A 72,089-nucleotide genomic window follows, 5' to 3' on the forward strand; every position below is an offset into this window, starting at 1 on the left:
TTGCATAATAAGTATGATTATAATATGAGTTATTGATACAACAATAAAGCCAAGTAATATTTTAAACATACAGTATGTTTTCTTTTCTTACGAATTTTGATAAACCAATTATAGACGATTTGTTTTTCGATAAAACATTGCCTAGCAAGAACGCAGCTTTTAATTTGCATTTGTGTTTTACACATGCCTCCGCTTATCAATATAAATTTCAAAACACAAGTGTAGACATGACGATTAAAACGCTATTAAAAATCCTAACAAGGCACCATTTCAATGATGTTGGGCTTTGTAAAGTTGGCAATCTATAGCAAAGACATGAGTCGCATTTACTTAAATTGTTTCCAAATATAAAACTCTAAAAATGGTAACGTCGCGCTGGGCAGAACCCGTTTCGGATTGGCAAAACGTTTTATCACGATCTGTGGGGTGTGCTATTAATATTGTTTATTGAGTTTGCAGGTGTTACGGCAGCGATGACTTATTTGCGGATCAATAACGAGAATAAAGTATAATATGATAAACATGAACTCGATATTTAAATTCATCGTTGCTTAATTTTCAAATTATTTTATACCGGCCAGCGATGAATTGTTCAACTGTTGTTAACTATGTTAAACCGCTTTAATTCTGGAGAAGAACAATATCAGTTTTAAAGTGGTCATGGCCGCCCTTGCTAAATGTATTATTTGGAAAATATATACTAATCATTAAACATATCACGATCATGTTACTAATCAGAACATCATTTAAATAAGGAAAGGCTCTTAATTGATTCGAATATATCAGACGAAGCAGTAAACTTGTATTGATGTCGTAAATCAAATTAAGATTTAAGCTCCGGTTTCAAGATGATATTTCTCTTGCTTGACTGTGTTTATGTGGTCACGCAGCCATAAATTGTTCTGCAAAGTTGCATCACTGATTTTCATATTTCAATCTTTAGAGATTATCAGCGGTATAATAAAACATTTCATTTTAATGTTAAGGAAGTAAAGTAAGTCAGTAAATTGTTGATTTCAATGACATGTGCAATATAACACATCATCATAATAATGTGTATACCTAAGTGTTTTGCACCCGACCCGACTGGCCTATAAGTCACCAAAACATAATATTTCAAAGTATATACAATAGCATAACATAGACAGATTTATGTGAATAATTAATTACGAACATAAGTATGAAAAAACAACAAATGTACAAGAATTTATGTTGATGATATACTCATTAATAACTAGGCATATATAACAGTACGTCTTTTTAAATACGCTTTAACAAAACATTTAGCCAGTGTTCGTGGACACGAAGACATTAGTATCTTAAGTTTACTTATATAACTGTGGTTCGTCAGCTCACCTGATATATCTGCCAAGTGTATGCGCCGTAAATCATTGTATCACATTCAAACAAAAAGTTTACTTCATCTTCTATACGATCACCGTGGAACAATCAACTAGTCCTCTGTTATACAGGTTCTCAACATATATGATGATAAATGCTGTGTTTATGAAACATAGTAATGCAAGATGCTGATTATGTATAAACCTGTGTTGGCATGAAGCTTGCAATCCAAACAATTTCAGGACAATGGTTTTTATTTCAATTACTTTAGGACAAGGTGTTTCTCGTGAAATATATAGTATCAAAAGGTTCATAACATATCATTAAATAATACTTAGTAAACCCTGAAAATTTACGATTGCACGCATATTCTTCTTCCTTTATGCTTATCTAATGTCGATAAGTTAATGTATTCAAATGCAAGATAAATACTATATTTGCATCGTAAAAGGTGTGTACCGTATGTCAGTAGTTCTGAAACTACGATGTCTAATCAGTAATGAGTAAAATAGAGCCCACACTGAGTATTCTACCATCAAGAAGTCTAACTCCAGAACGTATATACAGTACACTTAACAATACATCGTTTTTAAATCATATGTAAATAATAATAAGTTTCCTATCATTATAAGATTCTTCAAAAGCTCACTGGTTATGTTTCTAGATACAAAACACCTTCATGTGATCCTCGATTAATTGGCCAGAACGGATGATAATTTAACAAAGAATGGTTTACGATACATACTTGGTCTCTTATTACGACCTTTTACCGACCTGATTAGTGAAACACACCAAACTTGTGAATCTTATGTGTGATTTTGTTCAGGTGAGTCATAACGCCTGTACTGGCTAGTTTAGCACATTCAGCTCACATTCATTTACAATTCATGACACAATAAATGCTTATAGAATCAAAGTGATATGTTTTATCTTCAGGATACATATATTAAGCGCTGTTATTTTTATCATGATAACATACATTTACTAGAGTTTACATATTAAATATCCGTCATGCAATAGGCGTGTGTGTTAGTTGTATACGAAAGCCTTTTGTGTATTGTTCTTTTCCATTTGATAAACAAAGTTTGAACGGTATAAAACAACCACATGCAAGCCCTAGATGATTAGTACTTTCGTTAAGTATATAACGTCTGACCTAATGCAAGCGTAATTAGAGAGGTCTCTATTGTTAAGGCATTGACAAGATTGATTGCATGTTGTACATAACACTTTCACCGCACGTCATATCATAAGTTTCCAATACACGGTGTGCTTTAGTTTATGTTTAATCAGGAAAAGTAAACGACGTCAACGTATTAAATTAACACAGTATAGTTTAATATTAAAAGGCATAACTAGTTTAATTGAATAATTGTTGAAAATAGTAATAACTGTATAGTTGTGTTTTTCCTAATTCGTTACACAAAAAACGTTCATATAGTACGCATCTGGGCGTTCTTTTTGCGCGATTGCTTACTTACCACAGATGATCTTCAACATCAATTAGCGAAGCAGTATATTTCATGCCTAGATTGCAGCGATTGGCTGCTATTTATGGGTATTTACATACGCCTTTTAGGTTACACGTATATGGCTTCGAGTATCTAAGCCCAAATATGAACTGATCTATGTATCTGCCGCTTTCACCTCTGTCCAATCAGCGTTGCTTCATCATACGCTACTAGCCCATACATTTATCGGATATGACCGGTGCTGGCAGAAGATGTTATAACTCATGTGTACAGAATTTATAGTAAAACGACGGATTTAACCTTGGGATAAACAATGATATTCGTACTGTTTTGGCAATTGTGTTTGTTAGGTTTGTTTGATTACATTTAAAAAATGGACTAGTTATAATTTAAATACAGGTCTTGTCATGGATCGGGGAAAACAAACTGTGCTGTATATAGTACTGATCCTAGAATGGTATTTCCGCGTTTTACATGGCGGTGTTGTCGTGAGACGCCTTGGGGACCTTATTATTCGTCTGGATAAACAGGGTAGTGTTCGAGGTGTCAGCGTTGAATTCTCGGAAACCGGACAGAAGCTTAAACCGGTAGAGCGTTATTCCGGATTACAATATGGTACCCTTCGTGGTAACCGTGGTAGCATGCTTCGGTTTATGGCTCCACCGAGCTCGAACATGGCAAGTTGGGGCAAAAAAGTGAGAGAATTCACGGTGTTCTCGCCTGTTTGTCCACATCCGAGTAATACAAAATTTGGAAATACATATACTAGTGTTTGGCGTACCGATATTACTGAAGTACAAAAGGAGGATTGTTTATACCTTAACTTGTGGTCTCCAATCCCAGGTATGCACTTGTTTTAGGTTAATGTACCATATACATTAATTGAAAAACATGCTCTAGTTAACAATCATAACTATATATGTGCAATATTTGCAATGTTAAAAACACATTGTCGCACATGATAGACATACTTTTTAACAACACATAGGTGCGAAATGTATTTGTTTGTTGGCTCAATAAGATTGAATCAATTGTTAAAATATAACACGCAAATACTGAATACATTTCATTCATGTGCTGTCATTGTATAGTTGGAACATACAGATAATTGCGTCGACCTTAGCTGATGCATTAATAAAGCAAATATACATATATTACAAGTATTTTATTTCGCTAAATAAGACTGAAACTAGTGTTAAAGTAAGAGCACGTTAATACTAAATACATTTCATGTATGTGGTCACATTGTGTGATTGGAACCTGCAGATAATTTCGTCAACCTTAGAAAATGCATTAATGAAGCTATTATAGATCCAGTATAATTATTGTATACAATGGACTATGTAAAAGCTTATACATGACCCGAATATCTCAATAAAATTAATGCAGATACCACAATGCTCTTTGGTTTGGTATTTTAATCAAATAAACGCTTATCCCGTGGGTTCTGAAGCTTGAGGGAGGCATTATGAGATAATGATTTATGTAAGTTGCAGAACATTTTCCACATTACATGTTCCAATATGAAGTAGAATTGACAGGAACGGTAGCATATATTTGCTCTGTAATCACGAAGTATTCAACACTGTTTATGAAACATATATTTTCAAAATATATGATCGCTCCGTGCGCCAGTCTTTTTGTAAATGTATATGCTTTTTGAGAATGGACTTGATGTAAAATGTCGGCCTAAATCTGATAAAAGTACACATTTAAACTATAGTATCATTTTCAAAAGCGTCCGTAAATATACAACTGATTATTTAAGTATCACACAGTAAAAACAGAATTTTATTTACGTTTTAATTAACATATAAGGCCGTTAATAAACAATATGAACAATTCCGGCAAAGCAAACCAACACTTCTTTTTAATAACGAAGACTAGAATTGATCCGTCATTCAGTTGCTGGTACTAACAAAGGCTTTATAGGTTTGAACAGCTCTTCTAGCATATTTCCTTTTACATTCAGATGATGCATACGTTTACATAAAATATATATTATTACACGAAAATCGCAGATTTAAATTCAATAAAACTTGCTAAATGGCCCCTGTGTTTTGAAATACATTTTCCCATATGAATGTCTGAAAAACAAATTGAGGGTCAGAAGTTGAACTGTAATATTGTGATATCGTCACGGGATATTCACATTTAATACATAGTAACAAAATCAATAGACACGTGTTTTGTGAATGTCATTAAATATATGTCACCATTACATATCTAGCGTTAAAAGTTTAGCTTTTGCTTTACGGAACACTTATGTTTTTGGTTAACTTTATTTTACGACATATTTCACGGAATATTCGTTGATTTTTTTGATTTTTTTCTTGTGTTAATGTTATGTTTCTGACGTTATATACACATACTAACATATTTTCTGACAACAATGTACATATTGTTATATAATCCGTTGTCCTTGTGATATGGCGTTAATATGTGATAACAATCAACAGATTATATCGAATGGAATACACGGCACAAACAAATGCGTACATAAACGTTCTGAAATGTGTTGCTATTTTGGAAACGCCGGGCTATTGGAGGTATGAACATGGCTATTCGACTTTTAACAAAATATCATATGCAAGCAAAACATGTCACACAACAACCCGGCTTAATTGTGCCATTCGGGTATTTTAATGTATTAATCACCAGCAATAGATGAATGTTTGCGTTTTTCTTGTAATTGCAACATACATACGCGGAAATCATTTTAATTTGTACCTTTATTCGCAGAAATGAGTGTTATTCAATATATTTCATTTCTCTAAATTTTTTAGGAGATGAATTTTTATTGTAAGACACCGGCATGCTTATTTAATAAAGCGTATAAATACCCGTAACGTTTGTATGGGTTTAATTTCACATCATGATTGTATTTATACACCAAAGCATCGTCTTTGTATTGAAATAGGTTAGCATTGTTCATTACGTCTGTACTAAATGATGAATATTGAAAACACATCACATTTTATATTATATATTCTATTATTTATACAAGATAAGATTGATATAGAAAAAAGGCTTATTTTATTCCCTTTGTATGCATATTTTTCGTCTTTATTTCGTCCTTAAATTTATAATAATGCTATGTACGTTTACTATAAACATGTTATTACGACAACAGCACAGTCTGGACTGCTTGTACAGTAATTTGATAACAATACAAAAACGCCATATGAGTCCTGTTGATAAATATGCAAGCAATATTTTGATATTACAATGTGTATGACATGCACTTGTTATCTCAGGCAATTTGTATTTATTGTTAACCGTGTGCTGGATAATAACTATAATAACGTGTCTTTATATCATATATGTTATTTGTTTTTATAACATATACAATGTTTTTACAGTCAGACTATAAATAAGTCAATTATACATGTGACATGAGCATGTGCACTAAACTAGTTGTTAAAATACATACCATGTAGATCTAATTTACTTTTTTTTAAGTACACTATGATCATAATTTACACGCAATATAGTTATTATAGCAACAATCCCGACACTGCACAGGTAAATTATCTTTAAACATGAGAGTGTCAATTACGTGCATGTGCATATATGATACCCAAGTTCATATTAAAACTTGAATTCACTTATTAAACGGGGGACGCAGAGAAAGCTGAACTGCACCAATGTACTTATGTAATTATTGAACTAGTAAAATCTTGCTCGGAAATAACACACACCATACAAACAGTTTAAATGCAGACTATGCACAACCCTTTTCATTATGTTGAGCATTGTTTTCCGCGAAATCAAGTAATACCCAATGAATATAAAACAAATAATGCAATATTTTGCTACTAACATTAACACATTTAATACAGCCCTAGCAATCAGTTATGTTCAGTCATTGTTGCTTTTCTGAGTACCAAACTTATCTCCGTAAAGCAACTGTCATTTGTATGTAGCTTAGAATAGCATCATACTTATTCTACCTATGCAAATATATTTTAAATTTATTGCAACGCGTAACTGAAGCTTAGAAATGATTTGTTAAAATCATTTGCATATTTTTGTAGAACATATTAAGGATATATGTTGAATGCACACGTTCGATTCCAAATCACTAAAAAACGAAAGATTCAAAGCAAGATGATTGTCTAAAACAAGTTCTAACCTTGCATATCTTACAATGTTAGACGCTCTTAGGTGTCATTACTGACAGAAATCATAATTGCATCTGTCATTGTGCGAGAAAAAAAATCTTCAGCTGTATAAATAATACGCCTTTGCTCCACTATCGACTTACGTAGATCTATATAATATTGTTCTAGTGTTGTTACTGAATAAAATAGTGTCAAACACAGAAAGAAAATAACGAGTATCAGCATAATGTTATAAACAGACCATTACAAATTACATAGATACATACAAATACATATAAAAATACGTGAATACATAATACATAAATACAAAAACACATAAATACATAAACACATAAATACATAAATACATAAATACATACATACATAAATACATAAATACATAAATACATAAATACATAAATACATAAATACATAAATACATACATACATAAATACATAAATACACAAATACATAGATATATAGATACATAAATACATAAATACACAAATACACAAATACATAAATACATAAATACATACATACATAAATACATAAATACATAAATACATAAATACATAAATACATAAATACATAAATACATAAATACACAAATACATAAATACATAAATGCATAAATTATTAAATTCGTAAATTCGTAAATACGTTAATACCTAAATACATACATACTTTAATACGTAAATACTCAAGTACATAAATACGTAAATACATAAACACATTAACAAATAAATACATAAATACATAAACACATAAATACATAAATACATAAATACATAAATACATAAATACATAATTACGTAAATACGTAAAAACGTAAAAAGGTAAATACGTAAATACGTTTATACGTTAAAACATAAATACGTAAATACGTAAATGCGTAAATACGTAAATACGTAAATACGTACTTACGTAAATACTAAAATACATAAATACATAAATACATAAATACTTAAATACATATATACATAAATACATAAATACATAAAAACCTAAATACATAAATACGTAAATACATGAATAAATAAATACATAAATACCTAAATCAATAAGTACGTCAATAGGTAGAAACATAAAAACATAAATACGCAAATACATAGAAAAACATAAATACATAAATCCATAAAAATGTAGATACATGAGTACATAAATAACTAAATACAAAAAATAAAACAAAAACAAAAAACATACATAGACACATATATACATAAACTCATACAGGCATAAATACATAAATGCATATATACATAAATATATAGATTCATAAATACATAAATACATAAACACAAACATACATAAATACACGTACATCAATACATAAATACATGCATACATAAATGCATACATACATACATACATTGATACATGCATAAATACATAAATACAAATATACATACATACATGCATACATGCATACATACATATATACATACAACACTATATAAATACATAGATTCATAAATACATACAAACAAAACTGCATACATACATAAATTCATGCACTCTATATAAATAAATACACACATATGTACATAAATAAATTTATACATACATACATTTATACATACACTAATAAATACATACAAACAATAGAAACATAAACGATATATAAATAGAACACACGAATAATATTATCATTATTTATTAATGCCCATTCATTTAATCGTTTATGTAATTGTATATTGTAAAATCCTATTAAAAACACTAGGCGAAAGTATCTTGTGTGCTAGAAATTATCTGACGAGTTAAGTAATGATTTTCATTGCGAGATTTCCTGAGCCACGTAGGTCTTTTGAAGACAAGACAAGATGACTTTGATAACACAAACTAGCCTCATATCTTTTAATCATACAATACTGTTCTTTTTGAGTAAGCTAAACATATGGGTACTATTAACATCTTACATACATTTTGCAAAACATATACAATTTCTATAGATGCGTAGAACTATGACAAGTTATTTAATTGTCCATTTCGTCACTCGAAAACTTTCTAAAAAATAGCATTCAACAGAAATATAACAACACCAAATATCGTTCAATGCCTTAAATAGTTTAATAATAATTATATAAATACGTCATGTTCTACTGCGCCTATTAAAATGCCCAGAACAATGCTGTATTGAACTGATTGATGCAATACCGTGATTTAGTCAGCAGTCATGCGCGTGTAGTTCGGCGATTTATGTTTTTTAGTTAAAACAAATATATACACGCTGTATTGGATTGTCACTTTAGTATAATATAGCTATATATCGTTCCATGTACATTTATTTGATCCGTATACCTTAAATACATACATTCAAATTAAATAAATAAATGATTATTGCACAACTTACTTTTAATGTTCCTACTAAAGGTCGCTGTGGTGTAATGGATATGGTGTCCGCCTAGCGATCGGGAGGTCACGGGTTCGATCCCCGCAGTGGGAGCGTCCTTTTGATCTCCCATATAGACACCAAGAACAAGGCCCAGGAAACGGACTCGAGAGCATTTCAAATAAGTAGGAATTACTTTCTATGCAATCGAGCTAAAATAAATAGGTTTAAACTAAACTACTAAAGTTCGAAAACACTTTACTTGAAAAATGTACGTCGTACAAATGACGAATAGACCGGTGTCGGATAAGCCTTAGCTTTCATAAAAAAGTATCGTTGGTGTGTTAGTAGAGTGCAATTTATTACTTAACTATTGCTGAAATACCAGAGAAACGCAAGAAAACATTTGTTAACCTCAACTTTGATGTTGTTCCAATGTTCGTTCGCTGACATGTTCAATTATCTGTCGATGTGTATCTCTCTTCCAAACATTTTCTCGTGTAGTGATTTACAAGTGCCCCTGTCAGTAATTGCAGAAACACTTCAGTAAATACAAACTAAATTAATCTTACTCGGATACAAAGGGAATGCAAACCCGACGACGTACGCATGTGTGTTTTAGTCAATAGCAAAATGTCGTGATTTGTTAATCCTGCATGCTTTAATAATTATATGAGGAATGCATTAATGGGGTATTGCACCAAATACTACTACTTTCACTACTACTATTACTTCTACTACTACTACTACTACTACTGCTACTACTACTACTCCTACTTATAATAATACCTATTTCACTTATATTACATCTTTTATTAAAACCCATACATTCTAAATATATAATCAGCGACACAGACCATGTACAGATATGCATGATTTAACGCATGCACATAATATAGTCTCACACATGTTTACAGTTAAATAAAGCATTTTTACGATGTGCGTGTTTTAGTTATATGTGTGTAATTATAATGCATATGTTCGATAGTATAATCGTGTGTAGTTTTACGAAATGATTTTACTGATAACCTGTAATACATTTATTGTTATTTTTATATTTTCAGGTAAGTTCAACATGACGTTTGTATAAATATGTGTTGTGTGAATACCAGTTAGTTTGCCAAATACATCGACTGCGAATCGAAAAAGGTATGTGCTAAAGCAAATCATATGAGATGTAATCTTTGTTCAAAGGCGTATACTACAACAAAATAAATACGTTTAACTGCCAGTAAAATGTGTGTGTGTGGTTACACAATACCTGAATAATATATATCGATATTTAAAAGTTATTACTGAATATGTTTCTTTATGAATGTACATTTACACATGTGCTCGTATATAATATAAAACAAATGCTTAATGCTGACCGTGTTAGTTCCAATTTGCATAACATCATAGTTTCAAGACGATTATTGCAGACATGTTTTACTTTTTTCCAAAACATTATTCTGAACCTTTTTGTATCGTCATAAATAAAGATCTGAGTATATCATCCGTGAAATTTGGAGTTATTACCTCTGTTTCAATTCATTTGTCCAACATTTATCGATAAGAAAACGTAAAATAAAAAATTGTTTCGCGACAGCTAAGAACCACATGTAAGCAAATCAGATTATGCAATATATTACACTCATATAAAAACAAATGCATGGCCCTTTATTTACTGCAATTTACACACTATTAAGGAAATTATTTCATGAAATACGCGGAATATTTAGGTTTTTCCGCTTTATTGTAGATGTCGATTGTACCATTGGGGCTAACACAATTATGAACATATATATATATATATATATATATATATATATATATATATATATATATATATATATATATATATATATATATTTCAGGAAAAAAACATCATACAACCAAATCGTTTTATTTTGATTTTTTTTTCGAATTTAGACATTGACATAATGATTGTTCATAAAACACGCTACTTTATGTTCGTTATCCATTGTTCTTTCTGTAATATTTATCAAAATTGAGCACTTATTACATTTTGTTTCGCAAGTGTGATGTCCGCTTACACGTTATGAGTGCTTATCGTTACTTAATCAATTATGAAAATTCAATCCATAATACATAACACAACACTATTTATAGCACAACGTTGAATGTAATTACTCAGGTTTTAAACAATCCAACAAGAATCATCAATTTAATCTCAAAATAAGTTAAATACATTCAACGTTGTCAGCAAAACGCTCAATGATTGTTACATATTACGCACACTTGCTCTTGCTGTATTGTTAACCTTAACACATTCGTTATATAAGCTATTATTCGTTGTACATTAATCAAATGTTTGACTTCATTTAACTGCAAGTTCAACGTGTGAGACATCTCATGATCCCATCACAATTTTAAATGTTCATTATTACACGTATTGACCTGTGACACATATCCTATGACACATATTATCGAATTTTAATTGTTAGCAGATACTTCACTGTACGCCGTATTAAAATATTATTTTATATAACGAACGTATACGTTTGAACAACACATTTGAAGAGCAAAGCCTTAGTGCACTACAACTGACATTAATGAATTGGATTATCATTTGAACGATATAAGTACATTTAAACGTTTAAAAGCCGCGAATTCATAATTTGTAACCATAAACGCGTTTCTACTATGACGTTATGTAGACAACTGAACTAACTTAATATGAACTAAATAACTACGAATTCAAAACTAGTTTTTCGCACACAAGGGAATATACTTGATATAAGTTTCTTTTCACGATGAATATTCATACATTTTCAAGGACATGTTTTCGTTATTGCTTAAATGTCGTTAAAAAGCACTTACATTTATACGTGTTTCCATTTTGGTACGCATACATTTTTACGTTCGAAGCCCATCATGTTTGATGTTCAAATCAGTCGTTCGCTTCTTTATGTACTATGGGTGTAAACTAATTTGGAACGAGGTGTTTTGCTACTGTTTAATTATGAATGTTGAATGAACATACCATTAGTATTTTCCGTTACAACTAATGTACAGTCATACTATTTATCTCAATTAATTACTGACTGTTATATGGTATGATGTATTATATTGCGATATGTGGATCATTTTTGCGTGGAAATACATCGGTATATTTGGCAACAGGTTCAGGTTGTATTGTATATCGGACTCAAGTGAACACCATTTATGTCAATATTTCATTGAAAGTATTTAACCTGCAAGATAGTGCAATGACCGCTAAGCAACAGGATGTTCAAATCGATTCGAACGTGCGCTTAATGCATTTTGGTGGCAAGAGGCTACATGTTCTTTTAAGCACACTACTATCTAATTGACATGAGGCGATACAATGATAAGTGTAGGTTGGGATATTTAAGATACATTACGTCATGCTAGCGCACCAAGTGAATCAGATATGATCATGCAAACACATATGTTTATCTTTTATAAGTCGGAATTGAACATTGTTTCACTACTCACGCGTGCGTTATAACCTAATTTAAAACCTCAATAAGACGTTTAACACTTGAATTGATTGGAAAAAATGTGTGCATGCAGTGTACAGTTCATCAAACAATTGTTGTCCTTGTTTATAAACAACTCTTCCTGTTATCGTTTGATAAAAAGCGTACTTACGTTTGATTAAGTTCACAATACTGAAACAAACATATGGCGGATTAGATATTTAGATATCACGCATGCGATTACATTCGTCTTATTTCCGAAGTATGAAACTGAAAGTGGTTATTAAGAAAAGCGTGATATTGTTATCGTGCTATCGAATGATAAACCGAGGCTTAAATGTTGAATTTACATTTTAGTAGCTTTGTTTGTTGACCAAAACCTACGCAAATATATGGCATCGCTTTGGAACAATACATATTGCTGCAATTCATTTATAACATTTGCATACAGTAAACATGACGTCACTTAAAATATTATCAGTTGTTTAATATGAGTATTTGAAGGGATAACAATACAAGTCTGCAAAATTAAGATTCGTAATTTTGAACGACATTTACAACTTTAAACTCTCTTATGTATCCATGAGTTCATAATCAAAAGGTTTCTTATGTTGCAACCATCATATATCGCATTGACATTACAATCAAATTGCTGACCCACATATTTACGGGCTTCATATAACAATACATAATCCTTACACGTTCTACTCCATTAATACAATACCAAATTAATAAAATAATACTTAATTGATCAATTGTAAAATGATACCGTTGCACTTGGTATTTAATTAAAATACCCATAACATTCGTTTTTGAATTGTGTTTGAGCTTATCAAAATATAACCAAAATACACTTGTAACAACGACAATATGCATTATTTCTCTTTAAGTTACGAATAAATATCCAAATTGATGCTGGTGTCATTTTCAATTGACATTGCACAGTACCTATTTGTTTTGCATACCAACAAGCAACTTAATAAGCTAACTTTTTATGGACTATGGCAACACATAATCAACGACACATGTGTGTAATTAAATCCCAACTAGTTCAAACATTACGCATTTGTTTACATACGATAATACTTGAGGCAAAAAATAACGGTTGTCATTTTAGTGTAGGTTCGTTTCCTACGTATAAGTTAAGTTAGTTTAAGTTCAAATATTACGACAGAAATATGTGAAACTAGACATACAAACAATAATTGCTAGCAACCTAGTTGAGAGAGTAATACATTTCAATGGTGTTAATTTATAACATGTGTTTATCGTTCAACGTATCAGCTTAATTTAACGTATATCATGCGCCACTTATGGTAATGTAATTAATTACACGTACCCATAACATACGTACTTTAACAGACATGATGAAATAAGGCCATAGATAGAAACGTTATAGTGTTAAGTTGGGTTTAAATAAATTAGGTATGAGATTATATGCATAATGTTAATTTCATCAACTCCAACATCGTTTGTTGTTTAACAAATATTACTGAATATCACTAAATCAACATTTCATCCATGCAGCAGAAATACCTAATTGTTTATTTCAGGAAAATCATATAATAAGTAATACGCAATGATTTTTGTCTTACACAGTAAACTTAATATGTTATGCATTCATTAATTCAAAGAAACTCAAACAGTAATATATTAAATACTGACACAGGCTTTACTACTTTTAAAGTTCATATCAACCGATGCGAATGGGCAGTTTATGTAACGCATGGTAGATGTGCCCTGTTTTTTTTGTAAAATTCATATGAATATTAAATGAAATGAAAATCACAGCTTTTAAGTGATTCATCATGTTCACACTTCATAAACTGATCATTTAAATATGGACATATTTGAAGTCGAGAAAATGTATTAGGACAGTTATTCTGAAAACATATGCTAGTATTTGTATTTCAGTTCAATGGCATTTTGCCCGAACAATATCTTACACAACATTCTACTTATCAAATCAAGAAAATGGATTAAGATGATTACACATGTACACTGTACAGCATATGTAAAATATCCGGTTGTAAACAGTGTGTTGCTTATTTATTAAAACTATTACACAGTGTGATCCATTTATAATACAAATATACATGCACGTACATATTGTTTACTATAAATACATATACATTATGAGCTTGTATTCAGAATTGTAATGTAATGTATTTTACAATCGTTATCATCGTTTTGTCCAGCAAAATAACCCGTTTTATCACATTTCACGTACTAAACATAACATATTCGGACAATATACAACGTTTGGTAATACGCAAAGAAGTGAATTAAGAAGCGAAAAGTATTCAAACCGTTCTATCGCCTCAAGCGACGACTGTGAATCATGCGACGGCTGAGATAATGTATACATTTCGTCGGAAAGTCGAGTGTGTTTCCATATTCTTTATTTTGACTTATTTGATTTAGCAGGTTTGAATGTGTTCTGTGAGAACCTAAGTAAGAAGGACTTGTGAATGTAATCCCTACATTCCTAGTTGCTATCTTTTCAAGAAATCCATTAGAATGTGGTCAAATATCAAAAACAATTCATAGGCACGACTATTTTTCGCTTCAAATCGGGTCCTAAGCCAAGCGCTGGTTATGTCGTCCTTTGAAATAAAACTACTTCAATGCCGTTAGTGTGTATATTAAATAATGTTTTCACTTGTCTCATTTCTACTACCTAAGTCGATTAATGAATACTAGTTCTATCGATAGGTTGTTAGTGTAGATGCAAACAAAACAACAACAGATTCGCTTTTGTAATTTAACTTGCGCCTATGCACATTACTAGCGTTTATGTTCAGTAAGGTACACATTATTTACGATTGTGTTGAGCAAGTAATTTTAACTGTTTGTGCTGTAATTTATACGCGATAGTTGTTTTGTGCTATATTAATATTGTATTATTTGGATGTATTTCATTTTTTGTAACTTCCAATATTTTGCGTTTGTCAATTTGATACGGTTATCAACTACGATCTTTAATATATTTTATTTAACTCTGATTTTGTAAAGGTTATTCTTCATAAGAAAAATAAACATAACAAACAATTTACATAACATAACAAACAAGACAGAGCTTTTTATTATGCTTTTTACGTAATTATGTACATTAAGCTAGTAAGCATTACTAAAGTCGACCTTTGGTAGATGAACCCAATACAATCACAAGCCTCTCACTTCATCTCGACATTAGTCTTCAGACGGGAATGATAATTCTCAATTGTCATAGACGACTGCGAGTGGCATTTTAAGTGTCTCGATTGTTCTACTAAGTATAAAATTCACCAATTACTTAAGAAGCTCATTTGTTAATCAAAACCGCCCATGTATAGTGTAGAGCTTACCATATTACGCTCAATTTATTTGCAAAGTTATTAAAAGTTTCATAATGTATACACATGTCATTAGAAGGAACACATATGAATCAGTACTGTTAAGAGACTGTTGAAGTGCATACATTCATTAACAAAGATAATATTGCGTTGGTTTATTGTCGAAAGTCATGCATGTATATCAGTTATATGCTTGCCATTTCCGTTAAGCCCAGTTTAATGCAAACACTGTATTGTCGTTATCTTAAACAACAACATGATTGTTTGCAGTATTGATAAACATAATTAACTAACTATTATGGTACCACACCTCAGATGTATTTCATTGTAATGAAACCCATACCCACACAGAGTACGCCGATACTAGCAGATTTACTGGTTAATTTTGAAAAACTTATACGTGTTTATAGGTGTTCATAGAGAATGTACAAACACTTGAGGAAATTTGTAAACAGTAAACTGGTCGTATGTATTGTACAAAAGTATACAATTCTATTTTATTCGATCTTCTAGTGCAACTTATTATGATTGTGTATCATAGTGTTATATTCAGCAACTGTTAATTCGTTCCTATACTTGTAGTTACCGGTAGGTTGGGCAAAGTCGTTTAAGTGTCCACTTAACTGTACGTATCTCTAATACATATAGATTTAGATGTTTATTTATTTCAACTCATATCGACACTTGGCTTAAACGGTTCATTTTTTTTAAAAAAGAAGCTGTGTTCTATGTGCATGCACGTATACGGCAAGAGTTAGACACATTTAATAATTTCAATTAAGCGTTTGCAACATCATGTAAATTGAGTCCTGATTTTTTATTTTTCTGTGTATGCATAATCCCCAAAGCGGTTTAAATTTACGTTCATTTTGTGGTTTGATGTGCTGTTATTTACTTTGGCCCCAACAAACATGCAACAGCATTTCAGCTTGTATATAATATTGAGAACGAAACAGTATTGTCGAACAGCTGTTTGGTGTAGTACATTCCCAAGCGGTATTATTAAGTGCCGTTAAAGTGTGATGCTACATGATTGAACTATGTTGGTTTCAGACGAACAATCGTTTAGAAAATTTCACATAGATTGACGTCCATTATAGTGAGACATCATTTTCGCGTTTATATTTTATTTTAGTGTAGCTAAAAGTATTTCCTACTTCATAAAATTAACTATGTATACATAGACGTGGATTGCAGTCCTGTTCATGAATGAAACATGATGTATTCGTTATATTAAGATTAGTGGAATATTATGGTCAAGAGAAGAATTATCAACGAGGTTATGCCAACACCAATTATATGATGGAAAATAATTGTTCCATTCAAACAAGAATGATGCATAATCAATTATATGAGACACCTATGCATGGAATAGTAATCTTCATTTTTAGAGCACATGTCTTACTTTTACAAACGTTCACATGCATTTTTTATTTATGGATACAATACACAGTTTCTCAGTGAATCGATTGTTAAGAAAGCTTTTGAACATGTCATTTTTTACCGGGTGGTATGTAGTTCCTTCATTAGCAATCGTTAAAGTAAGTTTCTATCATATTGTATACGTATTTAGATAAATAATATCGGTATATATGTTTCGATCGAAATGAAATACATGTATATCGATATAACAGGGAACGTTTGGGGTTATCATGTTTCTATACTGAAAGTGATGTCAATGGAATGTGATGTCACATACGAAACGAACTAAATTAAAAAAAAAAAATTATACAAACAAGGAAAATAACATAACAGAAAGATGTTTATCGCCGGAAAAAATGTCATCTATGCGTTTCGTAATGGCACACGATTTGTGTGCGCTTGAAAATCGAATTATCGTATGCAATATAACACTAGCAATAAAGTATTATGGATTGGAAGTTAAGTTACCGATTAATACAATATGCACGCATTTAATCATCAGATTTGAATGTTACAACGTAAGATTGCATTTATAATGCTAATTAAATGAATAAGCCATTCATCAATCAGTCAGAACAGGGTTGATATTACATACACTTTGGGAAATTGTATTAGTACAAGTTAATTTAAGTCTAATACGACGTTTTATTTTTTTGGTTGTGTTTAACTCTATATACATTTTGTAATTCAATATGTTCACCTAAGATAGTGTAAGCAATAGTCGCAAGGGACAGATGTTTGGCGAAATCGTCGGAACAAAGGCATTAAGTCATTAATGTATTTGCATTCAGAAGCTGATTTCGACGCCGGTGATATACTCAACGAGTGTTAAACTTTTTAATTCGTAATCGCTTTTGCTCAAATCAGATCTAATTTAAAACAATATAAATAATCTGCTTTGTACGCATCCATTGCAAATAATGTGTTTGAGAGTTCTGGGTTAGATTGATGTTTAAGTACGCAAATTTCCTTTTCATATTGCAATTGTGAAGATATTTCGAATTATGTTGTTGATAGTGCAGAACAGATTCATTATGTCGAACACATATCTGTAAAGTTACGAACTAAGATATGAGGAAATCAATAAGTTGATATTAAGATATTAAAATTCACTTTATATTATTATGTGTGTATTGATTTGCATAAAATATGTACTGTTTTTTCTCTCAGGTCATGTGGATATTATTCCAAACGACGCTTGAATATACATTACGAAATATGTTCGAATGATACTGAATAAGCAATATGTGTGCGTTAGATTCGAAGTGTACTTAACATAAATTACAAAAAAATTTCCTTGACATTACTCACTATTTTCTTCGAATATGCCTTTTAGAGTGTAAACGTTTGTGCTCTAGATGACATGTTTTACTTATGATATATACGTGTGCTATTAGGAATAATTGTTTTTGAGTGTATGCACATTACATAATGGGTTTAATGTCAACATTGTATTTCCTCAACCGTGTACAAATACATACACATAACAAGTGTATTCGTATAATTTGAAGAGCAAAGACCCGTTAATATCTCAAACGAACCGAAAATATTAAGTATTTACACAACAGTAACCTACGCGAGTATAGCAATCGATGCGTCAGATGTTTGCGGATACTTTAACAGATTCAGTCGTCTTGAGGACATCAGTAGTTATATAATTGCGAAGTAGGGTCAATAACAATCTTGTATATTTAGCCAGAAGTTTATGCTTTGCAGTTTGGTCGATCTGTGCGGAGCAAAACATCAAGTTTGGGATAAATACTACATTGCAACTGTTCGATACATGATAAGGTTTTCATATTAAGGCATAGGCATACTGACTGTTTATTAAACAAGCTAGTACATGTTTGTTATCTCTTGCCCTTGCTTTAATACTTATCAAATTGGAGCCTCTAAAACGTTTGTTTCTAACATGTGACGTCCGGTAAACCAAATGAGTGCTTAACTTAAGTTATCAATTATGAAAATAAAATCAATTTGACATAACACCACACCATTTATTGCACAACTTTGAGTGTAATTACACGGGTTAAGAAAAATCCAACATAAAGCATCAATTTGATCTTTAGATCTAGTTGAATAAATTCAATCTAAGATGTCAGCAAAACGTTCAATGATTGTTTCATATAACGAACACTTGCATTTGCTGTATAATTAACATTAACATTTTCGGAATATAACATATTAGTCGTCGAATATTAACGAAATTTATTTGACTCCATTCAAATGTTATTTCAACGCGTGAGGCATCTCATGATCCTAGCAACATATAACAAAGATTCCCTTTTTAAAATTTGATTATTACACTGATTTTACTACGGTATATATCCTATGACAAAAGTGTTCGAATTGTTATGCATAGCGGGTACTTCACTGGAAGCTGTATTAAAATATTATTTACGTATTAGTATTAGTATTACGTAGTAACGTATCAGTTTTGATAGCATGTACATTAGCAGAACAAAACTCAATGAAACAAGTTTTCAAGTGCTGTAGCTGTAACTGTTGGTTAACTAAATAAACGAGGTCATCTTAGTATGCTCAACATATAAAGTATGCTTAACGTTTATATCAACTAAATATTATGAATATTTGATATACAGCACACGTGAACAACATTTAAAGGGCTAAGCCTTAGTTCACTTCAACTGACAATAATGGCATGTGTTAACTTTTGAACGGTATCAGTACATTTAAGCATGTACAATTCGAACTTATAATGTGTAACCATATTCGCCTTGTTACTTTCTCTTTATGTAGACAACTGAAATAACTAAATCTGAGTGAATTGATCACGACTTCAAAACTAGTTTTGCGAAAATAAGGGCATAATTATACTCGTTATAAGTTTGATTTTCAGATGAATCTGCATACATGTTCAAGGGCAGGGTTTCGTTATTGCTTAACTGTCGTTAAAAGCACTTAACTTGACACGTGTTTCCATTTTGGTACGCATACATTGTTACGTTCGTAGCTAATCATTTTTGATGTTCAAATAAGTCTTTCAGGTCTTTTAAATCGACATAAGGTGATACAATGATAGGTGTAAAGTAGACATATTAAATATATCTTACGTAATGCTAGCGCACCAAGTGATCCAGATATGCTTATTCGAACACATATTTTTATCTTGTATCAGTCGGTATTACAATTTGTATCACGACTCACTCGTGCGTAAGTACTTAATTTAAAATAGCAATGAGGCATTTTGCACTTTCTTTCATTTCAAAACGATGTACATGCAGGGTACAGTTCACTAAATATATTTTGGTCAAAGGTTATAAACAACACTTCCTGTTATCGTTTGAAGCGTACATGCTTTTGATTAAGTTCACAATACGGAAAACAACATATGGCGGATTAGATATGTTATTGCATCTCACATGCGATAGAAAAAACATATGTTTGTTCATTACATACGTCAGATTTCTTAAGAATGAATCTTAAAGTGATAATAAAGAAGTGGGTGATATTGTTATTGTGTTATCGAACGATACAACCAAGCTTACGTTCAATTTACATTTGAGAAGCCTTGTTTGTTGACCAAACCCTACGCAAAAATCTGTCATCGCTTTGAAAAATACATATTGATGCAAGTTGTTTATACCATGTTCAAACAGTAAAAATGCCATCATTTCAAATATTATCATCCGTATAGTATGCGCATTCGCATGGGGATAGCAATATACGTCTGCAAACTTAAGATTCGCAATATGATAACACAGGCCTGTGCAGTTATTACATTGCACATATAACGCATATTATGTAAGCACATTGAACATCGAGGTTCTTTGAAATCGAATATTGTATCGTTTAATAAAGACGTACTATTATGCGTTGACATGGTACTGTATTTTAGTAATCGTCATGTTCTGTTTACAAAGACATTATTAATTGTAGGCACTGTCGGGACAACATACTAAGTGCGTCATACGATTATTGCACAGTGACCATCAACATCAACGATTGGAAGCAATACAATTGCACAATGGTCGTTTACTAGGTGCGTAAAATCGACAACGACCGATAAACAATAAAAGCAATTGGTAATAAGTTTTTGTCGTGCATCATGTGGAAGTAAGACATTTCGGAAAATACATTATGAATTTTTGATTTTTTTACTGATATTTCACATTACCTATTTGTTTCGTAATTGTATAAGCTTACTTTATATGAACTATGCCAACAATTAATCAGCGACACACGTTTAATCCTAAATAGTTAAATACATGACGTCATAAATACGACAATACTTCGGGAAAACATAGTAGTCATTTAGTGTAGGATCTTTTCCTACGTAAACGTTTAATTAGTTTAATTTCGCAATATTACAACATAAAAACGTTAATTGCTCGCCACCTGGTTGTGAACAATAGAACTTTCGCATTATTCTGACATCATTATGTGGCTGTAATGAAACGTCACACTGTCTTTCTTGCTCCAGATATGCTACGCGTGCATATTATTAAATCTATCATTGGTATGCATATGTCAACTTCGGTTAGGGTTTGTTATAGGTTATTTGAAAAATAATCATTCTAAAAAAAAACAAATAACAATCAGTGGATACATTCGCTGATTCGTTAACACCGGTTTCCGTCCCTATGTTTAATTTCTTTGGGATCTTCATGCAATATAATTGTATATCAATATAGGTTTCATTTATGTTTTTATATAGAGAATACTAGGTTAGCGTTGAATACAGAGAAGTTTATGTTGCGAGGCTTAGAACGCCGGAAGCGCGAGCCTTGGCGAGCGCTTTCGGTGTTCGAGCCGAGCAACATAAACTTCTCTGTATTCAACGCTAATCCTAGTATTCTATTTATCCCATTTGATTTTTTCAACGTGACATTTAACATAAATAGATCTAATAACCTTAACAATAATTTTAATTCAGTCATAAAAGCGCTTAAAATCTAACAAATGTAACCATGCGTAGTGATATACATGTATTTGTTCTGGTACGCAAAATAGTCTTAAAAATATTCACACACAAACTGTAAAACAAGTAAAAATATCACCATATGCCTACATTCAGTTTTACGCAGTATGCAAATTTTAACACATTACGACCGCGAAAAGAAGATTTTACTTTACTATAATTCATTTTATTTTCTAAAGAAAATGATCAAAATCCAATATGGCGGCGATTGCTCCTGACAAAATGCTGTTGATGTCAACATACATGTACACCATCGACGAATTAGTTCTGGCTACCATAACTTTAAATGTCGCTTTTTATGAGTTTTGACTGGCGCGACTTTGTACAGGTCTGTCAATACTTAATAAACTGTACGCTGAAGTTTCTTTAGCTATCGACGACCTTGACAATTTTGCCGAGTAATCAGACAATTGCAGCGACTGACACGTTATTTGACAAAATATAGACTACAGGGCAATGCGTTTTCCGACTTCGGACGACTAATTTAAGGACGCGCAGAACGTGTTTTTTATATAATGTTATGGGTATGTCGTGTGTGATCCGATGCATCAATGGCGCCCATGTTAAAATCAATTCCCCGAGAACAGGGGACGACAAAAGTACAAACAAAAATCAAAACACGTAAGAACTAGTATCTTACCTTTAATTATCCTTTAAAATCCATCTACTAATCCATTTAACTCAATAATTGACGATTTTGCATCTAGGGTCTTTAATAATTATTTTAGCATAGTTAAATAAAGACCCTTATGCCATTCTATCATTTTATTCAAATGAATTTATGAACGCGATTAACTTTCTTCTTCGTCACGCGCTACGTCATGTACTCTACATTACTGCTGTTCAAATGAACCGGAGCAGTTTATCTAATAATAGCCGTTGGTAAACTCGGTTGCATTTGCAGATTTCTGCATACAAACATAATTATGTTTAAACTTGCACAATGTTTTATTTATCTATGGTGAATGCCCTTATTGTACGAGAAAATAATTTAATATATAAATACACAAAGAATGGAAAACATTCCAGTACACAACAGATAAATGAGTAGAAATTACCCGTGTACAACATGGGACGTTCCCAATTCCAATGTGGTGCTATTTTTACCATCTTATACTTTACACAGCTAACGTGAATTAAATAGAAAAGCAAACATAGCAGATTATTCAAGAACTGTGCGATGTGTGTATGGCTTGTTGTACATTCTTAATATGTAAGTTAAATGTCAAAAGTATATGCTTTGGTTATAAACAATGCACATAACACGAAATAAGGAAAATGTGATCAATTGACAACTCAGATATGTCGACATACAGTACATGTAGAAAACATGTGAAATAAGTCGCGTTTATAATAAATCATCAAAAATGTGGAAAATGACGCAAAAAGTATGTCATTTTATGACGCCATCAATCAGCTGATTCATTATACGGATGGTGAAAAATTATGAAATATGACTAGATTTAAAGGTTGAAGGTCGTATAATTTTGAAGCCTAAGTTTTGTTGACTTTGTTTCTTATGAAAAATCATTCAGTTATTATTCATATAAATAAAAAAATAACAAAACAAAAATCGTGTAATTTTATTTCAACATTTCTTTTAGTGAATATGTCATATATATATATTTTTTGCAAAAAATGCACATTTTCTTCTAATGGGTGACCTTAAAATTCGATCAATGAACCAAAAAATATCGACCTAATTTTAGCGCATATCGCATGACGTCATTTAAAAAGTAGTCCGTGCACGCGACAGGTATATTCCACAGTGTTGAATACAAGCAAGTATATTCCACAACGTGTTATACCGTCAATGTCACGGTGAAAATGGGATAAAAGTTTGTATTCATCGTACGCTGGTATAACAATCCGATGTAATGCCTGTATGTTGAATTCATTAGAATAGCCTGTACTGTTAATACACTTCAATTATTCGTGATTTACTAGTAATGACGCGATAAATTACGTTCGCTATGCAATGTTTTACATCACACTTTCCCAGCATGTATGATTGTACTGTTTTGAAAACGTGTGCCATGTATATCAAAGTAAGTGGAGTGCATTGGTCTTATACAACACGAGGTGTAACAGATTAATGCCTTCAAGAAACAGTACTATGTTTTAAGGGAATGACCATTTGCATATGCAAATCACCCGGTGCGTGCGTAATACAAACGTACGTCAAACCACATGCCGATTAAATAAATTGCAATTGAACTATATATTGTTTAACATACAATGAAACATCATGCGTTTCTGATATGTCAGTTGTTAATGCAAAACGGTATATAAGTATATGTGATGGGTATGCGCAAAACGTTTTTAGGTCGTATTTATTATCATGAATAGAATCACAAATTAGTAACTGTTTATGGTGCCGCATTTAAATATTAAATTAAAACTAAAGTTGAATAATATCAGAAAAAGCATGCAAACTAGTTTCAATCTTCAAAATTACATAAAAGTAAAAATTGATTATATTAAAGTGATGTGACCGATAATTTATAAAAGAACAGCGGATGGTTACTCTTGGCAATTTGGTTTTACTGTGGAGTGTTAAGTAAATTAAATACATTTAACTTGCCGACATAATTCGTACATAGTACAATGCTTTACATGGCTTTTCGTTTGCAAATTATGTAAATCTTAAGTCAACAATACACGCAAATTCATTTCTTTAGATGCTACCGCCATTCCTATCAAGAACATTATTTAGCGGCGTGTGTCTTATAACTTATTGAGATAAAATCAAACATGATTTCTTTTGTGGGTAATAATAACATACTTGTTGATGTTATGATGGATACGGTAGTCCTTACTTGCATCAAATTATGTAATATTTCTCAGAAAAAAATGTATATCCTAAACGTCACGCATTCAACAAGCATAATAACTCATTTTAGTTCTAATAAAAACCTTATTAAATTAACGGCGAAACAATTGTTTTGCAAAGCTATCGCATGCTGTGGCCAATGTTTTATTGATGTCGTAAATCAAATTAAGACTTTCTTCATTTTTCGAAAACCGGAATTTCACTTTACGATTACTTCATCATTGTATTGATCATTATAACTCTGAATTAATTCGACGAACGCAAATGGAATTTTGCGAATAACCTATTACATCATTAGGTAGGCTTTGTTATGTTTATATTCCAGAAATTGTATTATAAATAATTGTATAAAACAGAGAAACAACTTCTTTGTTTTTTTTAAATATCTATTCACTCAACGTTTCGGTCAATTTAGACCTTCATCAGGAGTAAACATTTTGTTATAAAATAAAGGAAATGCCATCACAATCACATGACGTAAATTGCAACAACGTTAAAGTGTTACATACTATTTGGCGTTATATAGCACTCGAGTATTACTAGTTTAACCCTGTATTTATTCAAATCATCGGCTGTTTAAAAGTGACAACACAAACTAATTACGCAAGTGAAACTATGTTTCTGTTTTTCTTCGACAACTGAATTTGTTTTAAATGTTTAAAATAATGAATGCCATAATGTCAATATTGCAAGCTGTATTATTGTTATAGCATCATTTGATTTGAGAAAAATACCAGTTGTTACTGAAACGCAAATAGCTAAGTTCTATTCTATTTAAATGATACGACAATATGCCCAAGTATGTAATGGCGTAATTATGCGTTGTATTCATATTCACGATCATCACATGCATTATTATAAATATCTGGATTGTCACAATCCGGAGTAACAGATGATATCCTGAGCGAGATTTAACTATAATTGTATAACTACTGCTGGATATTGTTTAAATATGTGAGACACGCATTAATTTTTGGGCTCGTAGTTCGAATATCATGTTTAACGTTAACAAAACAAAGTACATATTTTGCTTGTTAGTTATAGTCTCACGGGGACGAATTTAAACTGCAAATATCAAAACAATAAAACTCAGATAAACGGAATGAAAAAATAAGTCTTAGATCCTATGTATGTTCTATTGCTCCCTCTGTACGCATACAATGTCGCAATTTTCAATTTCCCTTACCTTCGTAGAGATTTAAAATCATTATAGTGAGCAATCATTTGCGCGTTTATATCTTATTTCAGCTTAACGTACTTCCTAATTCATACGATACACTTTATATAAAACTAAACGGATGTCCCACCATTGCATGTATGAAGCATAATTTATGTATTGTATTAGGAGGAGTGAAAATTCATGTTCAGGAGAACGATGGATTGCCAACACCAATTGTTTGTATGGAAAATAAGTGTCTCATGCAAAAAAATAATGATGCATAATCCATTATATGATACACTTATACATGTAATATTTATCTTCATTTTCGAATATATGCCATACTTTTACAAACGAAAGTAAGTTACTATAAAAGTGCACACGTATTCATATAAATAATATTCGTGTATTTATCTGAATCGCATACTTTAAAGTTAAGTCAATTTGCTGCGAGCGAAATAAGATACATTTATATTGATTTTAAAATGGATATTGTATGTTTATCCTGTTTGTCTACTGACATTATCCTAATGAAATTTGATGCCGCATATACAACGAACTATAATTTACAAAAAAACATGTAAAGGAAAAGATCATAACAGAAAAACCAGGCCCCGTGTTCACAAAGCCAATTGACATCGATTTTCAATGTCAAGTGACATTGATTTTTAATTTTTGTCATCGGTTCTCAAACTTGGTGTTCACAAAGAAAATCGATGGCAAATGACATCCAAAATCGATTTTCAAATTGCAATCAATGACACTGAAATTGAAATTGATATTGGGCATTGTCAAATTGAAAATTGATGACAATCACCATGGTAAGAAAACAATATGGCCGACATTGAAAGACGTCTTCGTCGCGCTCGATACATAAATGAATTGTTTCCAATGGATAGGAGAGTTTTCCGTGATCGAACGAACCCATTGGAAACTTTGTCCCCGATGGAAATTCGTGAACGGTACCGTTTTTTCCCGGAAACTATTCTATTTCTTGTCAACATGCTGAATTTGGAGAGGGCTACTGAACGTTCTTGTCCTCTTCCGCCGCTCATTTCAACTCTAGCGGCATTGCATTTCCTTGCAACTGGCACATACCACATTGTGACGGCAGGGCTGCATGGAATTTCAAGGTCCAGTTTATCTAGAGCGGTCAAGCAATTCACTGACAGCGTGTGTCGACATCTAAATGACTTTGTTTTCTTCCCAAATATCGAAAATGTGCAACGGACGGTGCAAAACAGTTTTATAACATCGCCGGTGCGTATTAGCTCTCAATATAATTTAATCGGACATTTTAATGATTTTTGATTGGTTGTCAAGTAAACAAATAAGGGGAGTTAACTGTTTCTTAGTCGAATCGGTCTCAATTCAAAACGTTGTATTAGTACTGTATGCTAGATTTATACGTCTTGAAATAGCATACGTGTATGATAAGTATACGTGTATGATATGTATAATAAGCATAACTGTTTATTAATGATTGTTATTTTTGGGAACACATATATTGACATGAAAGACAGAAGATTGCACTTGTAACTTGTGAAAAAAAAAGTGCGGAAACTTTGTTTATAGTATACTCAAATAAGTATAAGATGATCTAATACAAATGTCGATGTAGCTACCAATGTTATTGTCTTTAAAGGTTTCCCCCAAGTGGTTGGTGTGGTTGATGGCACACATATCCGTATTCAAGCGCCTAGCGCTAACGAAGACGATTATGTGAACAGAAAGGGATTTCACTCCCTTAATGTACAGGTAAAACAATAAGTGAAATGAAGTCCATGAACATTTCCTCAACTTGTTTTTTTTTAGATTATATATGTTTAAAGGTTGTCTGTACACAGTGAAAATTGCAAAACGAAACTGGTGACAATTGGATGTTCTGTTGTTTACTTGTATTAATGTGATATCAGACAAATGGCATTGTGCAGTGTGGATTTTATTAAGATTTGTGGTTTCTTTTTGCTCTATAGATGATTTGTGATGCCACTTTTCGGTTTGTTGACGAAGTGGCAAAGTGACCTGGGAGCGTTCACGATTCAAGGATCTTTCGTGAAAGCGCCATACGTCAGCGCTTTGAAAGAGGTATAATGAGAATTACATGAAGACTACTCAGTATTGTGATTTTATTCATCCATTGCACAAATTTATTTAAGCACATAATTATTACCAGTACATCAAAATTAACAAGCACAATTTTATTTTATTGAAGCGTTTCCATCTTTTCAAGTAGGTTTGATCATCAGCCATATATATAAATTATCTATCTATCCATCCATCCACCCATCGATCCATCCATCTATCCATCCATCTATCTGTTAAGTCTGGTTTTATTTTATATAACAGCTTTTAAAACGATCACATGTATTATTATCACATCACATTTGACAAATGAAAGCAACTTAAAAGATCACTTTTTTACGCAATGACACAATTGAATTAGCGTCTCATCAGCCCAATAAATAATTCATACTAACAACAAAAATTGAACTTTATTGAAATCACATCATTCCAAATGATCACATTAACTAATATCACAATTATTTAAATGTTACATAAACAACAACATATTACATCAATAACGTTATAACTATGTCATAAACTTGCATGCATTAAACAATACACTGCTTGATATCGTTGTTTGACATTACAGTGCTGCAAAATGATCATTCTTTTTTATTATAACAGGTGAAATCGACGGTCTTCTGCTTGGTGACTCTGGCTATGGATGCAAGAGGTATCTTATGACACCATATCAAAACACCGACAGTCCTTGTAAGGTATAGTTATTAAATGGATCTTTAAAACAATGTAACATATATTCAGAATTAAATTTTTTTAACCTTAGATTAAACAAAACAAGGGCTGTTTGTAAAACATGCATGCCCCCCATAGGCTGTCCGTTGTAGTGGCAGCCATTGTGTGAATACGTTTTTTGTCACTGTGACCTTGACCTTTGACCTAGTGACCTGAAAATCAATAGGGGTCATCTGCGAGTCACGATCAATATACCTATGAAGTGTCATGATCCTAGGCAAAAGCGTTCTTGAGTTATCATCCGAATATCATTTTACTATTTCGGGTCACCATGACCTTGACCTTTGATCTTGTGACATCAAAATCAATAGGGGTCATTTGCAAGTCATGATCAATCTACCTATGAAGTTTCATGATCCTAGGCGTATGCGTTCTAGAGTTATCATCCGGAAACCATTTTACTAATTCAGGTCACCGTGACCTTGACCTTTGACCTAGTGAAATCTAAATGATCAATCTACCCATGAAGTTTCATGATCCTAGGCGTATGCGTTCTTGAGTTATCATCCGGAAACTATTCTACTATTTCTGGTCACCGTGACCTTGACCTTTGACCTAGTGACCTCAAAATCAATAGGGGTCATCTGCGAGTCATGATCAATGTACCTATGAAGTTTCATGATCCTAGGCCCAAGTGTTCTTGAGTTATCGTCTTACAACCACCTGGTGGACGGACCGACAGACCGACAGACAGACCGACCGACAGACCGACATGAGCAAAGCAATATACCCCCTCTTCTTCGAAGGGGGGCATAATAAATAAACAAGAGCTGTGTTTGTGAAACACAATGCCCCCAACTGCGCTTTGAGCCGCATGGCAGCTATTTAAAAAAACAATCACCTGTGACCTTGAAGGATGACCTTGACCTTTCACCACTCAAAATGTGCAGCTCCATGAGATACACATGCATGCCAAATATCAAGTTGCTGTCTTCAATATTGCAAAAGTTATGACCAAAAAATATGCAGAACATTTCAAACAATAATAGATATGAATCTATATCTCATCTAGTACAAATATGACCTGACCATATTGGCTTAGAGCGGTCACATGCCCATGGAGTATTTTCAATACATCCCGAGTAATTTCCATACTACATGTACGTAAGTAATGGAAAGTCGATTAAGATAATCCATACACCGTTGGTAACTGAATGTGTATGGGATATATACCCTCAGTAATTTCATACCATACCAGAGCAAAGCTCGAGTATGGTATTAAATTACAGAGAGTATATATCCCATAAACTGTCAGTTACTTACGGTGTAACTAATAACCCTATTAATTTCTTTTACCAGTATTTTAAATCTAAAATCATGGAAAATACACACAATGCCAAATTTCATAGCATAAGTATATAGATACTAATCATCATGAAAAGGTTTAATATTTACTTACAGGCATAAAGCAATGTCACCTAACTAGCATGAGTTCTTAACATTAAGTGGAATGCTTGCAATATTATTAGTATGTTGTTTCATTTACAGGAACGGTTTAACATATCCTTATGTCGAACAAGAGTGGTGATCGAGCAAGCTTTTGGCGTTCTCAAGCGTAGGTTTCCATGTCTACATTATGGACTTAGAGTAAAACCTGACAGAGCAGCCAAAATAACAGTCGCGTGTGTCATTCTTCATAACATTGGATTAGAGAGGCAAGACATGTTTTCACGAACATGTGATGATGACACGGATCAGCCACATGTTGTATATGGAGGAGATGGGTCTGGAACCAGTTACACAGACCACATCGCAGAATCTTTCTTTTAAGAACATATAGTTATATAATAACAAGGACTGTATGCAAAACATGCATGCCCCCCATATGGCCTGTCAGTTGTAGTGGTAGCCATTGTGTGCATACGTTTATTGTCACTGTGATCTTGACCTTTAACCTGAAAATCAATAGGGGTCATCTGCCAGTCATGATCCATGTACCTATGAAGTTTCATGATCCTAGGCCTAAATATTCTTGAGTTATCATCCTGAAACCATTTTACTGTTTTGAGTCAATGTGACCTTGACCTTTGACCAAGTGACCTGAAAATTAATAGGATCATCTGCCAGTCATGATCAATGTACCTATGAAGTTTCATGATCCTAGGCCTAAGCATTCTTGAGTTATCATTCTGGAAATTATTTTACTATTTCATGTCAATGTGACCTTGACCTTTGACCTAGTGACCTTAAAATTAATAGGGGTTATCTGCCATTCATGATAAATGTACCTATCAAGTTTTATGATACTAGGCCTAAGCACTCTTTACTTATAATTCGGAAACCAAATGATGGACGGACCGAGCCCCTTCACCATTTTTCGAATCACAAACATCGCAAAATAAAACCAATTAACATTCCACAAATCATTATTGCCAGATATGTATATAATGGTTAAATATTAAACAAGACAAATATATTGAAGCAGAGCCATTGTGTATGGCTCATTGTTTAATGTTTCCAAAATAATCTGGTAACGTATATTGCAGGTCGGTTGCAGTTCTAAATATTCCACTCATATTCATTGCATGTTACACATTTGAAAGAAAATGCAACAGTGAAAAATAAATTAAAAAGATCATTATACATGCATAACAATCACCTGAATCAATGCCACCCGGAATGCCAATCAGCTGTGGCTTGTCGCGGATGCCATCTATGACCAGGTCTTCCACGGTGGTTAATACAGCTGGAGGCCCCCCTCCAGTTTCTTTTCTGTCAGACTCTTTTTTTTGGCTGAAATTAAGCGAGGTACATTTATGAACCATTCTTTTAACTTAAATATCTTATACTGTAATCTTTGAAAAATTATTAAAAAATCAACATTGATATTTTTTATATTTGATGTACAATAATAATTGGCAGTGATTATTATTAACCCTTTGCATGCTGGGAAATTTGTCGTCTGCTAAAATGTCGTCTGCTGAATTTATAAAAATTAGCATTTTCTTCGATTTTGTTTCAATACTACTAACAGAATAGCAAAAAGTTTGGATCATGATGAGACGCCACGTTCTGTGGCGTCTCATCTTGATCCAAACTGTTTGCAAAGGCCTTCAAAATCCGGTTCCAGCACTGAAAGGGTTAAAAAAAACATGGTAAGACTAAAATACTGAACTATTGAATTGAACAGTTCAAAAATAGTATTAACTGAAAGATTAAGCTCTCAGCACATATACCAATGTATTTTAAGAGCATACATCTTTATATTATAACAAATATTTTCTCAATATGTTGACAAAAATAAACACTGATTAAGGAATATGTCATATAGATTAGAGATTACTTGTTAACTTTTAATGGGCCAAAGGAACTAACTAATGCTATTATAATTTTTTAATACTCAGAATTGTTTTTTATCATCAAAAATACATTCAACTACATTTTGCCAAAGTATTAAAAATAATCAACAAGCATGAATAATGAGCGTGATTAAAGATCTAGCAAAATATTAATTGCGCGCAAAACACATGTAATGAGCTCATAATATTCAACAATTACATGAACTTTTTTATTTGTGTGTGCATAAAATACTTAATAAATTACATTTAATATTATACAGTTTTTACAATGGGTGCAATAAAAGAAAACATTTCACTACATTACATAATGAGAACATGTCATTTTGTTTCATTTTTACATTCCATTAAAACTGGTACATACAAACATGGTATAAATGCAAAGTGTAAGGTACCTCGACATTTCAACTGCGCATACATGTCTTTTATTTGACGCACTGTCCTAGAACATTGTGCGACACTGGAGCTGAAATGAAAGGTAATATAGTCATATTCTAAATGGAAGAGGACCATAATTGAAACATATTCATCGCTTATGTTTTTCTAGGTATAAAACGGGACATAATTATGTCAAAATACCAGTCAGAGTTACACAACTTTGCCTGCACAGTCCCCCTATGATAGTAAGTAAGTATTGCAAGTATGAAAGCAATAGCTTTGTTACTTTAGGTATAAAGTGGACCTAAGCACAAAACTCAACCATCTTTTCAATTTTTTAAGTATAAAAAGGGCACATAATTCTTACAAAATGCTAAATACAGTTGTCTGCTCTTGTTTATAGGTTGGGGTCATGTTGATAAAGAAGTACACAAAATATAAAAGCAATATGTCAAAAGACATAGTCGAGCTAAAAATATATGACACATATAAAGACATAAATGTCTATAAAGGCACCCTAGCAAACATGATTTTGCTAGATCTTTCTTATTAATATTTTGTTCTGTCTTTGTTTTGATGAGAAAACATTAACATTTTGTAAAAAAAATCATTATTTATAAGAAACATTTTTTCATTAACAAAACCACAACAGTTTAGTATTGGATTTTTTTTATTTTTTTTTGTTTACACTGAGTATCACTATTTCTGTCCAAATTCTCTTTTTTTTCTCGCACAGTATATTCTATACAATCGAATTAGTGAACAAAAATATTTGAGATAGTCCTGCATTTAAACAGACAAATGAATCTAACTTTATATATATATATATAAATAAGTAATTTCCATTTCCAATTAGATTGTATCCTATCATTTTGTGGTCATTTATCTCATAACAGTAAAAAAAGTTCAAATGGTCCTTTGTGGATAAGATGTTGCAAAGCTTAATTATATAGCCTAATTGTAAAAAGTATTTTTTTTTATATAATTTTGTTAAACAAAATTATATAACAGGTTGGTTCAGACCAGGGTAGGAATAACTACTTGCTCTTGGTTATACATGTAGGACTGTTTGGAAAGTATTTTAAGATTAATCAGAAATATTTTTATATAACAGGTTGGTTCAGACCAGGGTAGGAATAACTACTTGCTCTTGGTTATACATGTAGGACTGTTTGGAAAGTATTTTAAGTTTAATCAGAAATATTTTGAGAATTTCAGATTGTTAATCTTTTCTCTTGCAATGCATATACATTATAATCAGTCATGGTTTGAATAATTGATATTGTGCCATATCTCACACTTTGTGACTAATCATACTATGGTATTAATATTTAGATCTAATACTGAATAAAAACTACTATGTAGCCTCTTTTAATGATTCATATAATCTTAGATTTAGGGCGGACAGACCAAGGATTAACATGCAAAGGGCGATCGGATTCTAGAACCTGTAAGGAATTATGGTGAACGGATCTGTTGATTAGGGCTCTGTATGTGCTAATAATAGTGTAAGAATAGACTAAACAAGGCCGTCATTTTCAGAACATACATTTAATCGTCACAAACACACAGACGCTTGATAGGCTAGATGCTACTAATACTAGTGATATTATTTAAGACAATTAAACATGCCTAGAACTTCAGTTATTACAAATGATTTAAAAACATAATTTTCAGTTGCAAACATGCAGCTGCCAAATATTTTCAGACATTGTTTTTGTTCATAGGTCACTGAAACATTATGAATATATATATTAATGCCGAATTTTCTTACTTTCGGTTATACAGGCATGTGTTAGTTCTATCAAAACAAATGAATGTTTTGTCTACAGCCTAACTGCACTAAGACTAATAGTAAGATGACATTTGAAAACAAACAAGTTAATTGCGACTCACCTATTGAAGGTATCAGCAACCTCTTGCCAGGTTTGTTCCTTTTTTTTGCCACCTAGTGTGGCACCTTTAAAGCGACAATATAACTCGTCGTACCGATCATTTATCAGTTGAACCACGAAGGTTTTTCCGACATAGACCAATGCACCTGAGCAGTCATTGTAGCTAAACTATCATTGCAGCAGACGTCAACAAAAAACAACTTCCGCTTTACCGCTTACGTCCACAAAAAGTCGAAAAAAATCGATGTCGTTAAAACCGATGTTGAACGACATCAATTTTAAATAGCTTCGTGAACTCGAACTTTGTCATCGATGTCACTTGACAACGATTTTCAATGTCATGCAAAATCGATTTTCGATGACAGTAAAACGTTTTGTGAACACGGGGCCTGTATTGACGGAAAATAATTGACATCTATGCGTTTCGTAATGACACACGATTTGTGTCCGCTTGGATATCGAATTGTCGTATAAAATATAACACTCGCAAGCAACACATATGATTTGGAAACTAAGTGACCGATTAATATAATATGCACACAATTAGTCAACCGATTTGAATGCAACAACGTTAGCTTATGTTTATAATGCTAATTCAAAGAATAACTAATACACCAATCAGTCAGAACAGGGTTCATATTGCATACAGTCTGGGAAAAAGTATTAATACTAGTTAATTTAAATCTAATAAAACGTCTTATTTTTTTGTTTTGTTTAACTCCGTTAATTTGATATGTTTTCCTGAGATAGTGTTAAAAAAGTCGCCAGGGAAAGAATTTTCGCGAAATCGTCGGAACTAGACAGTAAGCAATTAATGAATATGCATACAGAAGCTAAACTCGACGACGGTGATATACTCAACGAATGTTAGACCTTTAAATTCCCCTATGACTAATTTATTTGAGGGTTCCTATTAAGATTGCTGTTTTAATACACCAAATTCCCTTTTGATAATGGTGTAACTATGTTGAAGCATTTCTTTGATAGCGCAGTACGCATTAATTACGTCGAAAAATACTTGTCACGTTACGAACTAAGGTATAAGGAAAAAAGTATGTTGAATATAGTAAAGTTCCCATTAAAGCATGTGTGCATTGATTTTCATAAAATCGGATTTTTTTCCTCAGCTACTGTGTATACTATTTCAAACGACGATTGGCTATGCATGACTGATTTATTTTCGAATGATACTGCATAAACAATATGTGTGCGTTTGTTTCATAGTGTACTAATATACATTACAAAAACATTCCTTTAAATAACTCACTTTTGTTTACTTTTAGTATGCATGTTATAATGTTGACGTTCTTGTTTTAGTTGGAATATCTTCCTTATCATATACTAGTGTGGTATTACTTTGTGTGAAGGTAACTTTGAGTGTATGTACATAACATCATGGGCTGAAGGTTCATGTTCAATTTGCTTAACCGTGTACACATATTTACAAATGACACATATACTCATATTATTTGAAAAGCCATAACTTGTAAAATGGTCGCGCAAACAAAAACGTTGGCTTTTCAAACATAGAGCATGTATTGTGTTGGTGCTTGTGACTTTTGCATTTCGAACAAAAACTAGTTGCAATTGTATAAAAGTATAAATTCGCTGGTATTCTGTAACATCTTCGTCTAAAATGTATTTTAGATTGCTATCATCAAAATGTTATCTGTAGTTAAGATCATTATGTCGTATATACACACTACAGAACACGTTGTTATATTAAGACGAAAGTAACCTACGCAGGTATAACATTCGATGCGTAAAACGTATGCTGAGAAATCTCTCAGCAGATGAAGTCGTCTTTAGGACATCTTGTATATGTATCGTAGTGTTATGATTGCGAACTTGGTTCAATAAAAATAGAAACCTGCAGTTGTAAGAGGATGCTTGACACATATCTTGCTCTCGAAATTGAGCCAAATACTTGATTAGTATTTTCTTATTTACCACCGCATATGATGCCATACATTACATCGACTCGATCTTAAAGTAAACACGACGTTTGAGGCTAGTCAACATACATCATCGTATGCTTTGATTTACGTTCAGTGTTCTGTTGACCTCGAAGTATGTCTGTTTACCTAGATAATTTAATTTGAATACTTAGGATCATTGATGTTTATTTAGCCAGAAGTTTATAATTTGCGGTTCCGAGCAGTTCTTAATATTGGGTCGATCTGTACGCAGCAAAACATCATGTTTGTGATTAATTATGCGTGGTAACTGGTCAATTAATGTGCGGCTGGTTTTGTGCAGCGATTGTCGATAAAGCTATGGTGATATTGTTCAAAAATATTGAATTTCGCTTTTTTTACAAATATAGTATCGAGGTCAAATATGACACGTCTTGAAACAAATGCATATATTTTATATAGCGGTTAATAGCTAGTCAAATATGATGAACAGAACCGCCAATTTGTGGTAGCGAATCAAAAAAAGACGTTTTTATACTTAACATAGCGACTTAACATTGGAGATATACTCTTATTCTTGTCCAATGTATCGAAACACTATGACCCTTCACATAAGCAATACCACGCGATATTTATCCGTTCTTTACGCATTTAGTATTTATATATCGTTAGTAGTATTATGTTCAAAAACTCGTCAAATAAGTATATATGATTACAGTCGTACGTTCACAGTCCATGCGAATAGAACATATATGTACACAGCATTGCATTTCCACGAACTTTTTAGGCATTCGTTATATGTGTACAGCTACTACATGTTACATGTCCTTATGAATTTAATACATATTTCCTCATATACATAGCACAATTAAACATTTTTAAGCTAAACAAGATACCGATGCATTTATCTTAAGGGAATAACCTTATAAGAAATGCTATTTCAAGCGGGCATTTGAAGACTTGCTCGAATTATTGTTAGACATAAATTTATCACTTAACTGAGCAGGAGTTAAATGTGGGAAGTCATTTGTTTGTATCAGTCCACTTCAACAGGTTGTTTCGATTTGTTGAGCGTAATATATATATATAGATCCCAGAAAACGGAAATAACGTTGTTGTGAAATATAATTATCTCCCTTGAAACACACAAATACTCATAATTTCACTGTATCTTCTAGATCCAACGTATTTCCGCTGTGTCTCTAACATAGTGTTAGGGTAGTTTATGAATCCTTATCGGATCCTACTTATATACAACTATGGATTCATGTTTGTAATAAATGTTCATGTAACTGTCCCTTCTGTGTATGTAAACTGTTCCAACATTGGAAGATGTGTTGCGGTAAAAGTATGGAGTATATATCTGTGAATGAACCATCTTTTTTGGGGGGATGGGGATTTCACAGTATGTCTGCTTCATTCTGCACCGTAGCTAGGCGCACACGCCGAAGTCTCCAATGTCAGTCTGTTTGTCTGTCTGTGTATCTGGTTGTTCACGCATATCTTTCTCCATATATATATATATACGTTCTGTAAGTAATTGTCGACGAAAAAGCTGATATTTAAAGTACGTTATTTGTTTCAAAAACAAGGAAACTCTGTTATTTATACTTTTTCACCGAATAATATTTGAACAGTAGATTCAAAACTCCGAACGCAGCTAAAAGTCTTCAAAGATAACAAGGCACAATCAAGAGTGACAAGCTTATGTTAAACATATTGGTCCACTGACAAAACCAATTAGCATAATTGGAATCGTTCGCATCGCAGTATCTCGGTGTTAACTGAATACATCAAAGCGTTGGATATAATAAACAAATATACATTCCAATTCACAAAGGAAATAAACAAATCTGTTCCAGATAGCAAAATGAAGCACGACAGCACTATAAGTGGCTTGTTATCGTAAACATTATTTGTACATACCATGAATAAATAACCGTATTATACTTCAACGGACCGAATATAAATCCATCAAATGTTAAATAACGGTCCGACATTAGGCTGCATACATGCGTAGTTAATATAAGAACGACAGGCGCATCAATAGGAAAAGTCTAAGACACGCAAGTCATCATGCGTGGGCATATGTTGTCTGGTATAAATTAAAGTCAACATCGGTCAAAAAGGCGTGTAAATATAACAAGTTGCAATTGGATTGATTTATCAGCTTTAATGATTTCAAACGTTAACCGTGCCTGTTGTTCGATCTCTCCGTGCATCAATAATACGGTATGTCGAAACAGTAAACATACATACTGCAAAATGTATATCTGTAAACGAACAAAAAACAATCAGCATAAACCTTTCGGAGAAATGTGTAATTGTACAGTGAATAGTTGTAACTAGTTCGGGCTAAAATACCCCACATTTTACAAAATATGAACACATCATCGACATTATAAAGAGATGTGTGTTTGCTTAAAAGTATTTTTGTCACTTAAACAAAAAACATCAATATAAAACAAAGCAACCACGCGTCTTGCGTATGCTTTGTGCATGAAATATTACCCTTAGGTAAACGAATGTTATTTTGTGAATGCTTATGATTATCTCGCCTTAAATGTTTGAGTAAAGTAGAAAGTTTGTTAACTCATGCGCAAATGTTATGATGCTTATATAAATGATTCCTAAATATTAAAATGACGTAACAACTGATACGAATCATACTTCATTATTAGACCCATAACCCATCGAAGACGACTATAACTTTTGCCCCGGTCCGCCCGTCTGTTCGTATGTGTCCTTGTGTCGGGATTCCCGTCCGAAACTTGATACTGCAACAACCAAAACAGTAATGGGTTTGTTTTAATTCAAAATGGTACATAAGAAGGGTTTATTAATTTAAGAATGTTGACAGTTGGTCGTGTGGTGAACATACCTGTGTTTGGGTCGACCAACATTTTAGTTCTTAATAAATGATGACATAAATAATTGCAAATGTACCTTGTCATCGCTTGAAAGTATGTAATGAAACGTATTGGAATCATGTTGATACTCCGATAGCATTACCCGGATACTGTCTTCAATGTATGTTATTGTATTATTGTATTTGTAAAAAGTTATACACATTATTTCATTTGTAGTTGAAAACAACTCAAGCTAAATTGTTTGCAATCATGACATCGAACATCCCTATGTCCTAGCCTACACATCGAATAGTTTAGCGATATGCTGCTGTATGGTTGATTATTGAACGAAGTGCTGCTCACACATACGCCTTCATGGCCCTAATGCATTAAATGGGTACAAACCAAACCTTAAGATACATTAAACATTTGTGCTAACTTATCTGAAGTAAAGGACTGATTTATAGCATGTTATCGTGCCTTGAAAGTGTTTACATTGATACTACTGCACTGTTCAACATTCAAATATTAAGCAATAACTTAAAAATAAGCATTTTCTGACACATTCATAACTCAATTACACAGGCACCATGATAATGTTTGCGGGCGTGACTAGCTTATATTTCTTCACATTAAAATTAACAGTAAGTCCTTAATAGCGGGTGCCTAATGTCGTACCCCAACACGCATACGTGTTACAACGGAAACTATTTGGAATATGTTATATGTTATGTGATCTACGATATTACTCGCCATTGTTATAAACAGAAAGTGTTTGAATCGGACGTTGACAAAAACACGGACACCACATACTCATATACTATTCTTTATATGGTTATATTACTATTTTGCGAAACTAAATTTCGCCGAGGAGTTTCCTGAATCCGGTTACTAAATCCATTTATGCTATGTCATTGTGATGTTTAAGAACATTAATTTCTACCTAGATATAATGAATCACATGTTATGTCTGATATTGAATATAACCAGCAGCTTTCATGCGACGAATTACTAAGGACTATGTCACGCGCTGAACCGGTGCAGAGAGTTCAATAGGATCGGTGATGTTGTGTATAAAAGATGTATGCCTCCTGGAAGATGTAACGTGATTTAAGTCTGCTAATTTTGGTCCATCTTGAGTGATATAGTATGTAGTTATGTAGGTATATCAGGTTGAACAGTAAACGTGCTTTTGCTAAGCTGTACAAGTACCTATGGTGTTTAGCATATTCCATTGTATTTACTTCATCATAAATCCAGCAGTGAATGCAAGCGCACGACTTAGTATAATGTGCGGAAAAGGAATATGTCAAGCTGTAAAATTAACAACTCGAAATGCCTAACTTAAGTCCATTGATCATATCTAGTCGACATATTTCTGTGACGGCTGTCTGCGACTTCATTCCACTTTATTCCACATAATTTGGTCTAAGGCCTACTTGTGTGCAACAAATAGGCTTGACAGAACTTCTTTCGAATTGTACAAATACTATAATGCAATCCTAATCGAGAGGATTGTTTTTAAAGATATTATATGCTATTGTTGTTTGCTTTTTGTGGTTATAAAGCTTCAAATTAAGATTTTGTACCGCTGTTTTGTATGAAATGTTAGTTAATGAAAACCGCCACGTTGTAGTGTAGAGCTTCCCTTCCCATTTTACGCTCAATTTATTTGCAACGTTATTAAAAGTTTTATGATTTATACACATGTCATTAGAAGGAACACATATGAATCAGTATTATTAAGAGACTGATGAAGTGCATACTTTCATTAACAAAGATAACATTCCATTGGTTTATTGTCGAACGTTAAACATACATGTATAACAATTATAAATATGCCATTTCCGTTAAGCCGAGTTTAATGCAAACACTGTATTGTCGTAATATTCAACAAATACATGATTGTTTGCAGTATTGATACACTTAATTAACTAACTATAATGGTACCAAACTTCAGATGTATTTCATTTTAATGAAACCCATACCCTTCAAGAGCACGCCGATACAAACAGGTTTAATTTTGAAAAAAACTAATACGTGTTTATATGTGTTCATAGAGAATGTACACACACTTGAGGAGATTTGTAAACAGTAAACTGGTCGTATTTATTTTACAAACGTATACAATTCTTATTTATTCGATCTTCTAGTGCAACATATTATGATTGTGTACCCTAGTGTTATATTCAGCAACTGTTAATTCGTTCCTATACTTGTAGTTACCGGTAGGTTGGGCAAAGTCGTTTAAGTGTTCACTTAACTGTTCGTATCTCTAATGCATATAGAATTTGTTGTTTATTTATTTCAACTCATATCGACACTTGGCTTAAGTGCATTTGTTTTTTACACTGAAGCTGGGTTCTATGTACATGCACGTATACGGCAAGAGTAAGACACATTTAATAATTAAAATTAAGCGTTTGCAACATCATGTAAATTTAGTCCTGAATTTTTAGAATCTTTTTATGCATAATCTCCAAAGCGGTTTATATTTATGTTCATTTTGTTGTTTAAGGTGATGTTATTTAGTTTGGTCCCAACAAACATTCAACATCATTTCAGCTTGTATATAATATTGAGAACGATACAGTATTGTCGAACAGCTGTTTAGTGTAGTACATTCCCATGAGGTATTATTCAGAGCCGTTAAAGTGTTGTGCTACATGAGTGAACTATGTTTGTTTCAGACGAACATTCTCGCAGTGTAGATAGCATGTCGTATTTTGATGCAAATGAGTTCAAAAATCAAGTCATCAACGTCTTGTTGATGCTGGTTATTTTTTTCCAACAATCGTTTAGAAAAGTTGAATGTCACTGTAGATTGTTTTGTAAATAGATTCAACTAGCTGACAGAAATCGCAAGAATGTGCATATAGTACTATGTTTTGCATGGGCCCTTTCGTTTGCAAATTAAATGTACTAAACGTATACATTACAAGCATGTTCATTTCATAAAATATGTAATGTTTTTTTGGTAATATTGACATTTAAATAACACAATATTTGATGCAATAATTGATTTGGTAGTCCTTACTTTAATCATAGTATTTAATATTACTCAGACCAAAATGTATCTCCTGGACGCCAGACATTAAACCAACACAATAACTCATTTTAGTGCTAATAACAACCATATTTAATTAAGTAAACGGCGTAAAAATTGATTTGCAAAGCTATCGCATGCAGTGGCCAATGTTTTATTGATGTCGTAAATCAAATTAAGACTTTCTTATTAAGGATTTAACTAAGATCGGCTGGTGTGCGTTCTCTATTCAATGTGTTTTAAGTATTTCCTCAGCGTGTCATTTTTCAAAAGCGGAACTTAAGGTGAACATAACTATATCACGGTATTGGTCTCTATGATTCTACATAAATACGGTGACTACTTACAGTTTAATTGATTAAAATGCTCATTTTAAGACATTTATACATACTCGCATACTCGCATAGTTTATTTCTGGCGAACGCATGTATATGTGTATATATATAAGCCTTTAACTATGTGTATATTCCAGATATTTTAAAAATATACCTGCTCAAAATCGTTATTTGTCAATACCATATTCGCAGGTTCGCAGTTATATTTACCGCTTGTTTAATGGTCAAGAACCATATCTTTGCTGTAATGAATATTTAAACTATAAAAAGTACATTTAAAACAAAGGTTTATCCTAGTCCCAACACAGCCTCCGTTTACAACAGTTTCTTAATTTACGCGACGTTACTCTAAGTGCTTCATTCGCCATAACAATTTATGTGCATTAGCATTCACTCAAAGACCAGTTCCAATTCTTAAATTCTTGACCATACACATCGAGTAATTTATTTAAAAAGGAAAAGGTACATTTTTCTGAGAGTTGCCGTTATTAACGAGTATGTGATTGTAGGCATTTGAAACAAATACCTTGCTTCAGAAGTATACTATTTTGACAAAACAAAAACGAAGGACCGAATGGTGAATGTAAAAGCGTGCATATATAGCTATCGAGGGAACTTTAAAAATGTAAGTTTTATGTGTTAACCGCACCATTAAGCATATCGTTACTTGTCGTCCGTACGTGTTTAGAACATTTGTTGTGTTCCTTTCTTTTGGCAATATGTGCCTTGCAATGATAAACGAGTCTGTTTCTGCCTGCTGTTGCAGCTAAAGCTTATGTGTATTCGGTCTTCAACTTAATTGAGAATCTAAAATGCGATGCATAATGCGGAGTGTCGAAAATATATCCAAATGTATTCAACTTAAACACAAACACACTTGTATGGCGTCTGCATTCCTTTAACTACTAGTTGTACCATTTGAACTATGTTGCAGTTGGTGAAACGGGTTCATGTTCATTGCAGATGTGACATAATTGACTATTTAAAGTATTATTCCATCAGCTTATTTTGCTGAAAACATATTCAATACTAATAAATGGTATAACAATTGAGTAGCAATAGCTTAATCTTGCATTCATTCAAATCACCGCGCGGTCTGTTTAAAAAAGACAACATATACTAATTACGCAAATTAATAGGTGTTTCTGTTTTCCTTCGACAACTGGAGTGTATGAAATGTTTTGAATAACGAATGCCATCATGTCAATATTGCACGGTGTATTATCGTTACAGCATTATTTGATTTGAATAAAATACCACTTGCTTACGGAAACACATATAACTAAGCTCTCTTCTATTTAAATGACATGATGCGTTCCCAAATTTGCTACGGCGTAAGTATGTGTTGTATTCATAATAATGACCTTCATATGCAATATTGTGCAAGTGTTATTCCATGGGATGATAATTGTACATCATATCTGGAATTTCTCAACCCGGAATAATCAGATGATATACCAATCGTGATTTAACTTTAATTTATTAACTGCTGCTGGATGTTGATTAAACCATTTAGCCGCATATGTGACGTTCGACGCGACTTTGGGTATAGGTGCTCAAATGGCGTTGATACAAACATGATATTAATATGCAAATTAGGTTAGGGCCGATGGCATTCTTGAGTAAAGCTGCGATGCCGATGAAAACAACGATTTAACTACTTAAATTAGTAATTATGAGACAGCAAATGCACAATCAATGATATTCAGTAATACAGCTAATTGTATGTAAAAGTATGACTGTGGGTTCGGCAAAGGCTCTCAAACACTGTTTCAGATTTGCAAAATGACGTATTAGACATGTGAATTTTTAAGCGAAATAACAGGCTTATGTTAGCAATACGCTCAATACTTGGTTAATACACTGAATGATACATCACACGACATGTAAGTGCTGATTTTTACGTTTGTTTTGTATTAATGTGTAAGTATACTTAGAATATTAAATAACCTGGAAGCGAACTTATTATATTTAAAGATCAATTGACAGTGTTTACAAATACATTAGTTGATTCGGAAAACTGGTAGTTAATTGAAAAGAAAATACCTTCAAATCCCCCATCGCTTCGATATTCATTTCCTGTCTTCAAAACTGCAGATGCATGTCTGTGTTCAGCTAGTCGAAATGAGGAAGAGTTGCACACAATAACATAGAAAAGGTAAGGCAAACGTTTTAAACTTAAGGCACATACAACAGAAATACGCGTAATCGCTAGTACAGTAAACACAAAGCATGTATAAATGTTCGAGTATAGCTCTTTAGTGCCTTACATTAAAACGTCCAAACCAATTCAAGTTGCGTCAATCACATTCATTTTACATGCCATGATAACAATAATGCTAATGAAATGAGTTCGGGGCTACATTACCACTTTCCAAAATCCCGACACTCATAAATGTTTCTGAAACATAAAACGGTACTTTATTTTAAATTGTTGTTTTTATAAATGCTCTCATCATATTTTGGCACTATCTTTGCTTTGTTGCGTGTATTAATTTAAATTGATGAATTTAACTTGTAAAAACAAACACAGACATATGAACATTCAATACATTATCTCACACAGTTGCAGACTTTAAATCACATTGAAATTGATATGTGTGCTAACGCGTTACTATTTAAATGCAGAAACTGAATAGTAATTAAAATCAACTAAATATGTGACTTTTGTACAGTGAACAATCATATTTGCAAATATCATGTTTAAGCACAGTCAACACAATGTCAGCGCCATGAACCAACATTGTATGCAAAACTCATACGTTGACGACAGCGAAAACATGACTTATTATTTGACAGTATCATATTGATCATTGTCTAGCCCGATACCCTGTCAATAAAACTGAAAACTCAAGATGAACTCGGCTAAAACGGTTAAACAAGGTAATTAAATGAGAGATTCAAACAATTAATAGTCAAAGAATATTCGATAATCGACAGTTATCAAGTCAGTATTAGCTAGGCATATACGGGCTACTATTTATCAGACAACATTTCGGTCATATTCTTAACTGTTTTCGGGCTCGTGGTTTACATGACATTTCACATTAAAGAAACACACATACAGATTGCGTATGTTGGCGATAGTTTGACAATGACGAATACACACTGCGAAATCGACATCAAAATCCAGAAACACGGAATGACAAAACAACCCTTTTACCTTATGAACTTTATGTTTATCACAGGAACTGTACGCATAGAACGTTTCATATACCATCACAGAAATTGACGTCCGTTATAGTGAGACATAATTTTCGCGTTTATAGTTTATTTTATATTAGCTAAAAGTATTTCCTACTTCATAAAATAAACTATGTATACATGGAAGTGGATTGCACTCCAGTTTATGTATGCAACTTATTGTATTTGTTGTATTAGAATTAGAGGGATATAATGTTTAGGAGAACAATTATAAACGAGGTAATGCCAACACTAATTATCCGATAACAATAATAAGCCCATGCAAACAAGAATAAGCATAAGCAATTTATCTTCATTTTCGAGCACTTGTCATACTTTTACAAACGCCCACATGCATTTTTGTATTGATGATTACAATACACAGTTTGTCAGTGCATAAACTGTTAACAAAGCTTATGGACATGTCATTGCGTACGGGATGATATGTTGTTCCTTCAATAACAATCGTTAAAGTAAGTTTCTATTATATTGTATTTAGATAAATACTATAAGTATATTTATTGTTATCCCCTACTTGAAAGTTACGTCAATGTGCTGCGAGCGAAATGAGATAAAGGTATATCGATTTAGCAGAGGATACATAAGGATTATCCTGTTTGTCTACTGAAAGTTATCCCAATGGAATGTGATGTCACATACAAAAGGAACTAAATTTAAAAAAATATTATACAAAAAAGGGAAATAACAGAACAACGTGTATTGCCGGAAACTTATTGTCATCTATGCGTTTCGTAATGACACACTATTTGTGTGCGCTTGAAAATCGTATTGTCGTATCAAATATAGCACAAGCAACCAATAAATATGGTTTAGAAGTTAAGTGACCGACTAATACAAATTGAGCACGAATTTAATCATCATAATTGAATGTTACAACGTAAGCATGGTTTATAATTATAATAAAAGAAATCAGCTATTCACCAATCAGTCAGAACAGGGTTCAGATTTCATACACTCTGCGAAAATGTATAAGTACAAGTTAATTTAAGTCTAATACAACGTTTTAACTATTTTGGTTGTGTTTAACTCTATAAAATTATATATGTTTACCTAAGATAGTATTAACAATAGTCGCCATGGACATATGTATGACGAAATCGTCGGGAAAAAGAAATTACCTCATTAAATTATATGCATTCAGAAGCTAAACTCGACGACGGTGATATATTCAACAAGTGTTAAATCGTATCGTTATCGCATTTGCTCAAATCAGATGTAATTGAAATCAATATTCATATTCTGCTTCGTACGCATTCATTAAAAATACTTTATTTGAGAGTTCCGCTTTAGATTAATGCATGAATACGCGAATTCCATTTTCATATTGCAATTGAGAGGATATTTCGAAATATGTGTTTGAGAGGTACTTCACTGTAAGCTTTATTAAAATATTATTTTATATAATGAACAAATTAGTGTTGATAACATGTACATTAGCAGAACAAGATTCAACAAAACATGTTTAACGGTGCTGCAGCTGTAACCGTCGGATAAAAAAATGAACGAAATCATCTGTATAAAGTATGATTGACGTTGTTATCAAATAAATATTATAAAAATCACTTATTATTCACACGTGAACAACACATTTAAAGGACAAAGCCTTAGTGCACAACAACTGACATTAATGACATGTGTTAACTTTTGAACGATATCAATACATTTTTAAAAGTACAAGTCGAACTTACCATGTGTAACCATTTACGTCCTGTTACTTTCGCTTTATGTAGACAACTGAAATAAATACACGTGATCATTTTTTTCACGAATTCAAAAATAGCTTTGCAAAAATAAGGGCATATACGTGTTATTAGTTTGATTTCACGATGAATGTGCATACATGTTCAAGGGCAGGGTTTCGTAATTGCTTTACTGTCGTTAAAAATCAATTAATTTGAAACGTGTTTTCATTCGGTACGCACACACTGATACGTTCGTATCTTATCATTTTTGATGTTCAAGTAAGTCGTTCAGGTCTTTTTAATCGGCACAAGACGCTACAATGATAAGTATGAGATAGATATTTTAAAGATAACTTACGTAATGCTAGCGCACCAAGTGATCCAGATATGCTTATTCGAACATATATGTGTATCCAGATATGCTTATTTGAACATATATGTGTATTCATATATGCTTATTCGAACATATATGTGTATCCAGATATGCTTATACGAACATATATGTGTATTCATATATGCTTATTCGAACATATATGTGTATCCAGATATGCTTATTCGAACATATATGTGCATCCATATATGCTTATTCGAACATATATGTGTATCCAGATATGCTTTTTCGAACATATATGTGTATCCAGATATGCTTATTCGAACATATATGTGTATCCAGATATGCTTATTCGAACATATATGTGTATCCAGATATGCTTATTCGAACATATATGTGCATCCATATATGCTTATTCGAACATATATGTGTATCTGTATACGTCGGTATTATAGTTTGTTTCAAGACTCACTCGTGCGTTAGTACTCAATTTAAACAGCAATGAGGCGTTTTACACTCGTGTGTTAGTACTTAATTTAAAACAGCAATGAGGCGTTTTTAATCTCGTGCGTTAGTACTCAATTTAAAACAGCAATGAGGCGTTTTTACACTCGTGCGTTAGTACTCAATTTAAAACAGCAATGAGGCCTTTTTATCTCGTGCGTTAGTACTCAATTTAAAGAAGCAATGAGGCGTTTTGCAATTTCTTACATTTAAAAAAGATGTGCATGCACGTTGCAGTTTACGAAACATTGTTTCGTTCAAAGTTTATAAACAACATAACAACATTCCTGATATCGTTTGATTAAAAGCGTAATTACGTTTGAATAAGTTCACAATAAGGAAAACAACATATGGCGGATTAGATATCTAATTGCATATCGCATGCGATGGAAAACACATATGTGTGTTCATTACATACGTCAACTTTCCAAAGAATATATCGTAAAGTGATAATTAAGAAGAATGTGATATTTAATTCTTTTTTTTCGAATGATACAACCCAGCATGTGTTCACTTTTCATTTGAGTAGCTTTCTTTGTTGACTAAAAACTACGCACATTACTGGCAGGGCTTCGGAAAATACAAATCGATGCAAGTCCTTAATACCATGTGCATACAATACAAATGGCATCACTTCAAATATTATCATCCGTATACTATACGCATTTATATTGAGATAGCTATTTAAGTCTGCAAACTTAAGATTCGCAATTTGATAACACAGACATGTGCAGTTATAATATTGCACACATATCGCGTATTATGTAAGCATATTGATCTTCGGGATTCTTTAAAATCGAAAATTGTATCGTTTTATAAATAAGTACTATTACGTTTTGATATGATACTGTATTTTTTAAGCGTCCTGCTATGTTTACAAAGACATGAATAATGATATGCACTGTCGGGAAAACAAACTAATTGAGTATTGCACAGTGACCATCAAAAGCAACGATTGAAAGCAATACACATGCACAATGGTCGTTTACTTGCTGTGACAAATCGACAACGACCGTTAAGCAATAGACGAAAGTTGATATAAGTTGTTGTCGTGTATCATTTGGCTGTAAGACATTACGGAAAATAAACTATCAACCTGTGATTTTGTATTGATATTTCACAGGACTTATTTGTTTTGCAACTTATTAAGGTTACCTTTTATGAACTATGGCACTAAAAAATCAGCGACACACATGTAATCCTAAATAGTTCAATACATTACGTCATAAATACGAACAACTTCCTTCACGGAAAACATAAATGTAGCCATTAGCGTGTAGGGTCCTCTCCCACGTTAAAGTTAAATTAGTTTAAGTTCACAATACCACAACATAAACATGTGCAAACAGACATACACACATTAATTGCTGGTCTCCGTGTTGTGAATATAAACAATTCGCGGTATTCTGACATCATCATGTAGCAGTACTGAAACGTCACATTGTCTTTCTTGCTCTGGATATGCTACATGTTCATATTATTATATTTATCATTGGTATGCATATGTCAACTTCGGTTAGGGTTCGCTATATAGTATTTGAAACATAATCATTATAATAAAACCAAATAGAAATCAGTGTGTATATTCGCTGATTCGTTAATCGCGGTTTCCGTCCCTATATTTAATTTATTTGAATTATACATGCAATATAAATTGTATATCAATATAGCTTGCTTTATATTCTTATTAGTGTTTATTCGTGTAGGCTGGTATAACAATCCGATTAAATGCATGTATGTTGATTTGATTAGAAAAGCCCGTACTGGTAATAAACTTCAATTGATGGTGATTTACTGGTAATGACGAGGGAAATTGCGTTCGCTATGTTGTGTTTTCTAGTACACTTTCACAGAACGTATTACGTTACTGTTTTGAACTTCTTTTCCATATATTTCAAAGTAAGTGGTGTCCATTTGATCTTATAAAAACACGAACTTCACCAGATTAACGCCTTCAAGAAACAGTATTATATTTTAAGGGAATGACCAACTGCATATGCAAATCACCCGGTGTCTGCTTAATAAAATCGTACGTCAACCCACTTGCCGATTAAATAAATTCCAATTTAACTATATATTGTTCAACATAAAATAAAATCATTTTGCGTGTCTGATACTTCAGTTCTTATAACGAAACGGTATATAAGTATAATACCACTAATACCAACATATAAACACACTAGTCGGATGTGAAGTGTATGCGCAAAATGGGTTTATGTCGTTTTTATTATCATGAATAGAATCACACAATCAATAATTGTTTATAATGCTGCATTCAAGTATTAAAATAAAAATATAGTCAGACAATATCAGAACAAAATGCAAACTATTGTCAATCTTCAAAATTACATCGAAGGGAATAATGATTATGATATTAAAGTGATATTAGGCCACAACAAATTGATGATTTGTTCTACGGATTTGAGATTCCCGAAAATGGAGCGAGCGAGCGAAATAAAAAAATATTTTTATTATATTTTTGTTAAATCACTGGCGACCGAAATGCGAAAAATAACAACTACACATATTGTCTATGTAAATTGATATATTTAGCCAAATAAATGCATGATCTCTGCAAAATACCATTTCAAGATCATTTAGAAGTAACAATTGAGATTAAACCCTTATCAAATGTTTGTAAAAATGAATATAAACAAAAAGTATCTAATAGCTGTTCTGCTTACGCTCCAGGTAGAGATTACTTAAATGTAACATGGTACATGTAGTTTTCTATATCAAAGTTATATCAGATGTTTAGTGTTCTGTCAATGGTGGTTTAATAACATGACACAATAAACAAGGCTATTGTCAAGCAATATGGTCCCCTACAGGCTCCACCATTGTCAGAAATTCCACCATTTTCAGAATATTTTTTGGTTGCCATAGCAACCAGAATTTTTGACATAGGAACAAAATGAAATAACGTGCATTATGTCCATATTGCCATCGATCCATGATTCAAGTTTCATGAACAAATATTAAGAACTTTTAAAGTAATCGCAGGATCCAGAAAACCACCATTTTCAGCAGTATTTCTAGTCTATTTGTTGCCATAGCAACCATAATTTTTGATGTAGGAACAAAATGAAATGACGTGCATGATGTCCATATTGCTATCTATCCATGTCTCAAGTTTCATGAAAAAATATTAAGAACTTTTAAAGTTATCGCAGATCCAGAAAAATGTGACAGACTTACAGACTCACAGACTCACAGACGCACAGAACCGGCATGGGACAAATAATAAAATAAATATCAAGCATAAGAAGTTATTTTTCTTCGCGTCATGTTTAATGGCCTGTGTCTTTTTGATTGGGGATAACGTGCGATAAACAATTAAATTGGGAATATTGAATCATTTTTGTTATGATTATATATAATAGTATACCAATTGTTAATACGTGCATGGTTAACTGCTTTCTGAAATGTATATTATAAAGTGCTAGGGCAGTAAACTGCTGTATGATAACTTCACTAAACCAATTTAGTTTATTTGACTTATTTATAAAAATTTGGCGAGACTTTTAAAAGAAAAAATGTTACTTTTTGTCAAACAGCGTGTTTTTACAATTTTAAATTTAGAAACATCCTATACGAGTCTGTAATTTGGGGCAAAAAATACTGATACGAAATATCTCGAATTTGTATTACTTCTTAATATCATAGGTTATGGTATTATACAATACTCGATGCATGACTTTTGTTTTTTAGCACTGTAAAAAATAGAAGTTTAAGTTTTGTAAAGTAAAAAAATCAACAACATAACTTCCTGATGAAAGAAAAATAAGAAATGGGTAGTTAAAGTTGTGTGTTTTAATATAAAACAAGAGATGTGTTTGTCAGAAACACAATGCCCCCTATTGCGCCGCTTTAAAATACAAATTTAATATATAATGTGGCATGTTTAGAAATTATCTTCATTGTAAGCTTCTAAATTCCCTTGGATTGCATTTTTTTTACTTTTGACATTGAAGGATGACATTGACTTTGACCTTTCACCACTCAAAATGTGCAGCTTCATGAGATACACATGCATGCCAAATATCAAGTTGCTATCTTTAATATTAAAAAAAAAGTTATGACCAAACTTTAACGAAGGTTAAAGTTATAGGAAAGAAAAATACAATATGACCTTGACCTTTTGCCTCTCAACATGCTCCGTGAGATACACATGCATGCTAAATATGAAGTTGCTATCTTCAATATTGCAAAAGTAATCAAACTTTAACCAAGGTTAAAGTTTTGGAACAAAATGGAAGACAGAATGGCCAAAAACAATATACCCCGATCATTTGATCCGGGGGCATAAAAAGTCGATCCAATGCCAGTAAAGTTGTTTAGAACCAGAAAGTTTCTTCACTTTCTCACTTATGTTAAATTCATGTTTAGGGGCATACTGTACACCTAGCACTTAGCCATCAACAGTTTGAACTAGTAGATAGGTGGCTCGTACAATTTATATTATACTCAACATGTGTTGTCCAGTTTAACGGCGACACTCCTTTGCAGGTTATTTTTAATATTTTAGCTTGATAAATACCAACAAGTTAATTGCAGAATTTTACCAATCGAACGCATACCGGCGACATTTCACATCATGACGTAGATGTCGATGCGGTTGAAATTATAAAATAACTCAAATCATCTGTGATGCAATGACTACATGTAATTGCCGAGGGGAAAATTGTTCTTTGTGATTTTTGCCGTCATGACAAGACAGCCGAACGCTGCCATTTGTTTTTACCATAAACCAATCTAATAACGCAAAGCGTTATAACACTTTATGTCGTAAAGTACGTTAGCTAAATAACACTAGCTCATTTAATAAATAGGGGTGCAGCAAATTGTTGCTGCGGGCGCGAAATACAAATATATTTTTAAAATTTAGTTTTAAGATTTTTAGATGCGGCGAATCCATCGAACATTTAATCAATTTATTGTGGCCTTATCGATCATTTATAAAAGAACAGTGGATGGTTGCACTTGGTTAGTCCTTGTTTTGTTTGTTAAATTCCTTTAGTAACACTGTTCGATGCAAATAGTATTGATGTTGTTAAGGAATATATTTATGATATATTATAGGTTATGAAATCGCATCGGACCAGCAAATCTACATGATGCGCTTTATGAATGTGTTGCGTTCATTTATAAACGTACATTCATCAATAAATAATGTCAATAATAAAACTGAATATACAATATTATGAACGTGTTTATTTTATAGAATCAATTGAAATTGAAGCCGATCTTAATCCAACACGAAGTGTGAGCTATATGAAATTGGCTCGTTCAATATCTAACATACTTTACCGCATATAATTGATCTTTAAATGCACTTCAGTTGCTGTTGCTACTATTCGACACACATGTGTAACGTTTACTTATGTTGTAATTTAACTGATTTGACTTATGTAATTTACTGAAGCCGTATATCTCACATCCAAACGTTCTCTGCTGTAATCATTTAAAAGCATCTCTGTCAATAGTTGCGAAAACACTTTTCAAAACATAAAATAAATTAATATCATAAGCATTCAGTGAGGATCCAATACTGGCATGCCACATTTGAAGAAGCCTTTTGAAACATCGCGTAATGTGTTTATGTATCTATGCGCTCATGTGTTTACAGGATTTGCATTTCTACGTATGTTTTCCTAATTAAGAAACGCATTAATCAAAATACTAGATGTATTTATGCGTAATTCATTTTATGTTGAATACAAAAATAATTATAACATTAACTATAGTTTATAGTTCAATATCCGCCATTTAATAGGCGTATGTATATATTTTATTTAATATTGTTCTTTTCCATTTGATCAAACAAGCTTGATCGGTATAACACAACCAAATGTAAATCCTTGATAACTACTTCCGTCGAGTAACTTGCGTAACCCAATGCAGGCATAATTAGATAAGTCTTTAATGCTATGTCATTTAAATGATTCATTGCATGTTGTTCATAACACTTGCAACACATGTCATATCAAGAGTTCCTCATACAGGGTGTGTTTTAGTTTATGTTAAATCAGGAAAAGTAAATGGCGCGAACGTATTAAATAAACATAGTAAAATTAAATATTTATCGGCGTAACTAGCTCTTTTATAGAATAATTGTTTAATATAGTAATCAATGTTTAGTTATGGTTTCCTAATTCGTTAAACAAACTACGTCAATATATTTAACATCTGGGTGTCCCTTTTGTGCGAACTCTAACTTACCAGGGTTGATCCTCAACATTACTTAACGAAGCAGTATTTGCTATGTCAAGATTTCAGCGATTGGTTGGTAGTTATGATTATTTACGTACGCCTGTTTGGTAACACGTATATGGCCTCGAGCATCTCAGCTCAAATTAGAACTGATGGTAGTATCTGCCGCTTTCTCCTCTCTCCAATCAGCGTTGCTTCTTCATACGCTACCAGATCAGAGATTTATCGGATATGACCGGTGCTGGCAGAATATGTTATAACTCGTGTTTACAATATTTATAGTAAAACGACGTGTTGAACCTTGGAATATAAAATTCGTAGTGTTTGGTAATTGTGTGTGTTTCGTTAGTTTAATGTGAATTTTGTATTTTGATTAATTTAAATAAATCACAAACAAGCCTAGTCATGGATCGGGGTAAACATAATATACTGTATGTAGTTTTGGTCCTTGAATGTTATTTCCGCGTCCTACATGGCGGTGTTGCCGTGAGACGCCTTGGGGACCGTATTATTCGTCTTGATAAACAGGGAAGTATTCGAGGTGTCAGCGTTGAATTCTCGGAAACCGGACAGAAGCTAAAATCGGTAGAGCGTTATTCCGGATTACAATATGGCACCCTTCGTGGTAACCGTGGTAGCATGCTTCGGTTTATGGCTCCATCGAGCTCGAACATGGCAAGTTGGGGCGAAAAAGTGAGAGAATTCACGGTGTTCTCGCCTGTTTGTCCACATCCGAGTAATACAAGATTTGGAAATACATATACTAGTGTTGGGCGTACCGATATTACCGAAGTACAAAAGGAGGATTGTCTATACCTTAACTTGTGGTCTCCAATCCCAGGTATACATTTGTTTTAGGTTAATGTACAATATACATTAATTGAAAAACATGCTCTAGTAAACAATCATAACTACACATGTACATTATTTTCAATGGTAAAAACATGTTATCGCACATGTTAGACATACTTTTTATCAACATATAGGTGCGAAATGTATGTGTTTGTTGGCTAAATGAGATTAATCAAGTATTAAAATATAACACGCAAATACTGAATACATTACATGCATTATTTTCTTTCGCTACATAAGATTGAAACAAGTGTTAAGTAGGAGCACGTTAATACTAAATACATTGCGTGTATGTGGTCACATTGTGTAATTGGAACCTGCAGATAATTTCGTCGACCTTAGAATATGCATTAATGAAGATATTATACATCCAGTATAATTAGTGTATACAATGGAATATGTACAGGACCCGACTATCTCAATACAATTATTGCGGATACCGCAAAGCTCTGTGGTTGTGGTATTTTAATCGAATTAACGCTTATCCCGTGGGTTCTGAAGTTTGAGGAAGGCATTGTGAGATAATGATTTATGTAAGTTGCATAACATATTCCACAGTACATGTTCCAATTTGAATTAGAATTGTCAGGAACGATAGCATATATTTGCTCTATAATCACGAAGTATTCAACACTGTTTATGAAACATATATTTAAAAAAAATATATGATCGCTCCGTGCGTCAGTCTTTTTGTAAATGTATATGCTTTTTGAGAATGTCGGCCTAAATCTGATAAAAGTACACATTTAAACTGTAGTATCAGTTTCAAAAGCGTCAATAAATATACAACTGAATATTTAAATATCACACAGTTAAAACAAATTGTATGTACTTTTTAATTAACGTATAAGGCCGTTAATAAACAGTGTGAACAATTCCTACAAAGCAAACCTACACTGCTTTTTAATAATTAACACTGAAATTGATCCGTCATTCATTTGCTGGTACTAACACAGGCTTTATAGGTTTGTACAGCTCTTCTAGCATATTTCCTTTTACATTCAGATGAAGCATACGTTTCAATAAAATATATACAATTACACATACATCGCAGATTGAAATTCAATAAAAGCTGCTAAATGGTCCCTGTGCTCTGGGATACATTTTATCATATGAATTCTGAAAAACAAATTGAGGGTCAGAAGTTGAACTGTAATATTTTGATATCGTCACGGGATATTCACATTTAATACATAGTAACAAAAACAATAGACACGTGTTAAGTGAATGTCATTAAATCTATGTCATCATTACATATCTAACGTTGAAAATTTAGCTTTTGCCATTCGGAACACCTATGCTTTAGGTTAACTTTATTTCACGACATATTTCACGAAATATTCGTTGATTTTGTGTATTTTGTCCTGGTTTTATTGTTAGGTTTCTGACGTTATATACACATTATAACATATTTTCTGATAACTATGTCCATATTGTAATATAGTCCGTTGTCCTTGTGATATGGCAGTAATGTGTGATAAAAATCAACAGATTATATCGAATGGAATACAAGGCACAAACAAATGCGTACATACACGTTCTGAAATGTTTTGTTATTTTGGAAACGCCGTGCTATTGGAGGTATGAACATGGCTATTCGACTTTGAACCAAATATCGTATGCAAGCAAAACATGCCCCACAACAACCCGGCTTAATTGTACCATTCGGGTATTTTAATGTATTAATAACCAGCAATAGATGATTTTTTGCGGTTTTCTTGTAATTGCAACGGACATACGTGGAAATAATTTTAATTTGTACTTTCATTCGCAGAAATGAGTATTAGTCAATTAGTATCATTTCTCTACATAGGATGTGAATTTGTATTGTACGACACCGGCATGCTTATTAAATAAAACATATAAATACCGTAAACATTTGTATGGGTTTAATTTCACATCATGATCGTATTTATACACCATAGAATCGTCTTTGTATTGAAATAGGTTAGCATTGTTCATTATGTCTGTACTAAATGATAAATATTGAAAACACATCACATTTTATATTATATATTCAATTATATATACAAGATTAGATTGATACAGAAAAAGGCATGTTTTAATCCCTTTGTATGCATTTTGTTCGTCTTTATTTCGTCCTTAAATTTATAATAATGCTATGTGCGTTTACTACAAACATATTATTACGACAACAGCACATTCTGTACTTCTTGTACAGTAATTTGATAACAATACACAAACGCCATATGAGTCCTGTTGATATATATGCAAGCAATCTTTTGATATTAAACTGTGTATGACATGCACTTGTTATTTCAGGCAATTTGTTTTTATTGTTAACTGTGTGCTGGATAATAACTATAATACCGTGTCTTTATATCATATATGTTATTATATGTCCTTATAACATATAACACGTTGTTACATGCAGACTATAAATAAGTCATTGTATGCGTTTGACATTGGTATGTGCACTAAGCAAGAGATTTAAAACACATAAAATGTAATTTGCTTTTTTGGATGTACACTGTGATCATAATTTACATGCAATATAGTCATTATAATAAAAATACCGACACTGCACAGGTACGTTATCTTTAAACATGAAAGAGTGTCTATTACGTGCATGTCAATATATGATACCTAACACAAGTACATATTAAAACTTGAATTTATTTATTAAACGAGGGGCGCAGAGCAAACGCAACTGCATAAATGGACAAATGCAATTATTGAACTAGTAAGAACTTGCTCTCAAATAACACACAACATACAACAGTTTAAATGCAGGCTTTGCAAAACCCTGTTCATTATGTCGAGCATTGATTTTCGCGATATCAAGAACTCCCCAGTGAATATACATTAAACGATGCACTATTTTGCTACTAACATTTACACATGTAATAGAGCCCTAGCAATAAGTAATGTTCAGTCACTGTTGTTTTTCCGAGGACCAAACTTAAGTTCGTAAAGCAAATGACATTTGTATATGTTTTAGAAAAGATTCATACGTATTCTACCGATGAATATATATTTCAATTTTACTGCAATGCGTAACTGAAACTTAGAAATGCTTTGTAAAAAGCATTTACATATTTTTGTAAAACATATTAAGGATATATGTTTATCGCATTCGTTCGATTCCAAATCACTTACAGACATACCATAATACTCAAAGCAAGATGATTGTTCAAAAAGGTGTAACCTTGCACTACTTCCAATGTTAGACGCTCTAAGGTGTCATGACTGACAGAAGTCATAATTGCATATGTCATTGTGCGAGAACAAAATCTTCAACTGTGTAAATAATACGCCTTTGCTGATGTTTGCTCTATTATCGACTAACGTAGTTCCATATACTATTGTTCTGGTGTTACTATTGAACAGAAGAGTGTCAATCAAGCAAAGCAAATAACGAGTATCAACATAATATTATAAACAGAAAATTAAAATACATTAATATACAAATACAAAATTGCATAAATGCATAAATGCATAAATACATAAATACATAAATAAATAAATACATAAATACATAAATACATAAATACATAAATACATAAATACATAAATACATAAATACATAAATACATAAATACATAAATACATAAATACATAAATACATAAATACATAAATACATAAAAACATAAATACATAAATACATAAATACATAAATGCATAAATACATAAATACATAAATGCATATATGTATAAATACATAAATACATAAATATATAAATACATAAATACATAAATACATAATACATAATGCATAAATACATAAACTAATAATATTATCATTTTTTATTATCCGCATAAATATAAGCATATATGTAATTGTATTGTGTAATTGCCTATTTAACAATAACACTAGGCTATTGTATCGTGTGTGCTGGAATTTATATGACGAATAAATTTATGGTTTACATGGCGAGATTTCCTGAGCCGTGTTTGCCTTTTGAAGACGAAACGAGATAACTTTTATATCACAAAATAGCCTTATATCCTTTTAATCACACGATAATGTTCTGTTTGAATGAGCTAAACATAATATTAGTGTTTAAATGTAACATACGTTTCAGAAAACGTATGCATTTAACTAAATATATGGATGCGTAGTAGCATGAAACGAAAACTTATTTTCCGTTTCGTCATTCAAAAACGTTCTAAAGAATAGCATGCAACAAACGAATAACGATAACAAATATTTCTAAATTCCTAAATATCGTTATTCATCCGTCATGTGCGACTGCAACTTTCAAAATGCCCAAAAGTATGCTGCCTCCAACTGATTGATGCAATACTGTGTTCGGTGGCTTGTTTGTAATTTGATAAAAACAAGTATATACACGCTGTATTTGATTTTCATTTAAGCCTCATCTAGCTATTGTTCTTACAATGTTAATTGATTGGAAAGGTATACCTTCAATCCATAAATACATATTTAATTATTAAATGATTATTGCACAACTTCCTTTCAATGTTCATAAAAAAGCTATATCACACTTTAATTGAAAAAGGTAGTCAGTAAAATTGACTAATATATGGGTGTCGGAATAAGCCTTGGCTTTCATAAAAAAACGAACGAACATGTCCGAAATTGAAAGTTTCCGATAATAAAACATAATTATTGGACAATAAATGAAAATGCTTTAATGTTGTTCCTCGGCTGGATTGTTGGAAACCTCTTACAATTGACGCATTTTACAAACATATGTGAATTATACAGGAAGTCGATGTAATATGTATCTACCCGATTACAGTATTACGAAGTTGTGTTAGTAGAGTGTGATATAGTACTTAACTATTGCTGAAATACGAGAGAAACGCATGAAAACATGTGTTAACCTCAACTTTGATGGTGTTCCAATGTTCTTTCGCTGACATGTTAAATTATCTGGCGATGCATATCTCTCTTCCAAACATTCTCTCGTGTCGTGATTTACAAGTGTTCCTGTCAGTAATTGCAGAAACACTTCAGAAAATACAAAGTAAATTAATCTTATTCGAATACAAAGGGAATGTAAACCCGACTATGTTGTAATTAATAGGTAAAAGTGCGAACTGTTTATTTTTTGTGCGTAAATAATTATATGGCGTATGCGTTATTGGGGTATTTCACTTTACTACTACTACTACTACTACTACTACTACTACTACTACTACTACTACTACTACAACTACATGTTCTAGTGTATGATCGTGTACAGTTATATAAATGATTTGTCCTATTGACTGTACTATAAGTTTTGTTATTTTTCTATTTTCAGGTAAGTTCAAGATGACGTTTTAATCAATATGTGTTGTATTAGTACCAGTACTTATAACAAATGAATCCTCTGCAAAACGAACAAGGTATGTTCTTAAGCAAGCTATACACTGGGAGATTTTTCTAACGCAACTCTGTTTAAACGTTATTATCTCAGTTATTATTTAAGATTTTGATTTTTTTTTACTCATTAGACTCATTTGACTATATTCTGAGCTAGCTCATGATAAAATCATTCATCCGTAACGATCGGACGCTTAAGCATGTGGGGGTATTTATGGTTTTATATTGTTGTACGTGAAATTGGCGATACGCAATTTTATCATATTTTTATTTCAATTTCATCATTAGAGCGCAAACGCGCACTTTGGTACATTGCGTGCTACCTACCTCACGTGATTAAGCGTCCGATCGTCAGGAATAAATTATTGTATCGTTAGATAAAACCATAAAGTACGAGCAGAGTATATCATCAATGGAATTAGGATTTATTACCTTCGTGTCAATTAAATGTTTCCATATTTATTGACGGGAAAAAAATAAAATTAAATATTGTTTCGTGACAGCTAAGAACCTAATGGAAGCATATCAAAATTAAACAATATATTACTGTCAAAGTATATCTAATGTATAACCTTATATATACCACTATTCAACAAACTATTAAGGAAAGTAATTCATAAAATACACGGACTAATCAAATAAGTTTGTTCCGTTTTATTGAAGATGACCATATTACCATTGCGGCTAATACAACTATGGACCTTTCCCTAAATGCATCGTTTAATCAATGGTTTTCAGAAATGAAACATTATACAATGAAATCGGTTTATTTTTACTTTTTCACATTAGGCATTGGCATAACGACTGTTCGTTATACATGGTAGTTAATGTGCGTTATTCCTTGTTTTTTTCTATAATATGTGGCACATGAACATAAAATCCCTTTTCCATAACACAACATCATGTATGGCACAACTTTTAGTGTAATTACTCGTGGTTTAAACAGTCCTACATGAGTCATCAATTTAAACTCAATATAAAGTTGAATGCATTCTATGTAGGTTGCCAGGAAAACGTGCAATGATTGTTACATATTACGAACACTTGCTCATGCTGTATGTCTAACATTAACATATATATTTAAAATATTAGTTGCTGTTCATTAATTTGACGTTTTCCTTCATTCAAATGCTAGTACAACGCGTGAGACATCGCATGATCCAATAACATATATAAGTGATAACCTTTTTTAAATTGTCATTAGAACACTTTTTTTCTACGCTATGTACACTATGACAAAAGTTGTCGAATTGTGATACAAAACTGCTTATATATTTATATGAAACCCATTATTGACTCTTACAAAATAGTGTGTATATATCGTTTTCATCAATGATATATAAGTTTACTGTGCGTTTAAATGTTTGCTATTAAATGAAAAAAAGAAATAAATTACGTATACGCTTACAAAACATCATATACCGATCACATTTACAATGGTTAAATAATATATGTTAATAATATATGTAAATAATGGATACGTCGGTCCTTACTTATCATTTTTTAAGTATCCGTCAGACAAAGTTGTATTTCCAGAACGACAGGCACTAAAACAGCAACATAACTCATTTTAGAGAACCGTATTCAATTAAAGGCGGACAAAGTGTTTTGCAAACATGTGGAATTCAATAGCAAATGTTTTATTGATGTCGTAAATCAAATTAAAACGGTTTAATTAAGGATTTAATTTAGATCTGCTTGTGTGCATTGTCAATTCAATGTTATGCTTCCGTATGTCCTCAAGGTACGATTTTCGAAAGCGGAATTTAACTTGAACATAACTTTATTATGTAATAGGTCGTTATAATTCTTAATTAATACTGCGATTGTAAAACAGAACAGTTAAAGAGAAGTTATATCATATTCCCAACGGAGCCTAGTTTAGAAATCGTTTGTTATTGTAGGATTGTTCGTTTCCATCAAAATGTCCTATTCAATCGACGTAATTCTTAGCGCTACTTACGCCAACACAACATGTATGCATAAGCATTCGTTCGGGGTGTCAAACATGTATTCAATTTTTTTTTACATATAATAAAAAACAATGATATTGCGTATGTTTCCCTTTAATTACTATCTGACATATTTTGCAGTCGGTTCAACAAATTTTATTTTTATTTCATGCTTTTTTCACCGTTTCTATACAATGTCAAAGTGTTAAAAATTATGTCATTTCACAGTAAACAGTGAACATTATCGATTATTTTCACTGTAATTTTTTTACTGATTGAAACAGTAAAATTATCAGTTTCAATTCAATGATATTTCTCTACTAACCACCGGAAAGCATATAATAAATTAATATTTTCAATTTCACTTTTCACTGGTTTACACACAATGAAGTATTAGTTTTAGTTCAATGATATTTCTCTATAAACAAACGGAAAGCATAAAATACAATCGTATCATTATTCAAATCATCCGATGTTTTCAAGTGACAAAAGTTACTAATTACGCAAATTAAACGCTGTTTTGGTTTGTCTTCTATAACTGATTTATATTAAATGTTGAAAATAATGAAAGCCATAATGTCAATATTGCACGGTGTATGGTTGTTAAAGTATTCTTTGATGTGAGGAAAATACCAGTTGCTTACTGAAACGCATATAGCTAAGTTCTGTTATATTTAATGGATATGACAATTTCCCAAATTTGCTACGGCGTTGTTATGTGTTGTCTACATAATCACGACAGCCACATGCATTATTATGCAAGTTTAATTCTATGTGACTATTATTGTACTTAATATCTGGATTGCCTCAACCCGGAATATTAAGATGCTATGTCAATCGTGATTTAACCAAAAGTGTATACCTACTGCTGGATATTGTTTCAACGTGTGAGACGCATATGTGACGTTCGCTGCGATTGTGGGTATTGCTGATCAAATGACGTTGATTTCAAAATGTCAATTAGGTTATGGCCGATGACACCCTTTCATAAATCTGCGACTCCGAAAAACAAAGCGATTCATAAGTTTTCATGTACGAGCTGATTTTATAAATGCGTTGGGCATAGTTGGCACTTTCTTTTCCTACTTACTTGTATCCATGTCCATTGATGTATTTAAGATGTTAAAACAAATACAGACATATACGAAATGCATACTTAACATCACATTGAACTTGATATGTTTGTAAACGCTTAACAAGTCAAATGTATTTTAATTGACCAATGCCCTGTGAATATACTGCATACTTATTTAAATCAACTATATCTGTGATTATTGTGAACAATCGTATTTGCAAATATCATGTTTACGAAATGTCAAAACAACGTCAGCGCCTTAAATCTACCTTTTATGTGAAACTCATACGTTGACAACAACGAACACATCATTGTTTATTTCAAAATACCACATGTATGCGAATCTTGATCATTGTCTAGCACGATACCGTGTCAATAAAACTTAAACTCAGCTAATACGGTAAAACAGGGGTAAATGAGAGATTAAACAATCAATAGCCAAAGTACGCTTAGAATATGCGATGATCTTTAATAAACAAGTCATGATCAGATAGGCAAATACGGGTTAACACTTATCAAAAAACTTGTCGGCCGTACACTTAATTTTGTTCGACCTCGTAGGTTAAATAACCTGTTTAATTTTTACGAAACAACAATACAGATTGCGTATCTTGGCGATAGTCTGACAGTGACTTATATAGAATATGCCCTATTAAATTACAGCAACAAAACCCGGAAATACGGAATGACAAAACAACCCTAGAATCAAATTGACTTTCTATTAATCACAGGCACTGTACATATAGAAATTCGCGATGTTCTCATTCTCAATACAATCACACGGATGTACGCCCATTATATTGAGCAATTATTGTTGCGTTTATATTTCATTATTTGCTAAACGTAGTTCCTACATCATACAATAAGCTCTGTAAAAAACGGATTGTACTCCAGTTTATGTATGACGAATAATGCATTTGCTGTAATAAGATGAGTGAAAAGTCATGTTTAGGAGAACGATGATAAACGAGGTATTGCCAACACCAATTGTTTGTATGGAAAATAATTCCCCTATGCAGAAAAAGAATGATGCATTGTCAATTATATGCACTTTTGCATTGACTATTGATATTAATTGTCGAATATATGCCCTACTTTTACAAACGTCCACATGTGAGTTTGTATTTACATATACAATACAAAGTTTGTCAATGTATAGATTTTTAAAAAAGCTTATGAACATTTTCTTCCGAACTGGATGATACTTTGTATTTCCTTCAATAACAGTCTTTAAAGTAGGTAACTATAATATTGCAAACGTATTCAGATAAATAATTTGTGTATAGGTATTTGTATCTCTTACTTTAAAGTTAAGTCAATTTGCTGCGAGCGAAATGAGACAAATGTATATCGATTTTAAAATGAATATTGTATGGTTATCCTGTTTGTCTACTGAAAGTATCCTAATGGAATTTGATGCCACATACACAACGAACTAAAATATAAAAAAGAGTAATACACGAAAGGGACATTTTATAAGAGACAAAGCAGTATTGACGAAATATATTGACATCTATGCGCTTTGTAATGACACGCGATTTGTGTGCGCTTTGAAATTCAATTGTCGTATATAATATAACACTCGCAAACAACAAATATGAATTGGAAACTAATTGACCGATTAATAAAATATGCAGCAAGTATTCAACAGATTTGTATGTTACAACGTATATTTGTGTTTATAATGCTAATTTAAAGAATACGCCATTCACTAATCATACCGAACGGGGTTCCTAGTACATAGTATATACATACACTCTTGGAAAATGTATTAAACTTAGTTAATTTTAGTCTTATATAACGTCTTATGTTGGGTTTTTTAAATCCATAAAATGCGAGATTTTGTCCTGAGATAGTGGTAGCCGTAGTCGCCAGGGCAAGACTTATGGCGAAATGGTCGTAAACAGACAGTAAGCAATTAGTGTATGTGCATTCAAAAGCTTAACTCAACCACGGTGATATACTCAACGAGAAATATACCTTTAAACTCAACATCTGCTCTTTAGACATCTCTCAAGATTAAGTTATTTGATACTTCCGGTTTATATTAATGTTTAAATACGTGAATTCCCTTTGTGTAATGTCATTGTCTAGATATATTTAGAATGATTTCTTTGATAGTGCATCACACCCATTACCGCAAACAAATACTTGTCACGTTACGAACTAAGTACTGAGGAAATTAATAAATTGAAGATAGTAAAAGACACGTTATAGCAATATGTGTGCATTGACTTTCATAATATCTGTATGGTTGTTCTTAGCTTTTTTTTATATTATCTCACACAACACTTTATTGTGTAACTTTAATATTTTCCGTTGATACTACATACACAATATGTGTGCGTTTGTTTCGAAGTGTAATTACATTTAATTGCAAAACAAAATTATCGACATTACTCACTATTGTTTCGAATATGCATTTTATAGTGTTGACGTTCTTGTTCTATGTGGTATGTTTTCCTTATGATAAATGCGAGCGTTATTTGGATGGGTAATTTTGAATGTATCCTGATTACATCATGGGTTAAAGGTCAGCATTGTATTTACTTAACCTTATAGAACTATATGACAATGGCAAGTGCACTGATATTATTTGCAAAGACATAACTTGCGAATGTGTCACGCAAACAGAAACGTTGATATTTCAAACAGTGAACATTTATTGTGTCGATGCGTGTAGCATTGAATTGATTGTACGTATTCGGCTAAAAATGTATTCTTGTTTGTAATCATCAACATTGCATATGTAGTTAACTGCAATCTAAGGGCGTACATACACTACAGCACAAGTTTTAATATTAACATAAACGTTACCTACGCTGGTATAACACTTGACGTGTCAGACGTTTGTTGTAAAATCGGCAGATAAAGTCGTCCCGTATATGTTTCGTAGTGATTTAATTGCGAAGTAGGTTCAATACAAAATGAAACTCTGCACGCATTTGTAAGGGGATGCTTGACACATCTTTTGCTATGGAAATTTAGCCGAATACTAGATCTGTATTTTCTTATTTACCACCGCAGTATCTGATGCCATTAAATACATAAATTACATCAAATCAATCTTAAAGAAAACACGACATATAGGGCAAGTCGACAAACACCCTCGTATGTTTTGATTTACGTTCAGTGTTCCGTTGACCTCAAACTATGTCTGTTGGCCTAGAAAAATTGATTGTTATGCTTAGGATCATTGGTGTTTATTTAGCCAGAAGTTTATACTTTGCGGTTCCGAACAGCTCTTAATAAAGGGTCGATCTTAGCGCAGCAAAACCTCATGTTATGGATAAATACTGCATGTCAACTGGTCAATAATTTGTGGCTGGTTTTGTGTAGCGATTGTCGATAAGCTATAGAGATTTTTTTGAAAATATAGAACTTCGCGTGTTTAACAAATATAGTCACTAGGTCAAATATGACATGTCTTGAAACACATGCAGATATTTATATTGCGTTCGAGATAATAACCCGCTCATTTTTGATACAAAATATATATTGTATTACACACTCAATTTAATTGAATAACCAAGTACTTTACTAGTGTATTGAATTACAGTTATATTCATAAAGTTTTCACTTGTTGTAACAATTCAAACAAAGCCATTTAATAAAGACAATCATGTATGTTTATTAAACACTACATTTGTAATTGACGACACGCGATATTTTTGTGCGATACACGAAGCGACATGCGAAAATGTACCACGAAATATCGCCCTTGTGTAGGTAGCCCAAATGGCGATATAACGTGGTAAATATCGCGCGTCGCTTCATGTATCGCGCAAAACATCGTATGTCACTTCGTGTATCGCACAAAATATCGTGTATTGCTTTGAGTATCGCGACAAATAGCATGTGTCGCTTCGTGTCGCGCAAAAAATCGTGTATCGCTTCGTGTCGTGTGTCGCACTTGATGAAAGAAGGGCGAGATTATAGATGTCACTTTCCGGATTCCGTAGTTTAATGTTCTAAGTCCATGCAAATAGAACATTAATATATAAAACATTGCATATCCAAGAACTTTTTTAGGTTTTCGTTCTATGTATACCGCTACTACCTGTTACATGCCAAAATTCATTTGAATGCTATTTCCTCATAAACGTAGCATAGCTCATTATATGTAAGCTAAACAAGAAACTGATGTGTTTATCTTAAGGGAATATTCTTATAAGAAATGTTTTTTAAGCGGGTTATTTAAGGCGTGTTCGCATAATTAGTAGACATTATTCATCATTTAACTGAACACGAGTTAAGTGTTGCAATTCATATTTGTATCGGTGCACTTCAACAGGTTGTTTCTATGTGTTGAACGTTAAATATATATACAAATATTGCGTACTCACTGTCAACATATATATGCGTGGAATAAAATAAGCCGGTTACCACACCAATTAGTCTCTTTCGTAAAACGATATCGCTTTTGTACCGAAGATCAAATCTTAAGCGTATTCCTATTCCCGGGAGCCCTTATAATGCTCCCTGAGTTTGTTTTAGTTGCTGGTATATACTTTTGTTCTTGAGCGCACTCAACCGAAACTATGCTAGCATGCACTATTGAACTGGATTAGTACTGTCAGGGATACTGCTGATAGTAGTCCTTTCTCAGCAGTGACACTTCTACCAAAGCTTAATACATCTACTGCTTATGAATGAAATATACATGTCTGCATTCATTTAACATATTTAAACATTAGCAATACTTAATTTATTTGTCTTCGACGAAATAAAACACGAATACAATGGTATCGTTGATTGTTAATCAACAATATACCGATATAATGAACATGAGGGGAGAACAAGTTATGAGTACTTCGATTTAAATTGATAAATTTTAAATCCAATCAAATTAAAAGAATAAGCTAGCTCTGTTCTTTCTCTCTGTTTAACTGCAAGTACATCTGCCAAAGATAATGAAAGCGGGAACTGGAATAATATGGCTGTATGTGTATTGATTAGAGCTGTAACGATTCACCCATCATTCGATTCGATTCGATTTCGATACCAAATGGTCCGATTCGATTATTTTCGATTCGATTCAAATTAAACTATTTGCTGCTTATTTTGCAAACTATTTCATGTTTGGTTTGTCCAGGGCATGAATAAGTATGTTTGGTATATGTTATTAACTTATAAAATTATTATGCTGTACATGTAAAGTGTTTAATGTTTAAAATAAAATTTAAAAACGCAACATATAAGTAACACATTTATTGATCAAAACTTCCTTTTGCGTTATTCTTAAATAACATACAATGCAAAATGTATCACATGTGTTTAACAGGAAAAAAACACACAAAAAACATGTAAGTATACAAACTACTTCCAGTTGACTTTACTAAACACAGTTTAGTAAACAAACTAAGTCACTGATTTCAACTTAAGACAACAAAGTTGACTTTGCATCAGAACCTTCGCGAAACCGGAAATGTTCCTTTACTTTTGATTATTTTAATTTTGACGGTGTGTCTTTCATATGGTTTAAGAAGCCATTTTACCGACTTATGTAATGCTCAGCAAGTTATTCATTCATTCACTGAATGCCATATTGGCTATTGACCGATCACAAGACGTCTTACAAATGACAAGACAGTTTAGACGACGGATTTGGAAAGTAAGGTTTACAATGCGTATCAATCGGATTGCAGTGAATCGAAATCGAAATTGTCCGTATTGGTATCGAAATCGAATCGGCGGCGTTGAACCGTTTTTTCGATGCATCGAACCGAATCGTTACAGCTCTAGTATTGATGTATTCACTGAAACACCGTATTTGCTAAGACAACTATCGAATCCCGTATTTACAAGTCAATGGGTTGGTGTATGGTTATATTTAAATAGTTTACGTTATTAATTATGATCCCTCATTCAAAATCACATTCTATTACAACGCTTAAAATAATTAAAATTATTCGTGTAAATCATAATATACACGATAGCTGAATAAACAGGTGAATTTCCCGAAGGCAGATGTTCGATAACACCAAACATATGTTTTTAGTTTTGATTGCTATCGTTTGATATCTGAACTACTTATTATTTGAAGATTGCAGCCGCATGTTATGTTTTTTTGATATCGTAAATCAGTTTAAACTTGGTTGAATAAATACTGTATTTGTTTCTGTTGCTACAATGATTTGTCGAGAGTAATGTGTCAATGTTGCCATTTACATTTTTGTCTTTTGTTCATGCTAACTGTAGTATTCCTTGTGTATCTGTACGTTAAATTATTATTATTATAATCCATTCGTGCATGTGTAGCGGCTTACGGCTAAGCTATAAATGACAACAGCATAGTAACCTATTACAAGGTATTTGTTCGTAAATAGTGTTGTTTGAACTGAATATAAACACGGCGTGCATTTTGCGTTAAGCATGATGTATATCACAGCAATAACAGATGTCGCAGATTTAACTGTATTTTCTTTGTTGTGTGAACAAGTTGTGTTGAATTTAAAACATGCATGAATACGTGACTGTACCAACGTAAACAATTAATTCACAATAAAAACACGTCAAGCCGTAAAATTTAATATTTATTTGGAATCGGTTTCTGCTAAAGAAGTATTGCCGCAACTCTTCACATATGTTGTCTAAACTCTGTTTAAAGTGGTTCCATTATTGCAATGATGCGGGTAGTTCAAGTATCAATTAATTGGAATATCATTCCCGTACAAAATTTGCTATTCCCTTGTATATGAAATTTGCATACTGTTTATGAAAGATACATTAATGTATCGCACGTAAACGTCACTCGACTGAATAAATAAAATAATATAATAATGATTAAACAAACACAGATAATCTACCAAACTCGACACAATGTGTGGTTTGCATTTCAGCTGTTTTTGAGACAGCATAGTATTTAATTTGGAGACTTTGCTGAGTTGTAACGCTTCAACGTCAAACATAACGTTGTTTAATTAATGAATAGCATGTTTGACCCCTCAGTCGGTGTATGATGAATAACAACGTCGAGGTTTGAACGAGGTATTATCAAATGCGGATTATTATGTATTGTATTACAAAGTTTGTTGTTTAACCATTTGTTAGAATTGCTCAAATTTGTTTTGTTCCTCATCGACTGGCTACACGTTTTCCGTAAGCCGATAAACTTATTCATTGTTTTCAGAACAGTTAATTCGTCTATTAATTTGTGATATATACCCAACATTGATTCAACTCGGATTGTGTTTGAGGATTACTGTAAGCGAACATTCGATTGCGATTAGGTTTCAAGGAACGACATACGCCACGAACATGCCTAACATTATGTTGCCTGTGTTCATACAGGTCTAGTGGTGCAAATGTATTTTGGATTACAATAATTTTTCGGAAAATCCTCTTTACTGATAGCAAGTAAAACGGCCAAACAACAACACACGACAATACTGATATAATCATTATTATACGTCATCAATATGTGTTCAGAGCAAAAGCGGGTCCACGTGTATAAAAACATTTTACTATTATAATCTTGTTTTTTGTTTGAACAGTATAATGCTTGACACATGTTTCTTTTCATGACTATTATTATGACTATACCATATAATTTGTCTTATAAGCTAGTGTAAATGTGATATTTTGATTTAAACTGTTAATTTTTAACATCACACAAGCAAACATAATTTTATGTCGGTATTACAAGTTGCCCTACTATTAATGGCAGAAACACTTAAGAATACATACAGTCATTCGTCTTGACCTTATTGAGAAAGTAATTTCGCCTTGACAAGTTTGAACATAGCGTTTTAATATTGAACCCAATAAGTCAGGATTTAGTATGTGTGCTTAAACATTGCGGTGTAGTTTATTCCATAAAGCTGTTCAGTCGGTTCGCAACAAAAACGATAGTGTCGATGTGTATGGTGATTGTCTTAAATAAATAAGCATCGGATTATAAACCAAATCTACACGAAAATTAATCGTTTAAAAGAAGTATGCACACGATGCGAGTAATATTGTTAACCGATTTCAATGTAAAACGTCCTATCCGGTTCACTTAATATTCATATTGCTTGCAAAATGAGCAAAATTAACAATTGTATCACCAAATAA

At 32.4% G+C, this 72,089-nt stretch overlaps 1 pseudogene; it reads left to right on the plus strand.

Annotated features, from left to right (window-relative positions):
- Positions 1-3,220: 3,220 nt before the first annotated feature.
- LOC127835906 (putative nuclease HARBI1) lies at positions 3,221-30,976 on the plus strand (annotated as a pseudogene).
- Positions 30,977-72,089: the final 41,113 nt, after the last annotated feature.

The sequence above is a fragment of the Dreissena polymorpha genome, chromosome 6 (genome assembly GCF_020536995.1).
Source record: "Dreissena polymorpha isolate Duluth1 chromosome 6, UMN_Dpol_1.0, whole genome shotgun sequence".
Taxonomy (NCBI): domain Eukaryota; kingdom Metazoa; phylum Mollusca; class Bivalvia; order Myida; family Dreissenidae; genus Dreissena; species Dreissena polymorpha.